The following is a 70,482-nucleotide window of genomic DNA, read 5'->3' as shown; positions in this document are numbered from 1 at the left end:
TGATCACATTATGCAAAGCCGCCTTTATCGCGTATTCGTACACAGTCTTTTCCCTTTCGTCAGTTAGGACTGATGTTTGACACTCTGCCCGGGAGTACTTTGTGGCTAGCTAGCTTGCTAGCTACTTCTTGCACAGCCTACGTTGTCACGGCAAGTTATCAAAATGCAGGCGTGACCCCGGTTGCCAAAACAACCACCCCAATGTTTAGCTAGGCTGCTAGCTGGCCAGTGTCGTACGAATGTGAAACTAAACTATTTGTAACTAACCAGTCACAGAAAAGTGTGACATTGTTAGTTCTTTTTATTCCTTTTAAACACCAGTTGTTGAGTAACAGCTCAGAAGAATGTATCCCGATGACAGATAACGTTTGGCTAACTTAGCTTTGCTGGGACAGCTACAGCTGTAACGTTGTAGATGGCAAACTCTAAGTTTAATGACCGGGTCTACTTTTAAATTGGTGGTCGAGAATAATAAGCAAACGTTAGGCCTATCGTAACCGGGAGTTGTTTGTGTCGTAACATTTACATAAAGGTATTCTTAACAGGCGAGGACGTAGTTGATAGCTAGTTCCCCTAGCTAACAAGTTGTGTGTTATGGTTTACTTTGCAGATAGAAGGTTCCCGAAGACTCGTGGTAGCTCAGTTATTTGAGAGAAATGGCTAGAGATAGCTAGTCATGTCAGATCAAATGTATATCCATTCGTTTAGGCATGAATGTACAAGTGGATGCGATCATTATCCTCAGTTTATACTCTTTTGCTGGCTAGCTACACTTCACACGCATGAAATCAGATAGCTAGCTAAGGATGAATACATAGCCAACGTTAGGGATGGATAGTTTCCTTTAAATGAAACCTGTAAATACACTGGGTGCATTTCATTTTATGTCGAGAACGTGCTAAAAATTAAAGGATGGTAGGAAATTGAAATGCAGAAATGAAGTGGGCAGCAGTTAAAGGACCCCTTCACGCTGCTGTTGCTGCGACTTGCATCGCTAATGATTCGCCATCACCCTGTTTTTCAGAGAGACAGACTTCCAGCCTGTGACAGGGCTCATTAGTTAGCCCAGCACGCCTGTGCGCAGCGCGCATCCCGTCCGTCCGTTGGCTGCAGCAGTTGGCCCTGTTTGTTGTGGTGTCACTTAGACGCCCCTCTCAGGAAGTCCAGACTTGGTTGGAGGGGGAAAACCTTGCCGCACTGAACGTGTGGACGTTAAAATTTGCCAGCTTGTGGGGAAGAAGTCTGTTGACTGCGGCAACAAACTTTTCCCACTCCCGCCCCCTCGGCCCCCCCCCCCCCTTCACTGTGGGCAACATATACCCCAAACACGTTGCACAACATCTCACACACGTGCTGATGTGTGGTAAAAGTCCAGATCTTAGTTTAAACACACCACTCGGCCTCACTCTCTGGCGATGTGGACTTTGGCCCTGTTATCAGTAGCAGACAGTTACGCTGTCGCAGAGGGGTCTGCTCTGTCTCCTCCTCCACCCTCCTTGTCGTCGTCGCCCCCCCACGCTAGTGTGAAGTGCCCCGCGTCAGGGAAAACCCGGCCACTTTGTCTCTGCCATCTAAACGTGTCCCTCTGCAAAAAGCACACCCTCTTCCAGGAGACTTTCAGGAGTGGAGGAACATGTTTCACGGAGCACTTTTCTCTGCATTTAAGGGCTGTCGTGCCTCTCAGGAGAGCAGAAACAGTGATGCTTTTTTTATCTTAGTTTATCTCACATCAGATTTTTTTTGTAGTTTTCTACAAAAACTGGGTGTGTCCAGGCCTCAGCGGCCATTGAAAGTCATGCAGCAGCCATTGAAAATCATGATAAAACTGTTTTTTTTTTTTTTTTTTTTTTACAACATTGGCGTAATGTTGAGACAATTACTAACTAGGTTACCCCGCCGTCACATCAAGGCGTGTGTATGTTTGAAGCGCTAGACTGGCCAAGCGTGCCAGGTTCTCTGCTCCAGACAGAAGTTGTTTTCATTCGCGAAGCGGGTCACAGGTTGTCTGGACAAACCCCGGTCGTGTCTCGCCCATCCTCGTGAGACACCGGAGAGTCTGACAGGTGTCTGGTTATCATGTTACATTCCAGCTTCCGCACCGCTGTGGCAATGTTCTCCTGTTGCCACAGCGTTGCTCTAACGTTTGTGTGAACATTAGTCGGTAGGATGGGGTGTACCGGCTGGATGAGCACAGAGTTGAGACCCACAGGGTTGGGGGAGGGGGACAGTACTGCAAACTGGTGTCCGTTACCTACACTGCTATAGCTCTGGAGTGATGCTGTCTGTATAGCAGCCTACAGCTTCTGTATGGACCCTAAAACACTGCGTGCAGGCATAAACACAAGTAAACAGCATGCAGAAAAATGACCCTTTAAGCTAGCTAGGAGAAATTAACCCATGATAAGTTAGGGTAAAGAACCATCAGTAATTATTGTTGCATGGCTGTTAAAGCTGTTGGTATGGCACGCTGTTGATGCTGTACTCGGATTTATGGAAAATGAGCTGTTTATTTGTAAGGTGTTTTTGCAGCCTCATAGTGATTCTGATAACCCCAGCTGCTTTGGGTGTTTTTCACAGGTCGGCACAGTAGCAGTAATGGGCGTCTTGGTGTGAAAACATGCTGCAGATTTGTCTGCTGGCTGTAATGCAGCTTGTGAACATTGCTGCTGTCCACACATACGGGAAAGGGGTATGTGACATTTTTTCCACGAGCACCGACAGCATATGAAGCGGAGAGCCGGTCTAATCTAAATGTCTTCCACAAATTGCGGGCTCTGAGCTTAATCTCCCATCAGCCCGGGCCGCGTTTTAGCAGGCTTCTCCTGTGCACACTCACTGATCTTAATGCTAATGAGGCCGATGTGCTAACTACCTAGCTAATGTGGCGGACGGAGTGAATGTCACAAGCCGCCCGTGTGGTGTAAAGATCAGTGAATCCGTGCGGACTCTCCACTATGTAGCGTCCTAATAAATGACCGCATCTTCAGGAAGGCCCTGTGAACGGCACAGACTAACAGCAGAAAAGGCCTCGGCGTTGGACTGCGCATGATTTATTCACCGGCACACGTGTAACACGGCTCGCTCAGGGAGCCTCACCGCTGCGCAGTCGGAGACAGGAGGATGGCGTGTGCGTGAGGCGAGGCTGTGTTTGTGAGTGCATGGGAGAGCTGTAGAGGGGGGCTGTGGAGACTGCTTGCGAGTGATATTTTGCGTGGGAATGTGAAACCATAGTCAGTGTGTTTTTTGTGCTTGGATGTGTATGCATGTCCGAGGGCGTTTGCGAGCGTAAGCGTCGGCGTGTGTGTGTTTGTGTGTGTGTGTGTGTGTGTGTGTGTGTGTGTGTGTGTGTGTGTGTGTGTGTGTGTGTGTGTGTCTGGCAGCCCCTGCCTGTTTCTGACAGAGACGCCCAGTTGTCACGGCACCCTCTGCTACGGTCGGGTGGGGGGAGGAGCTGACGCTGCAGCCAGAGACGGAAAGTATCGCCGGTCTGTCACTCCCGGCCAATCAGAGCTCAGCCGTCTCTCTCTGCGCCGGGCCAAAGGGAAGTCTGGAGACATAAAGAAACAAGGAGGTGGAGGCACAGACACTGGCGCAGCCTTCAGAGGAGAGAGGACACACACAGACACACACACACGTACGTACATACACACACACACGGAGTACAGCGTGGTTGGCTGTAGCACCCATATGGTGGAAACTCACCAAAACCCACACTGAAACCTCACTGCCTCTCTCATAATAAAATAACCAGCAGCTTGGCTTGTGTTCCCGCTGCTGAAACGAATGCATCGCCCTGTGGGTTAGAAACGGATAGAGTCGCTGGCAGGGAGAGAGACCGATAGGGACAGAGAGAGAGACAAAAAGCAACAACAGAAGCAGGCAGAGCGAGCATCGGGGAGTGAAAGAGAGAGGGGAGCCAGGGGGGAGGTGGGGGGGGGGGGGGGGGGGGGTGTAAAGAGAGAGACTGTGTGTGTCCTGTTACAGGCTAATGAATGCTCCTTATTGTCAGCTGTGTTCCATGTCAACAGGGTGGTGCCAGTGATGCGTGGGTGCCAGTCTGGGCACCGCTCCCGCCGCAGTCGCCTGCACGCGGATGGGGCAGCGCTGTAGGTTCCCAGCCAGCGGGGTTAATGTGAATTAAAAAAACACAGCAGAAAAAAATAACAATCTTCCCCGGCGCGGTGTGCCAGGGAGTGATGCTTTTCAGGTTCAAACGCGGCCGCGGAGCTCCTTTCAGATGCAAAGCGGAAATCAAACGGCTGCGTGCACCTGGCGCCGGTTTTCATCTCCCGTTCCACGCACGCCGCGCGGCGCGAGAGCCGGTTTCCGCGGGCGCGCCGGGCGGCTCAACAAAGCCGGTACAGCGGGCACAAATGAAAGGCCTGATCAAAGCTTTATCCTATAGACACTACTCTCTGATTTGGCAACCGTCAGTGATCTCCCAGGTTCACATTTGCATTAAGATGGATTTCCGCTTTTGGATAAATGTTAAATGTTTAGCGGGAGGAGACGGAGCATTGTGTACATTTTGAACACTTTGTGTTTGTGTTAGAAGCATGCTCAGCTGGATACTTACTTAAACAATTCAGATTAAGTACAGTGCCCAGCGGTACAACAGCAATGACCTGGAATTAGGTCCTACAGCCTCCTGGCTAAAAACCCAGCTCCAGTGTGGTGTAGCACTTCCTTTAACACTTTGCAGGAGTCTAAAAAGGTGCATCCCTGGAGTTCATGGCCTGGATAAGATGTCTTCTCAGCCAGTCTCTTACATACCTTGGTGTTTGGTCACATGATTTACTGACTGAGCAGGCATACGTGTCAGCGGCTGCTTGCATTTTCCACATGCAAGTCCAGAGTATTGACAGTAAAAATACAATGTGCTGGTCATGTGCTGGTCACTGTTGCACATTGTAATTAGTGCAGAGTTCAAGCTGATTGTCAGGACATAACGCAACGTGTCCTGCTGCCTTCTGCCCCTCTCCTGTCCTTTCCTGACCTCTCCTGTGTTCCCCCAGGGGGAGGTCCTGTACCGTGTTCGCTGGAAGAACTACACGTCGGACGATGACACCTGGGAGCCCGAGGCCCACCTGGAGGACTGCAGGGAGGTGCTGCTGGCCTACAGGAAAAAGGTGGCGGAGAGCAAGCCCAAGAAAGACCTGGCTGTGGTGAGTTCTGACGCCCCGCTGAGCCAAACGGCAGCGATGCCCTGATCTGGGATCAGCTAACCCAACCGCATTGCTGAACTTAAGGACAAGGGAGTGGCTGCCTACAGTCAGATGTGTCCTGAAAGGCAGTGTTGTCCAAGATGACTGTGTTCATGTTTTGTGACATTCCTATTGCTAATTCCAGTCCTAATGCTGAGTGAATTTGTGGAGAATAGCTATAAGTGCGTCAGCTCCATGAGCAGGATTCCTTGAACAAGGTTGCCTTTTTGGGCAGATCCGCCTCTGGCCTCTACAGCCGGGACTGAACTTAACCGTGACAGAAATCCGAAAAACTGATGTAGGATCAGTGCTTAGAACAGCTGACAGCTAAATTACATGGTGAGTAGGAGCCTGTGTGACTTCACACCTCCTGCTGTGGACGCAATCGAAAGGCTGTGTATTTTGACGCTCCCTGATGGAGAGAGACAGACTCCATCTCACCCCCTGATTCTGCACATCCTCTCTATAGATCCGGCTCCTGCGTGAATAGATTAAAAAAAAAAAGATTTAAAAGCTTTTTAATCCGGTTTTGGTTGAGAGTGCCGGGCTGCGAGAAAGGTTTTGTGTGTATGTGTGTGTGTGTTATGGAGGATCGTAGCACTATGTCAGGCAGGATTTAAGATTCAGCAGAGATCTCGGACCAGTTTTTGGTGTTGTTATTGTTAGTGCAACGCAGGTGGAGAAACACAGGTGGAGATGACAGCCAGTAGGCTGCAGAGGGGCCCAACAGGGGCAGGTAGGAGCCCAAAGCCGCACCCTCGCCTCGGGGTGGGGGGGATGCGCAGCTGACGCAGACAAAGAGAGGTCAGGCACTCTGTAGCGCGTTTCAGCTGCAGCTGCTTTGACACTGCAGCAAGAGAGTGCTCTTTTTAAAGCCCCGGTTCCTTTTTAAATCTGCTTATATGTTATTCATCGCCGTGCTATTTAAGTAGGGAAACGCAATACATCACCGCCTTGCCCAAACTGAGCCGCGATAACATGGGGTCAAAGTTCATAGGAGCGTCTGAGAGCACCTCTTTCACATGAGACGTGGGTCTCACGAAGACAAAAAAAAAACAAAAGATGTCTTTTTATTCTTCTCACTGATGTGATCTTTTGATCTGCCCACAGCGAGGCTCTTGCAGCATGGGTTTACCCCAAGGTTACCACAGTGTATCCCTTACGTTGCCTTCCACGTTAATATTTAACCGCAAAATGCGAGTTCCGCTGATCCACTCCGATAGCCGTTGCGGAAAAGCTGTCCCTGCGCGGCACTGCAGGGGTTAACGGCTTTGCTTCAGTAAACAGAGAAGCGTACTCGCTGAGCTCTTTTAAGCACGGAGAGGAGAAGGGCCCCCAAGACAGCTCTAATGAGCAGAGAGGATCATGGGTAGGATCAGCAGTCTCACAGCTGCGGATATGAGCTTTCACCTCCTGCTAATCCTTGGCTTGGTTAAAGCGGCCTGTCCCAGCAGACACACTGAGCCCCAGCGAGCCGGCCCTCTTGACCGCAGCAAGACCAGATGGCCACTGCTGGGCCCTAATTAGGCGGTACTACCCACCGTTGATTCGATTCCATCAGCTGCTAAAAAACTTTTTTTTTGATCAATTAACATTTATTAGTGTTAACTTGATACCAAAAACAGGGCCATGTTGCCATATCATTTTTGTCTTTTGCTGGGTTTATTGTAACCGATTCTATTATGTGATTAGTGTCTGAGGCTGGCTCAAAATGTTCCCCAGGAGTAGCTCAGGTGGAAAAAGATTTGAGCCCTGGTTGTGTTGTGGTTCTGTCCATGGTCCCCTTTAGGTTGTGATATAAAGCTCCCTTATTCAGTTTTGCAATTCATGATGAGTTAAACTGTGCTTTGATCCAATCTGCTACATATCGGTCCAAAGTCTGGACATGTATATTAATGTTGTTTTTTTGTTTAACCACCATGTCCCATCATGCAGAACCACTTCACAATCAGAAGTTCCATTCCCGAGGATGGTACAATGGGACAGGCAGTAGTGGCAGTGTTATGAGCTTATGTATGAATGCTAGAAATTCCAGTCTTGAGTACCAGTGTAAGGTGGGAGGTTGTCACTGTGCATCCTTCCTTAACAAAAATACCCTCTCTGATTGGCCTAAATGACTGTCATCTTTTTTCTTGTTCTTCCACCATAAGAAGCTGCCCATGAAGAGCGACCTCTTCGATGCCGACTCGGAGAGCGAGGACGAAAAGAGGGACGCGTCGCCTCCAAAGAAGAAGAAGAAAAAGAAGAAATCAAAGGAAGCGATTGTGGACCTCTCGCCTGAAGCGCACAGGAAGGAGAAGAAGAAGGAGAAGAAGAAGTGGAAGCAGGAGAGGGCGCTGCCGGCGCCGGAGTCTGACGGGACGGTGTCGGAGGAGGAGGAGAGCGCCCCCGCCGCGCCGGCCCCGCCCCTGCCCCCAGCCCCGCCCCGCAGCCAGAAGAGGGCCATCGAGTCGGAGGACAAGGAGGAGGCGCCCGTCACGCCCAAGAAACACAAGAAAGACAAGCCCAAAGATGGAGGCAAGCAGAAGAAAGACAAGGGCAAAGATGGAGGCAAGCTGAGGAAGGACAGCGGAGAGGGCAAGAAGAGGAAGGATCACCGAAAGGAGCTGGACTCCACCGAGGATGAGGAGGAGGAGGAAGAGGAGGAGGAGGAAGGGTCTACCAATGCAGAAGGGGAACTCTGTGAAGCGCCGTGGGAGTCTCCCAAAATGCCGACGGACATGGCAGACACCGAGAGCTGGGAGCCCCCCGAGGGGACCCCCGCCACCCCCGCCAATCCGGCGGAGAAGCAGGGGGAGGAGGCAGAGTCTGCGAAGGCCAAGCAGAAGAAGAACAGGGTGGGGCTTAAGCTGCAGGGCATCAGAGAGCTCATCCAGGAGAAGAAGGGCAAGAAGTCCCCGCCCCCTCAAAAGGAGACCGCCCAGCAGAAGCTCAAGAGCCTGATGAGCTCCAAGAGCGCCAGCAAGAGCCACAGCAAGGTCCCCCGCAGCGGCGCCGAGGACGAGCCCGCCCTCCTCTCCTCAGACTCCAGCGAGGCCGCCGCCGTCGGCTCCGTCAAGAGGAAGAACAAGAGCAAAGCCAAGGAGGCTGCCGCCCAGAGGGCCTCTTCCTCTCCCTCCTCCTCAACCGGCGCCACCGCCAAGGAGGACGATGCCAACGCGAAGGTCAAAGACCCTTCCTCCTCCTCCTCCTCCTCATGGCCAGGAAAGCAGGAGGACGCCATGGAAAAGGACCAGCCGGTCTCCACCAACCTGTTCGAGAAGTTCCTGCTGAACTGTGAGGCCAAGGACCGGGTTCCAAGGCGACAGTCCGTTCATGCCCCGCCCATGGAGAGCAGAGCCGAGCAGGCGAAGACCACCACGCCAAAGGTTCTCTCACATGTGTACTAATCTCCTGTGTGATCACTGCTCTGATATGTTCAGTTCTCTCATGTCCAATCACTAGTCTTGCATCTGATCATTGCTTCGCTCATATCCAATCACACATCTAAGTACATTTCCTATGCTGTTGAGCAGGCTAGAGACTTGGCAGATGTTTTTGTTTTGTGAACAACAGTTTAGTTTTCTCATAACCACCCCAACCTCCAAGCACACGGAGGCTAGAGGTAGTACAAGGCAAACGTCTTTATAAAGCTGTAACTGATGCTTCAGCTTACCTTATTTCACAGATTTAATGAAGCTGTGCTCAAGGCCTACTACTCTGTAAGAGGAAGGTGCACGCTGTGGTTGTGTTAATTTCTCTCAGTATTAACAAGGCAATGACAGGGAAATGAACCATGCAGTCACACTTTTGCAGAGAGCCGTACCTGCTGCTGTTCCTCAACATGGGTGTGTCGTGTCCCCACCTTCAAAAATCAGTGCCTTCCCTTCCCTTTCTGCAACACAAAAGCTGACATTTACCTATCACAAGATGAAGTCATGTGTACAGTTCCGCGTTTCCCCATTCGACGTGCGTTGTGATCCCTGCACTGGTGAGAGTAGCAACAATTTGTACCGTCCTTTCAGTAAGCAGCCTTAGTTTTGACGCACCATTGACGAGGTGATGGAGGAGGAGTGCCTGGTAGCAGGTACAATGGCAAGGCGGACGTGTGACGTGTTCTCCTCTGACTTACAGACCCCGGGGAAGACGGAGAAAAAGGGGAAAACCTCGAAGGAGTCGCCGGTTCAGAAACTGGAGCAGGACAGGACGGAGAAGGCCAAGCGGGAGACCAAGAGCTCGGAGGGTGAGGGGGAAAGGGGATCTGCAATGCAGGGGACGCTGTGAGGCGTTTCAGCCGGACCCTGTCTAAACGCCTCCCGCTACCGTTTTTAAATTCGTCTCGCGCCACTTGGTTTGTCTCGAGTGTTTTCAGTGATTTAGTCAAGCTTTATATGATAGCCCTCATAAAGGAATTATCACAGCACTTCAGACTATTTGATGTGAATGCAATTGAAGTCATAGGGGATGTAACTTAATAGAATATCAATGATGCAGTGATGCTTCAGTAGCTGAAAGGAAGTCCTCTGGAGTGAAAGTAATAGAATCAACGAGATGCTTGGCATAAGGTAGAGGGACATCTGATTGGCACATTGTAATTATAAATAGCAAAACGCTACCGTATAATATATAAATTTGCTGACGACAGCATGAAACTCAGTTGAGTTAGATAACAGATGTGAGCTAACTTCTGAAGAGGAAACCAAGTCGCAGCAGACGCGCTGCTCACAGCGTTATCACCTCTCAGCAGCTGATGGGAAGGGAAGCTGGTACACGACCCAGAGGAGAACAGGGCCTCTGTTCTCGTCAGAGGTTGAGTTTCGTTGAGTGGAAGCGGACGCCTAAGTCTCAATGTCACAAGAAAGACGACCAAGGACTGAGGGAGCACTATAATAAAGCATTGTGTAAATCTCAGTCGACTCAGTCATCTAAAAATTGGCACAGATATATCCGCACCGCACACGAGTCAATAAAAAAATACATACACTAGGGTCCAAAATTATTGGGACACCTGGGCATTTTGTGGTTAAGTGTGGATGTGTCCATGTAGCTATTAGTTTTATCACTCGAACCTAATTTATGGTGTGGCGAAAACAGTTACATGTTTTGGCGACTATTAACATTTTCAAAACATCTCTTTATGTGGTTGGCACATGATTGCATGATGACTACCCTTATTTCCAACATTTTAATAATATGTATATATATTCTGCCAAACAAACTGACAATTCCATGACATTAACTTAATTTTAAAAGGTACCTACATACTTATTGAGTGCAGACAAGTGAACAAAAATGACCCTCACTTCAATTAGGCCTGATTGAACGTTGCCCTGCCCCCTAATTGAACACTCCTACTGAAGCCTATATAAACCTAACAAGGTTGGAACATGGTCACAGATGAAGCTGAAATTGACATTGACATAAATATGACTTTCCCAATGTCTGATGGAATATGCAGCAAAAATATTGTGGGTTTTTGGAAAAAAAAGTGTGTCCCAATAATTTTGGACCCAGGTGTATGTGCGATATTTTCTGGCACGCTGTGTTGAACAGCTTGAAAAGCTTGTAGACTATAAATGCAGAGTGCAGCTTTTCCTAGAAAATAGTAAGTGTTGGGTATTTCTAAAACTAAATTCAGAGCAGTGTTTGGTTGTTAGAACGTGTAGATTGACTTTAATGAAGCCAACCTGTCTGTGTTCTCAGCTCCACGGCCAGTGCAGAGCCCCTCTGCCCAGGAGACAGAGGAGAGGCAGGAGAGGAGGGTGAGTACGGACAGCCTTACGGACAGGCGAGGGAAGACGGACATGGAGCGGGGAAGAGCCGATGAGCTAACAGAGTCCAGGGCGGCCGGAGACCCCCTGGAGAGGAAGGCAGAGGCTAAAGAAAAGAGGGAGGAGTCGAGGGAGAGGAGGGAGGAGCCACAAGAAAAGAAGGACGAGTCACGAGAGAGGAGGGAGGAGCCACGCGAGAAGAAGGACGAGCCGAGGGAAAAGAAGGACGAACCGCGGGAGAGGAGGGAGAGGCCCGAGGAGACGCGGGGAGGTCGGTGGGAGAAGAAGGCGCCCGGGGTGGCGTCTCCCGAGCCGGCGGACGACGCGGCGGCGGCGGCCGGGAGGTGGAAGGAGCGGAGGAGAAGGCGGGACGGCAGCGAGCCGCACCTTTACGTCGGCTGCGACGACAATCAGGAACCTCAGGACCTGCTGGGGAATGCCGACAGGACCCTGGGTACGGCGTCAGCCTCTATGCACTCACTATTGAGAATAATGAAGCGCATGCCTATCTGCCTGCACAAGAGAAGGTGAATGTAGTGCAGCGTAATGAAATGTGTGTGTACTGTGTGTGACAGACAGGGGGCAGGCTTCCCTGAACCTCGGGGTGGATCTCAAGCTGGACTGGATGACACTGGAGGACTTCCAGAAACACTTAAACGGAGAGGATGAGATTCTCTCTGCTGCAACTATAACTCCCAGTGAGTGCGAAACACACACACACACACACACACACACACACACACACAGAGCAGCCACAGAGGCGGTCTCTGCCCCTGTCTCATCTGTCTGAATTTCACAAACTCTTGACGGACGGACATGGCAGGAAACATCTAATGGAGTGTGATATTATGGAAAGTATAATGACTGCACTAACAGGATGTCCCTAAGGGAAGCCCAGATTTGTTGGGTAACCCCCATTTTCTCTCTCTCCATCTTTACTCCAGGTGAACTCCGGGACGCAGTGAAAACTGGAGACTACATTGCAGTGAAGCTTGCACTCAATTCCAAAGAGGACTACAATCTGGACCAGGAGGTTATAGTTTAATCTCACGCATCTCCTTTACAGCACACCAGACCTCTGTCTCACGTTTTGCACCACGCTTAGCATGTGAGCTGCCCCAGTAGAAAGTCAGCGGTGGGTGGCATAGAGTATGTGAGCTCAGAGCCTTAACCCCCACCAACCCTGCACCCTGTTATGTGGCAGTGTAGCATAGGTAAGGAGCAGGACTCGTAACTGAAAGGTTGCCGGTTCGATTCCCTGCTGGCGCACTGCTGCTGCATCCTTGGGCAAGGTACCCAGAATTGCCTTAGTAAATATTCAGCTGTATAAATGGATAACATGTAAAAATTGTAACCTATGTAAGTAGCTCTGGATAAGAGTGTCTGGTAAATGGCCATAATGTAATGTAAACGCGGGACGCTCCTGCTGTGATCCGTGACGGTGTTGCGCCCCCTGCAGGACTCGAGCGGGATGTCTCTGGCCATGCTGGCGGCGGCGGGGGGGCAGGACGACATCCTGCGGCTGCTGATTAAGAAGGGGGTGAAGGTGAACGGCCGGCAGAAGAACGGCACCACCGCGCTCATGCACGCTGCTGAGAAGGTAATGCACTGGGCCACGCCCTGCCCGTCCTCCTCCAATCATACATACAGCCACACCCTGCCCGTCCTCCTCCAATCATACATACAGCCACGCCCTGCCCGTCCTCCTCCAATCATACATACAGCCACGCCCTGCCCGTCCTCCTCCAGTCATACATACAGCCACGCCCCGCCCGTCCTCCTCCAATCATACATACAGCCACACCCCGCCCGTCCTCATCCAGTCATACATACAGCCACGCCCCGCCCGTCCTCCTTCAATCATACATACAGCCACGCCCCGCCCGTCCTCATCCAGTCATACATACAGCCACGCCCCGCCCGTCCTCCTCCAATCATACATACAGCCACGCCCCGCCCGTCCTCCTCCAATCATACATACAGCCACGCCCCGCCCGTCCTCCTCCAATCATACATACAGCCACGCCCCGCCCGTCCTCCTCCAATCATACATACAGCCACGCCCCGCCTGTCCTCCTCCAGTCATCCATACGGTCATATGGTTCTGGTTCTCCCATTCATCCCTATAACAATATGCTGTCCATCCTGTTATGATGTTCTTTCATTCATTCCCATTCATCCATAAACTGGTGGACTTTTCACTCATCCATTCATGCATACAGCCATATACTGCCCATCTTGTAATTATTCCAATCATTCAGAGGGTCATAGCTGCCTGTTTAAACATTAATCCACATGACCTTACACTGACTTTCCTGTCATTAACCCATTCATTCATCTTTGTATATTTATAAACATCAACTGACCTACTGTTATCCGTGGCCCCCACGCCTCCAGCTTCAGTCTGTACTAACACAAGGTTCCCACACCGGCATGCATGTGTGGAGTTCCACCCTGACCTCTCTGTGGTCCTGTGCGTGTGAGCGTTTATGTGCGCATCTCTGGCTTGTGTGCCTGGTGTTCTCTGGTGTGTGTGCGCCTTTCTTTGCATACGCGGACTTCCTACTTAAACATCCTGTACTCTCTGCGTGAGAGTGTGTGTGTGTGTGTGGTTGATTCCTTCCTAACCACTCTGATACGGTCTGTGTGCAACAGAACTTCCTGACGACGGTGGCCATCCTGCTCGAGGCAGGGGCTTGTGTCAACGCACAGACGCTGGGCGGAGAGACGGCGCTCATGAAGGTGAGAGAGATCCTGGAGAGGAGCCTCTCCTCTGCTCTCTGTGAACACTGACCTTCTCCTTCAGTTGGTTTCTCCTTTCATTAGACACACCCTGATACAGGCAACAGAATGCTGAGCCCTGTAAGACTCAATACTTTGCAGTGCGCATGACCGTGACACACCATAAACAGGGTCATGTGACCTGCAAATGCTTTTTGGCGTATTGCATGCTCAGCCCTGTGAGAGTGTCACTGTGCCACTGAGGTGATTCTCTGCTCCTATAGGCTTGCAAGAGGGGGAACGCTGATGTAGTGCGCCTCCTGCTGGAGTACGGGGCGGACTGCAACATCCTGTCCAAGCACCAGAACAACGCCCTACACTTCGCCAAGCTCAGCAACAACGTGACGGTGTACGACTACGTCAAGGACCACATGAACACGTGAGTCTGCGTCGCCCCCACACTGTCCCACGCATATACACGTATCCACACTGTCGAATTTGTGTATTCCTGTGTGTCCTACCACGTATTATTGAGCTGTCAGGCAAAGAAAGCAGAATCAATTTGTTGGGCTGCCTCATCAGATAAGCTGTTTCTTCTTTTACTCCACTCCACTGTATATTGTTGAATTGTTTCTTTTGGCAGTTATGAGTACTGGGCTACATGGTGAATAATATTTTTTTGCATGTGCACATATGCACAGGTTGTCGAGCGTGGCGGAGGAGACGATCCGGGCGTACTTCGAAACGCGGCTGGCCCTGCTGGAGCCCGTGTTCCCCCTGGCCTGTCACAGACTCTGCGAGGGGCCCGACTTCTCCCTGGAGTTCAACTACAAACCTCCCCCACACAGCCCTGCTGAAGGTACGACAGCCAGCGTACACACACACGCCATGACGGTCAACATTTTTGTGGACACACTGCCGTTTCCAGGGCTTGCGTTTCTGTTGCGTTCCCGTAATGTTATGTGTTCACGCTGAAGAGTCTCTCTCTCACTCAGGGTCAGGGATTCTCCTCTTCATCTTCCACGCTAACTTCCTGAGCGAGATCACAGCCCGGCTCTGTGGCCCCTGCAGCGTCCATGCTGTGGTGCTCAACGACAAGTTCCAGCTGCCCATCTTCCTGGTGAGTCGGGTCACAGGGGCAGGCCGATACATATTCCATATGTGACAACCAGAGGAGAGGTGCACTCTTGTTCAGTAACTCATATAACGTGTTTGAGACTCCCTCACATGTAAGGGTATAGTGTCTACATGCAGTTCTGCTTGAGGAGATGGTGTAATACAGGTACATTGCTGTGGCACTGTTCAGTGTACTTAGAGTGTAAATCCTGGTGTTGTCCTCTGCTCAAACCCACAATGACTATCAGAATCTTAAAATTTAGAGACTGCAATATGACACGGTAATGAATGGGCAGACCTCTGCTGATGAAAGTGAAGGTTTAAGCATTCTGATGTCTGCTGTTTAATGTAAGCATCCAGATGTAAATATGTTCATAAAGATGTAAAATGTTGATAAAGGCTCAGTTCAGTCGAAAGCATCCTTTACTATGTGTTTATGAGCAAGAATAAAAGAAAACATCCTGTGAGCCTTATTGCATGTTGTCAAATTTACACTGAAAAAGTTAGCTGCAAACTTCAGTTTGCCTGAAAGCAGGGAGTTGGGCTCGTGCTGATGCTCGAGCAGTGGAATATTTCAGTTTAAAAAACACCTTTACAAGACACAAGACCAAACCACTGAGTTTAGTGAGTCATTTAAAGGGTGTTAACTGTAAGTGGTCTCACTTTACTGCAATTACTCGTGACAGTGTTCATTTGAATAAAAATGGGCTTTAGTGCTTACGCTGTAATGGGTTTGCCAGGGAAAGGGAGCTGTTATCTCTCACCGCAGTTTTTGCCTTGGCACCCTTAGCTTAGCCTCCGCTTTCTGGAAGCGTTGCTTGTTTGCTGACACAGGACACACCACGCTAACCCCAGTCTTCACACTGTGCCCCACCAGGACAGCCACTTCATCTATTCCTTCAGCCCCGTGCAGGGCCTCAACAAACTCTTCATACGGCTGGCGGAGTCCCCCACGGCCAAGGTAAGGGAGAGGAGCTGGAACTCCGGCTGAAGGCCCTCACAAAGCTAGGCTCGCTGTGTCTCACTGCCTGGAGGATTCCCATCCTGCTGCAGCCGGGGAGCTTTTTTTAAATGAGATGGAAAGTAAAGTAAATCCCTCTGCAGTGTCAGGCGGGATGCTTAACTGCCATTCAGAATCTTTCTCAATGTCACATCCCACTGATTGGCACTGACCTCCGTCTTCAGTTGGTCAGGCAAGTACAGCTCTGGTATGCTGTCTGTAATCGACTGGTTTTCTCCCATCCAAACACTGCTCTCCACAACAGTGCACTTTGATTAGTTTAGATCAGCGTTTCTCAACCCTCTCCTGGAGTACCCCCTGTCCTGCATGTTTTAGAGATCTGAAACATGCAGGGCAGGGGGTACTCCAGGAGAGGGTAGAGAAACACTGGTTTAGATCAGTGTTGTGCTCTGCAGGCAAGGAGGCTCCAACTTTTTACAAGGACCACAGAGCCTCCTTTTGGCCATAGCTATGCAAACCCCACTCTGACCGTGTGAGTGAAAGGGTTCTTCAGGGACAGACTTGATTTAAATTGTCTGGAGGGCTTCCCTTTGTAGAGAGCTAATGGTTCAGATCTTTCTTCCAGCAGTTGGCTGAAATGTTACATTCCTTGGTTCCTGGTTCCGTGAGGATGCACTTAGCTGAACTCGCTGCATCTTTGCCCTTTACTCATGACTTGTCATTTGACTGATTTTGTTTACTTCTTTTGTAGGTCAAGCTGCTGATCTGCGCATACAGAGTGCAGCTGCAGTGATGTGCAACACACCCCCCCTCCCCTACCCCCACCACCCGCCCTGCAGGTCAAAGGTTGTGTGCTGCCCAGCCCTAGCAGAAGACACTCCCATAACCTCCAAATATGGCACAAGCCACACCCTCCAGGACGAAAGAGCCAAAGAAGATGGATGAGTGAAGACGGTCTGGCCTTGTGGCCTGAAAGTGGGGAAGGCAATAGTACATACCCAGTGCCATGACTGGGGGGGGGGGGGGCATGCAATCTGTAGGAAATGGACATTAAGTCAGAGATTAGGTTAGAAGTGCGTTTTTGTGAAGAACACTCTGGGCCCCCCCGTGATGTGCAGTGGAAGAATGAATGTATTCTGTAGCCTAGTGAAGAGTTTGGGATGAGAGCTGCAGCCTCTAAACACAGATAGACACCAGCTGGAGGCTCTGTATCCCATAGTTCTATGCACATCGGTGGGACAGAACTAACAGTGGGGGGAGGAGTGCAGGTTAAGAAAAGGGGAGGGGTAAAAAGACGTTTTTAATGTTGAAGGTCAGTCACATGGGTCCCCAGAGCTTGCATGTTTTCTGTTGATTTTTTTTTTTTTAAACAATTAATTTATTATGTTGATATTTCTGTCCTTTTTCCCCTCCCTGCGGGCCCTGAGGGCAAGGCTGTGTGGGGTAGGCCACAGGTGACTGAGTGCCTCTGGCCGTGAGAGCGCCCTGGCGGGGCGGGCGGGGCAGGGCACCTGGAATTTCTGGACCAAGTTGACGCTTCGCCCCAAAGTCACTTGTGCGCTTTTAAATGTAGGATGAAACACAGCGGTCGTGTTTTTTTTTTTCTTTTTTGTTTGTTTGTTTGCCTTTTTGAATTTGCTTCAATTCTCGTGTCTGTTCTTTGTCCTTTCTTTGCATTGTTTTCTTGGGTAATCAAGGGTCAAGCGACTGAAACTGATTAGGTCATTGGAGGATTAGTCCTGGTGAAAAAACGCGAGTGCGGTCGACTCGCTGCGTTTTTGACATGGCTGCCGGAGGGCAATGATGAAGTAATGCATTTTTATTACATGTACGGATAGTGTTCTCCCTGGGGTGCTCTCATAAGGGCTAACGTGTTGTTCTTTTTGGGATGAGGTATTGGCCTCATTTGGTCACTAATGCCAGTCAGGCAGAATTTAACGACGTACCCGATCATTTGGGTGGATTACAGACAGACCCTGTTGGTGTTCCCTATGGCTGCGCAGGCAAAATAGAGCTAAAGCAGACAGTGTTAGAGACCTGTGGAGAGTCGTTTAAACACATGTGACGTATAATCAAGGGGATACCTGGGTGACTGTATTAAATGACTGTAATCCTATGTACATACCGTGTTTCCATGACAAGTAACCTTTTGCTTTATCAAAGACCGCAAAACATAGATGTATTTAAAAACAAAGTTTTAGTTTTTGAATATGTAAAATATGCTTTAAAAAATATTACCAAGAAGAGTTGTCACACTATATTTCCTTGCATTAAATATTGTCACAATCTTTAATGAAACAAGCACATGTGGTCTTTCCTTTCTGTTGTCATTCTCCCTCCACTGAGCAGACCTGCTTACTAAGTGCTGGTCTCTGACATCAGGGTGTCACATGGATTTTCTGCTCCACTCTGTTCTATGCATTGCGAAATAAACACTTAACCCTTTAGCTGCAGGTTGGGTGTATCATAGTCTGGGGGACACAACCACAAGAACGTCTTGATTTATTGGCAACAGCCTGTGACAACCAGAAGGTCAGCCCTACATTCGTACACTGAAAGAGGACACAACAAAATATAGCATTCATAGTTTTATTGTCGTTCAAGCCAAGAAATTAGTAGATTCCATTAAGAGGTGAACAAAAGGAAAATGCTTACCTGCAGGTATTCACTCTGAAGATTATGTTCCTGGGGCAGGTTCTGTGCATTATGTGTATATGCAAATACTATACACAGTGCCATGGAATTGGGGGGGGGTTGTCACAGGGACAGGTTGGTTCTGTTGAAAATTTCCCAGTTGCATTGCTGAAAACCTTTATGATGTCACCATTCAGAATCCCTGCATTTTTCTAATACCACACTGAAGCTCTGGTTAAAGTACTAAATATGACACAAATGATATTGTGTTGTTTACAGTATATACAGTTAGAGGAAGAGATGACCAGACACTCACTCTCTACCTGCAGCAAAGTCCTGGGAATGTCTCAGCTGTCTTCCCCCAATGAGGACACGTCTATAAAAAAGGAACAAATATTTTAAAATCTGCAAACAAAAATACACCACACACATACACCAAAGTGAAAGCTGATATTTCCCTCAACTCCATCTATCCACAGGAAACAGCCCCAGTGCGTGATGGGAACACAGCCTGTCCCCAGTGTTCAGTATAGGGGAAGTGAGTGGGTGAGCACACAGATAATGAACTTCACAACCCACTGCTGCCAATAAGAAATAGTTCCAGAACCTGTCATGTGACCTGCTAATGCTTCAGATGGGGCAAAAAAATTTAAGGGCAGAACTGAAAACACATAGGTAGCCCTTGACATTTGCAATTATGTAGTAATTGTCTTTTCTTCCAGGGAGTCCCCATTAATTCAACTGCTCCCAGGTTGATCTGAGTTTGATATCACTGACCTCTCCTTCAACCAGGCCCTCCTGTCATTCATAATATTGCACTGAGCCAACTGTGTCTCTCAAGCTGGCCATGAGAGGAAGAGCTCCATGTCACTCACACAGTACACACTGTGGACACACACATACACACACACACACACACACACACTGCAGATACACACAAGTATCACTCCATTTAAGACCATATTGACTTTAGTTATGTGGAAAATCAAGCTTCAGTCACGAGACAAAAAAGGCCAAGGGTGAGGCAAACATTACAGCCTGAACATTTTGCAGGTACACCGGGACCCGCTTCTGTGCGACTTCTCCGGCGGGGAATAGAATCGGGGCGGAATGGCTGCTTCGGAGCCAGCGGGCAGACACGGAGTGTTTGTGCGGCACCTGAAACAGAGCTGCGTCTGTTCCCCTTGCCCGCCCCCCACCCCTCCTGCGGCACGGAGGCCCCCCCAGCAGGAAACTCAACTGGTGCGCTCCGCCGCAGCGGCTTCCTCCTCACTCAGAGGGCGTGTGCATGCGGCAGAGAAACCCAGCTACCCCGCGTGCCGTGTGCATCGGAGATCAGAGTCATTACACGCGCATGGATTTAGCGTGTTTGCGTGCACAATAGAGCGTGGGTCTGAATGTGGCTATGTGTGTTAGCATGTGTCAGGATGGTTGTCACCTGTGTGTGTTTTTGTGGGGAGGGTCACTGCCAGTGTAGGATTTGGAAAGGGAAGGAAGTGTAAATTACTGTCATACAAACATTTGCTGTTTCTGACCTGCGTTCGCCAGTGTGACTATGAGATATCAACATTAGCTTCGACCTGAAGTAATACATTCATCAGTGAAGTATGGGCCACCTGTTTTACAATCTTCAGTCATTTCCTGTCTTACCTTCAGGAAGCTCTTAAACTATACAAAGGCAGGTATAATAATTAGTGAATCTAAAGCTACCTGGTTCATTAATTGTGATCAGCATGTAACATTCTTATTGCACAGGAAACACCAGTTTCACTTGGATAACATTCCTCTTTCACACAGGGTGTCACAGCGACAGCAACAGCGGCTCAGTTCCTTCAGGGCACTGTGCTGCTTCCTACTGCACCTGCAGTTGCTTCCAGCACAGCACAGTACCAGATAAATCCAGCAAAACACATATTCACACATCTCATAAGGACATGCATCACTAATCATTTCATTAATTATTAATATTAATTAATCACTTCTTCTATGGTTGTCAAGAGCAGCATCTAAAGTGTGGAAAAGTCTGTATTGGGAGAGTGTGGGGGGAAAAACATTTTACATGTATGCCTTCACGGGCAGTTATTGCCATAAAAAGTCACAGTTAAAATGGCATTGGAAATCAGTTACTAAGTCTCACAGAACCTATTATATCAATGACCCATTTTTATCACTGCTATTTTTTCATAAGAAACGACAGTGCAATAAACATGTAACTGAATCCATTTGAAGCAGGTGAAAAACTGCAGACCCACTAGTGGACATCTCCAGCCTTGCAGACAGTCCCCAGGATATTAAAAGCTAAATACAGCACCATTTTTTGAGACTGAACTGTGAAGAGTATGAATCCATTTTCACTGTTTCTCACTCTGCGTAACAAAAAGCAGACGATTTAAATCTGGAAACAGATGGTGTCAGTGTTACTGCATCTCAGCAGGTACGTTATAATTGTGATATTTTTGGCACTACATCGCCTTTTGTAGCGCATAAAAAAAGTTGCCAGGGCACTTATGAAATGCATCCCACATTAGGATATTCCTCTCCAAACCAGACATAGTAAAATTGGTGCGTACCTCCTGGCTACACCAGTGCTACGCCCTACTCTCTCACCACCTACTCAGAAACTCCCCACGCCCTGCGTTTCAGAGCTCCTGCCAGGTATCTGGATAAGATTGATTACAGACAGAACTCCGCCACCTGTACCCTCACTCACATTATGCACCATGGCCATGTCTCCCCTGTACTTTTCAAACTCCACTGGCCCCCTGACTCAGGCTCCCTCTGCCAGTCAGCTACAAGGCTTCGACCCTACTGAAGACAGGGCTTTTCCCAACCCCTCAGCCCTGGATTCCCTCGCAACATGCCATCAGAGGCTTGGAAACATTGGTGACATTTAAGATCTGCCTCAAGAACCTTATTTTTAAACAGGACTTTCTCCTGCACAGGCTATTATTCTTGCTTTTATCTTGTTTCATTATCTATTGCTTTTCACTGCATTGACATCATTTGTACCTTCTTAACCTGTGCCTATTTATCTTTGTCATATGTAGGAATCTGTCATATGTAAGATCACTGGTTATTCCTCTTCAGTGCTTCAGGTTTATGAAATGGGCTTCATAAATAAAACAAATTTCTACCCCAGTGCCTTTGAATCCTAGATCCAATGTTTCAATGGCAGATACAGTGGGTTCTTTATTAAAATTGAGTAACATGAATGACAAGGAGAAATGAAACAGCTTTAAGTGATGGTATCTCTAACCTCATATATCTCTGCAAAGTAATAGGCCACCCATGTCAAGCATTTCATTACAGTTCCAAAGAAAAAGACAAATTCTTTACAATTATATGTAAAAGCTCAAGTCAATCCAGCAGTCCAGTGGTTGGGGGTCTATGGAGGATCCATGGGGAACCCCAAAGTAATGCTGAGTTCTACTACAGTGATGGCAAAACTGGCAGATGTTTAATTTAGACAGGAAGGGCAGCTGAAATGACTTAGTATTGAAAAGGATGGATCCTTATGGAAATCAACATAACATAATAAATCTGGATGATGCATTTTTACTGAAGTCTGTAGTACTGTAACAATCATTCAGACCCTTTGCTTGAATAGCACAGAATTAAGGCATGAACTTCACCTTCTACCAATCCATTATCACAAACTATGCACTAAGCTGGATATGTAATACTTCTGTAAATGATTTTAGAATATCAGAAATGAAATACCAGTAACGTACAAATCAAATAAGATGAGGGGAGAAATGTTGAGTCAAACAGCAGTACTCAACACTAAGATTACTACTATTATTTGTAAGCACAAACTGAAACACAATACAACAGAAATTGAACTGAACCTTCCTCATATCTACTTTTCCTTTATCATACTGTACTGTACAGTGTACTGCATACCTCTTCCACTGTGCCCATAGCTACAATCCAGCACGAGCTAATTTAATGTAAGCTTTAAAAATGTTTTTCTAAAGTCCCAACTAATTTGTTGTTTTGGTCAGGATTGTTGACCTCTTTGTCAATTCGTTATTAACTTCTCAGTTATAATTATTCAATCAACTGTAATAAGTTATGATGTTCACCTTTTATGTGCAAGTATGTTATTATTCTCCATGTTTTATGTTTTTTACTGCACTTTTATGTGTACTATTGTATTTCCTTGCTATGGCTATGGTCTTCTAGTCCAGTTTCTAAATCCAAATGCAAACTTGCTCTCAATTCACCTTCATTGATAAATGACGGTTAAACTAATAAAATTCCCATAAAATACACCCCCCATCACAAGTTATTTTGTACTTCATACTTCAGTAGTGGGCATAATTCAAACATAGTCTTTTTTGTTTGTTTGTAGTCTGATTCTGCCAATGAACAGAAATTGTAGGAAGGTGTTACTCTCTTTGCCACATGCATTTTCCTCTTATTTCAATCTTAAAAAATGAAAAGGAAAAAAAGAACGAGGTGTATGAGGATGGTGGGAAAACACTTCTGATACACGTGAAACAAAACCTCAAACCATAAAATGCATTTTTTTGCAACATTCAAACAAACTGTTGAACAGATGCCCAAAGGCTTCTGGAAGCAGCACTGTACACAGCCAGGGTTTCAAATTAGTGTTTTATTACAAATGCCAAAACTGTAGGGCACAACGTGGCAAGATTTAAGAATATTCCACCCATACACAAACTGGTCAGAGGATAAAACCCAGACGCATGCGCTTAGATACTGGAACATTCAGGCCTAAACTGACATTGTATTTAAAACAAATCTCATTCAGTTCCTTCAAACGACACCGATAAAAGTCAGAATTTTAAAAAAAGACAAAGGAAACATCATATAACAATATGAGGGTGAAAAAGAAATCAGTTTGTCATGGCAGCAAGATGGTTCTAAGCAATTCGCAGCCATGCTTGATTTTAATCCTTTCTTTTTAGACTATACGCTGTCAGGCTGAAAAAAATGCATTGTTTATTTTACTTTCTAACTAAACTGTTGGAAGATATTTAAATTCTCTAAATTATGTTGTAGGGCACTAAGAAGGTCTTTTTGGTATTTTTTTTTTCCTGACAGATTCAGGCTAAACTTCCCGTTTGTTTTCACTAATCAAGCCTGGCTCCTTGCCTTGGAGCAGTTTTTTTAATTAGGCATAGAGGGAGAGCTCAAACCTTCAAAAAAATACTGATTAAAAAAAAAACAGTGTGATGAATCATTCAGGTATGTGGACAGGGAAAAGAGGTCCTTGTGCGGGGGAGGGAAGCAAAAACGCTCCCGCTTGACCTGTGTAGCTCAGTATCTTCGCCGTTTGCTGTTGGGCCCATCAAAGTTCACCCCGGCTGGGCTGCCGTGCCCGAAAGCCCCGTTCCCACCCGCGCCCCCTGCGGGACCCGGGCCCGGGCCCGCCCCAACCATGGGCGGCAGCTGCTGCTGGGGCTCCACCACAGGCCGGCCACCCATGGGGGAGCTCAGCTGAGGGGGGGGGGCCGCCACTGTGGGGGAACCTGTCCCCACGCTGCAGTGCGTTTATAGTCCAGTCCGTCCATCAATGGAGACATACAAACAGGAGTTTAGTCGGTTGCGTTTGGGCGGTTTATTTTTTTTTGTTTTTCGAAAGAATTGGGACCCCAGGTCGTTCCGAACGCAGGCACCCAGAAGAAGAGGTCAGAGCAGCCAGTCAGGAGATGCCAGGCCGAATGTGTTGGAGAAGGAAGAGAAGGAGTCATTCTATTAGAGTTTGGTAACAAAAAGTCTGATTTATGGCTTTCTGATCCTCCCTGCATTTATTGAGGTTTCTCATCCAATGAGACATCCAATGAGTAAAAAAAAAAAAAAGTGTGGAAAGTTCTAAGTACAAGCATAAAACTAAGCATAGAAATTGGCCACAAAAGTATGCATAGAGGCCTATCAATTCTAAGACAATAAAACAGTAAGACAACTGGGAGCAGCAATGAGGACGCTCAATAACTTGACGGCAAGTTCAAAGCTGAAAGCCTGTGGAGAATCAATGCTGTAGCACATTAACAACCATAACAAATTTGCAGTTCTCATCCAACAAAGAATGGTTTTGAGAAAATACCAATCAGACAAGGGACTGTGCCAAGTCTGCTTACAATAAAGCAAATTAGGAGAATTAAAAGTAACGACAATGCAGCATGACTTATTAAATGTACTCAGTATGTAGCTATATGGGTTCTTAGACTTACGAGATTTGTTTTTGGCTGAGACAATAAATAAGCATTTATGTTATCAATTTTGTAGGGTACTCAGGTGTCAGTCTGTGTTTCACTAATGCTACTAACAATCCATGTTCCTTTGCAGGAACGTGTCTATCTGCACCATTTATCTGCCAAGAAATGGTGTACAGACATTTGCTGTAATAACTGAACAGTCATTATGCTATGATGCTCCACAGATGATTGGGCACAGCCTCCTACTATGCAATAAAAGCTGCGAATGAAAATGCCCATATTCGTTTTTGGAATGCACCATCAGGATATGCATTTATGAACATCACATGGCTTTCCAGGCAGAGTGTTTTTTTTTCCAGGTACACTCTCCTCTGAATTTGATTCAATTCTTTGCTCACTCACTGCTCTTTTCTGACCATATCCTTTGGTGAATCTTTTAGGTAAGAAGAATTTCAAGGCTTAGATCCATTCCCAGGACGGGCTTAACTGATCTTTTTTATGATTACAGCCCTGGGAAACCAAGCACAACAGGCCCCAGACTCCAGTTTCACCGGAATACCATGCACAGAGTCTATGAGAAACCCTGGTGAGCGACAGGGTACATATGTTGTTATACCTCACTCGCATGTCACAGGAGTGGTGTCACAACTTTAGAGGAAATGTGTTAGGAAGGCAAAGTGTCTGTTCAAATAGTTCAGCTTCAACTGCAGAGAGCATTCTTGCTTTCAGAACTGACAGACATGCCAGGACCTGCACTGTTCTACCTTAAGGCATGACCATGTCTGCCTCTACTAAAAATAGAGCTTAAGATAAAATACTTCAAAAGGCAATGAGCACCTTTATGACAGACAATATCTTTAATATTTGTTAACCTTGGCTATAATCAAATATGATTCATGCAGAGTATGTACAGTAGGGACTATACTTATTTTAAGTGATGGGAATCAACAGAAAATTGATACTCTTACTGCATGTCACACTTTTTTCACTCAATATGCAAAAGCTGCACTTTTAAGAGACAGTTACATTGCGTTCCAGTGCTATGTGAAAAAGGCAGGACAAGAGCAGATAACTTGGGGGAAAATCCCCAGAAACACATCCATGACACAAGTTTCTGTATCTATACGACTGCTACAGTCCAATGATTTCTGCCTTCATGGAATTATCCTTTGACAGAACATGTGCTATATTTGTTTTCTATTTTGTATCTTAGAATTGTATAAATTCAGAAGAGAGTCTGAATTTATACAATTCTAAGATTAAAACAGATATTTTACATCAGAGTTGTTTCTCAATGATACGTTGGTTTGCATACCTACTTGGAAAACGTCATAGAAACAAACATAAAATATGGAAAGATAAGCATACATACTAGTTAACAAGTATCTACAATTTTTTCAGTAGTTCACCTTTCAGTGGACGGGTTACAAGAAGGGATTAGAGTCAAGTCTAATCCATTGCAAATAATTTTGAGATTAATATTCAGTTAGAACTGTAATATTTAATAGTTAGCATTTTTAAATAGGCCTACTGTGACACATTCGTAACCAGGGAAACTTAGACTTAGATCTTCCATCACTGACCCAGTACGTTTCACCATGAGTGATGAAAATGAGAGCACTGCATCGATACGTTACCATGCCTCCGTTATCCGGCATCACTGGCGTCCCCATGTTTGCGGCTCCCTCGGGCCCAGGGGCTCCACCGCAGCCCGGCACGTTCGCCCCCATCATTTGGGGGGGTCCCTGGTTAGCGTTAGTGGCAGCTGGGTTATATGCATCTGCGCAAAACAGTGTGGGGCGGGGGTTGGTTTTTTCACTCAAGGAGCTGTTGGCGACAGGCTGCTGCAGCATTAACAGCAGTGTGAAACACAGCAGCTGTCAGTAAGGCAGGGCACAGGGAAAGGCTGCATGAGGCTCCTGTCCACTGAGTCTAACTGGACACAAACAAGATAAAACCCAGGCTGACTGGCGGATAGGATTTAGGACACTTTGAGTAAGGAATGAAAAATCAGCGTAAGTCTGTAGTAAAAACCTAAAAATATGACATAAGAGTGCAGCCTCTGACTTTTACTTTGATAATAAATCAGCCAACGCACCAATACAAAGCAATTCAGCACAACGGTTTGCGCCTATTTCGTAAGATTTGGGACTGCACATTACCCAGAGACAACACCTTCCTTCCTCTGATGTCACTTTTTTCCTATGCTGGCATATTTCAATGTAAGGAGTATTTAAAAGAATAAACAGGTCCTTTGTGCCAAATCATGACAAGTGAACCTGACAAATGAGACCAAAAAGGCAGGATGAAACAGGAGGCAGTGTTAGGCACTGCACTTTAAGAGACATCAGGGTTTCGCAATGATGCCATACCTAATTCACCACAATAATGTGATGAAATCAAAGTCATAAATTAAAATGTGAAGTTTATGCTACATAATTATGCATTCTGTCCCAAATAAAATATCAATCAGTCTATTACATAACTTCATATAGTCATCTATCCAAAGAAAAGGCCATATTTGAGACACATATTTCAAAACATTGAGCTGTGTTAACATGACAAAACAACCAGTCTCATGAAACATTGTTAACAGTAGAAAAACAACTTCAGAGATAAGAACAGACATAGACATAACATAGATATAATTAAAAATGTTTGTCATTAACTAATGAAATAAATGGATGCTTAACTCTAGTTCTGATGTATGGACGACGAGACAACAAACATATGCTTATGTCTGGATGATGTGTTGGTAAACGTGTTTTATTGGGTAAAGCCCATGTATATCTTGTTTGATAGATAATTATTTAGACAGACAGATGGGGACTGGCCTTTACTTGCTTTAGCTTGCAAGACACGTAGGATCGATACATTAGCTTGGGTCGAGTCACAATTAATTGTCTAATTCTTACTGATGCAAGCCAACTTCCGAAAAATAATTTGCCTTGTTTATGATTCATTTCAATATTGAAGTACTATTTAGACAATGTTTTCATAGTCACCAGCAGGAGTCAGCTCAAAGATGAGAGGTGCTCCGCAAATAATATTACAAATATCGGTAGCTCCTAAGACACAAAATATTCTAATATTGAAATCAGAAAATGCCAAAATGTTCTGTAGCCCTGAGCATATGCCACTAAATGTAATTACCATGTGACTTAGATTAAAAATCAATGGACTGTAATTTTTCCCCAAAAAATTGTCAGTGGAACTTCTCAATGCATCCATTACTTCGCAGCAGTGCTACGACAAGTATTTTTGTCCTATTGACCAGATTGCATTCTAGTCGTGATAACAATCACTGAAGTAGATGGAATTTTCATACATCGTTTTAATATCATTGTGCACTCACAAATATTGTAACTGATCCATTCCACATGACTACGAGCTAAGTTAAATCACTGAAGATGGAAATGTTTACTCTCTCTTTCCAGAAGTAAGTAGTTCTTTTAGTAAGCCAGCAATTGAACTCTACTGTGTAATGTTAACATTACATAAGCAAAGATGTCTCAAAAGCCAGCATGCTAGCTAGTTCATTCACTGGCAATCTAGCAAATCCAGCAACATCATTAAGATAATGTTAAGAACATTACTACAGCAATAGTGTCGTAACAAGCCTTACTTTAGTATTACTTTAATTAGCTTGTTAAATTTGGTCTCTCATCTTACATTATGTAACTAAGTATGTAACCTTAAGTCCAGACAATTATTGATCCATTTTATAAAAGTGATATGGCACTCAAACACATGGTACATCATGAATATTGGCACAGCTAGGGGTTTGACATATGAATAAAGGAAAGAAAAAGGACTTTTTCCTGTCCTGTTCCATGTCCTGTTTTCCAATCAGCATTATTTCTTAGGTAAGGGGAATATTAGTTTATGATTATTTCTTATTATGAACTCCATTTTGTGAAACATCACCTCATGAGCTTAATGCGTCATCACCTGCCAAGTAGCTATAGCATGTCATTATACAGTAAAGTGTAGCCAACTCTGTTTGTTTTAAAGCAAAACTGGCATGTTTTAGCCAGTTACCACTTCCAGAGATATAGCTGACAAGTGGAGGAGTACAAACAGACTTATCAACACTGGTTTAAAGAGTTACATGCATTTTATCAAAATCTACAAGTCATGGACTCCATTAGATCAGCAAAACTGAGCAACGTCTCCAAGGCAATAAGCCACTATGATTCTTGAAGAGTACAAAAGAGGTACATCTGCAATATTAAAGTTGCAGAAATAACCCATGAGAACAATATCACAGTAAAACACATCACTTTAGATCTGAATAAATGGAAAACATGTAAATTATTGCTGTCTTGGTATATTGCAATTTCCGCTTTGTATTAATATATTTTAAATGTATCATCCTTGGGCTAAACCACATATTTCTTAGTATATTACAATATATTTCATTATCACATGGGTACTTACACCTAGCTATAGCATGTCTCTCGGTACATACATGAACAAGACTGTTTGCTCATCTTTGTATAATACAAAACGAAACCTTGATAGAAAAACATTGAATAAAAATTCTTCACAATAAAATGATTACAGTGTAAATGCTGCCCATCACGTGCCCATCATATTTCTAAAATAGTAAATTCACAAATGAAGTAAGACTTTCTTGCTATTGTATTTTACAGGATAAGCACAGCCACCTCTGCTTGGCTCACCTTTGCTCAGGGTCATCCAATTGTAACAGGCCAGGTTAACTACAATGGCTTATCCTATCAGGCTTAGGGGCTGGCCACAATAATGACAGCTTGGGTTAACTTGTTGTCGAAAATCCTACCCCACCTCAGCTGAAGCACACCTACAGCTAATGCAGGTCAGTGGAAACACAGCATCTGTTGATGATTACCAACCAAGGCTGAAACTTTAGACCCATGAGAAGATGCTACAAAAAAGCTCCTACTGGGCAAAGAAAACTGGAGTCACAGAAAAAAAATGAGCTTACAGAACACAGAGAGACAGAAAAGTTATGACTGTCAACAGCAATACTGCTGGGAGCTGCAGATCTTAGCATGTGATTTCTAAAGGTAAGATGATACGCTTTACCAGGACCGCAGGCTGGCCTATGCATGGCCTCTTGTTGTAAGGCAGCTTGAGCAAAGACTCCAAAGCACACAGGCAGGTGATGTACAGTCCCAAACAAATCATCCCCACAGGCATCCCAGAAGCCCCACACAGCCAGTCCACAGCCCACCGAATCATCATGACCCTACCTCCCATATTTACTGCTCCACGTGGCCCCATATCACCCATTCTCATTTCCTGCTCTCTCTGGAAGTGAACACACAGTTTGGCATGGGTCAGACTCACGCAAAGGGAACAGCAATGGGTGTGGTTCATAGGGATGCACCATGGGAAATGCAAGACTCACTCTGCATTCAAAACCCTCTCCTTTCGAAAAGCAATGCATGTTAACATTCAGTCATGTCTAGCAGGATTAAGTATACTTAACAAAGCATCTCGCAGCAATGACATTAATTTAACACCTGTTACACGGTAACGCACAGCAGGGGTACTGCAACAGACTTAAATTATGCAATACAAACAGGATACAACATTCCACAGAATGTCAGTAGTCACAATCAGTCAACAGTTAAAAAAATGGTATATACTGATCTGCACAGTGAAAGTGAGGACCATGTTTTTTGTTCATAGAGAGTGACTGAGCAATGCCCTTTAAATTCCTCTCTGCATGAGAGGTAAGATTCAGATCACATACAAACTCATATGGAATTCATTCACCGGCATTATATACATTCACATTTTTGTACACATACAAGCAATAGATATGCTTGTTTTCAATATATTACAATGCATTGTGTCTTGGTTTCGCAGCTGGTCACCATAATACTCTAGTAATTTTTGTTGAAGAAATAAAGCATTTGTACTGATCATTTACGCAGCGAGACTGCCTATTCTAAAACACTGCTGTAACTTGAAGGGAACATTATATTAATGGACTATTTACATTTGTAACAGGATTATGAAGCAATTTAAGGAAATGTGCAAACAGCAAACTGCTTAAATTCTGCTGGCAATCCACATAAGAGAAGGGAAATACTTTCACATTACTCTGAATTTTATTCAAACAACTGAAATGAATGTTGCAATTTAAAGAGACTTAGTTACAACAGCATACACTGTAACTGCATTTTTGTAGGTACAAGTAAATGCAAGACTACATTAATGTCAAGACTGCATGTGTTACAGATAAAACAGAACAGCTGCACCATTCTTTAAACCAAAAACGTCTCAATCAATCAGCGCTGTGCAAATGTTCAGCACTATAGGACTGGAAAACTCTGCTAAAAAATTATTTATGGTCTCATTTAATTGTAGGGTCGCTAAATAATGTGTATGGAAAATATATTTTAGTTTATATTTTAGAATGGTATATATAAGAAACGACAGTCCCTACAAAAGGTGACAAAATCCCGAGAAAGAAAATGTTATCAGCACACCTGTTTTACAGCAGCCTTGTTCAAAACATCTGAATCCAAAATTAAAACATCTGAATTTAAAAACTTACCTTCAATTCATTGCAAATGAGAGATATTTGGCTGGGTTATTCAAAAAGCATGCATGTAGGTGACTTTATGTAAGAACATACAAGCACAGAAACATTCAACCGCCCAAACACAAACTCAAAACATCACATAATCACAGACACATTCTCAGTCAATCACACCCTCACACATCAAAACATGTGCATACATACATGAAACAGAAACAATACAGGGTTATGAAACATATTTACACAAACATGGGTGTAAGTATTTAAGCTGTGTTCAAGTCAGAAGAAATGGAGAGGTCTCCTGCACCAATGCAGTTTGTAATGTAACAATACACTCATTCATTCATATTAATCAAGTACCTACAGTGCAGAACAGGGGAAAAAAACATGGAGATTCTGGCACCAGTGACAATGATGTGTAGGTGTGACAGGTATAGGGAGTAGCAAAGCAAATCATACAATTACAATTATAAAAGTTCCATTTCTCTATGGCCTTATGTGAAGTTGATTACAGCACCTGATAGGCACTGCTTACACATGGTAGAACTGTCACCACATGATGTGCAGCTGAGAACCAGTGAACCAACACTGAAACATGGTCACAGGATCTTCATGACTACTGCTCCAAAAAACTAAAACACACACGCGCACTCGCATGCACACACACACACACACACTCACACACAAATAAAATAAAATAAATACATATACACTACAAAGACTTGGAAAATAACCTTGAACTGAGAGACCTACAAACCTATGGATTAATATTCAATGGGAAGGGTTGGAAAATAACAGTCCTATTCTAGCATGGTGCAGACATTTGGTGGCTTCCACTCAGCAACTTGCAATAGTATGTGCAAAGAACCCAGGGAGCAGTCATCTACTAAGGTATCAAAACACATCAAAATAATCAAACCACTGAATCATGAAGACCAATAAATGATTAGCACTGACATGCGGCATGTTGGCTACATCCTCTGTCAATCCTTAAGGCATCTGCTGAGTAAGATAAATATTAATAATCCACCACATACTGCATTGTGCTCACAGATTTCACACAATTAAAAATAGACATTCTCACATTAAAAATGGATTTCCTTATAGGCCATTAAGTACAAGTGACAAGGGTTGGCCTGGAATTGAATGAAATATTAACAAATTAAGCCAAAACAGGATCAATGTTAACTGTTTTGTTATAAGTTGAATTTTAAATAAAATAAAGCAATTTGCTAATAAAATGAACCTGGGGTCAAATGGAACAGCACAACAGGTGAAAGACTAATTAGTTAACAATGTTCCATGCAGTTATAAATATATCTGATATTTATAATGATAATGTGCAAACGTACACTGGGCAAGGGATGAGTCCTCCTTTAAAAAGCCTGAGAGTCAGTAATACATCTCTATGGTAAGCCTTAAAGTCACCGGCAAAAGAAAAATTTAAAGAGAAATAAAACAAAAATTTTCCACTTCAAGTACAACCTAATGTTCACATCCTAACTGGTAGATACAGAGAATTCCTTCAAAATACAGCATAAAAGTACACCTGGAATAATTTACAAATGCGTAGGTTCAAAGAAACTTGATCAAAAATACTGTGCTCAACAGAAAAGAAAAACATTCAGAGGCAAGCAGAGCAGTCTCACAGAATCTGGCAGAAATCACACAACTTCACGGACTGGACCTCTTCTTACAGATCAAATGGAAAATTGAAATTAAATGAAGCTGAGCCAATATGTACCTGAATGTTTAACGATAGTTATGCCACAGCAAGCATATTTTTCTGTTTCCTTAGCTCTAAAACCTTACTCTGATCTTTATGTTGTCAACATATGGAACGTCAAAGAACCGCCTACGGTCACTTTTCTGTTTTTTGTTATTCTGCATTTTTCTGCCAGTAAACCAAACAACACATGAGTTATTTATCAATAATTTCCAATGCTTTATACATAAAAAGCTTTGGAATATGACTGTACAAACTGACATCCCTGCCAACTGGAGTAAGCCAGTTGCTGATAAACTTGCCACTATCATGCCTCTGTATCATGTACGTATCATTTCGTGAAATTCATGAAATGACACTGCTTGCAGGAATCTCCAAGATTGGCCTGCTGAGCAGAAACCAACCCTGACATGCCTGCCCCTGTAACTTATCTATTGCCATTTCACTGGGACCAAGACTGCAGGGCATACTCCATATTGGGTACAACTGAATGCCATTATCACATTTATCACATTGCATTATCAAACAATACAGTAGTTGCCATAAGTTTCTTCTAATATAATCAGATATAATTACAGAATTAACTGTTATATAACAGAATGTATAGCAAGGAGATATAATTGCAGAAAAGTAATTTACACATTTGCCAAGAAATGATAGTGGCATCCCTGAAGTGTAGACTGCCTGAAATGGGAGCTTCTGTGCCCCCCTAAAAAAAATGCTCCTTATCAATGTATTCACAAGGTATGAATTTGGAGGGAGTTCCAAATGGGTACCCCAGTGCTCTGATTGGCAAGATACCTCCCTTTGTTTCAATACAAGTGGGGAAAAAACTGGTACTAGCTCCATGTTCTTTTTAACATACTGCGACACAACAGCTGGCAGGAAGTGGAGCAGAGGGATGCTGTAGTGGTATGGAGCATGGACTGTAACCCAGACAGTTGCCCGTTCAGTAGCCTGGTGGGCAATGCTTTTGTACCCCTGGCCAAAATATTTAACCCAAACTCCCTCATTACACATCTAGCTGTATAGAAGGATGAAGAACAGTATTTCTGTATTTCTGTTTTGGCAATTCTGTAAGTAGGAATGCTTTGGTTACAAGCCATATGGTGAAAATATATAGTACCAAATAGGAAAGCTGTTCACAGCTTCCTCACATACCAGAGCCACCTGGCTAAGGCAAAATACTGACTGAAATGCCAACTTCAAAAACATAAGCATTTTGGGGCAGAATTATATAGTCAAGACTTCAAAGACACTTTTCCAGTTCAACTGTCCCCTAATTTGGTGGATTACAAAGAATTCTGTTACTTTCTAAGTTTTGTGTGTTTAGACTACCTATGTTAACATACATTTAGGACACCAGTTAGCCATTAATAGCTTCTGAGCTAGATTCCTCATTCTGGCTGTAATGTATACATCACTATATTTGCAGAGACAAAAAGATGAGAATGATGTTTTAAGTAATTATTTGAATATTTTGATACTGCGCGATTAACTGGAATTTCTTTAAGCGTTACAAAAGATCCCAAATTCAGACTGAAGGTAAAACATCTTCATCTTCTCGTGGTATTATATTATCTCAAATACTCCTTCAGAATGAGTGCGAAACTGACAGAGAGACAAAAGCACAGTACTCACGCTGTCCGCGTAGTTGGGCTTGAACCCGTCCGGCGGGCGCCTCATGTCGCCCTGCTCACGATGGCGCATCATCTCCTCCTCACGCCTCCGCCTCTCTTCTTCATGCCTGCAACGACGTCAGGCACACACACACACACACACACACACGGTCAGAGATTAACTGCAAGAAACACAGCACACTACCCCACAACTAGGTTACAGAACAGGAAAAACCATGCAAACACACACGGCACCCTTCTAGGATTTTTTTTCCCCTCTTCTGTTACAAGTCTCCAAGTATATCTAATTTCTGTCTCAGCTAGTTACATGTTCCAGTGTGTATCTCTTTCTGTGTGAGCTTGTTACATGTTGTACCTCATTTCTATGTGCTTGCGTTTCTGCAGCTCCTGGTTCCTCAGTTCCTCCAGTCGCCGCAGTTCCTCCTGACGCCTCATTAGATCTATGGCAAAGAGCAAAAACCATATCATGGCATGAGAAAGTAAAACATATTCAGACATTCCATTGATCTATGTACAACCGCCCTCAACAGACATTACAAGTACAGCAAACATGCAAAGAACGTGTTGCACACATCACACCTACTGGAATGCTGGACCAAAGATGGTTCAGACACGCATTCAGTAAGACGGTGTTTATGCACAACACAATATATCATAATGCTTACCTTGCCACAAAAATTGATTTAACTTGTTTGAATTTCACGAAGACACAGAATAAAACAAATACATGCACTGCATCATTTACAGAGTGATTTTAAACGTTAACATGAACCCTGCTCACAATACAGGATCCATAACTGGACTGTACTACTGAGGTAATCAGGAAAACAGGATGAGAACTTGAATCTTGCTCATTTTCCTCGGTTTGCCCAGGTATCTATCCTAAAAGTACATGTGTCTGGTATATAACATATAGACGGTGTGGTTTCCTCTGACATGATATATGTATTTCTGTATGTTTGTTTGAATGTACTTCAAGAGACTTATTCTAAACCACCCTTCATGGTCTAAAACAGCTGCTATGGTGCCGTACCTAAATGAGGTGTGGATGTGTGACGCTGCTCATGAATAAGGGTGCATGAGATGCAGCGGTAAGGTTCTCTGAATACCTTGTCTCATCATCATGAGCTGGTGCTCGTGCCGAGCTGCCTCCATCTCGGCCTCCAGTTTCTCTTTGGCCTCGCGGATGTTGCGCTCCACCTGCTCGCGCTGCTGTTTCTCCATCTCCTCCAGGGCCTTCCAGCGTGAAGAGTACTCAAACTCAAATGTACCGGGCTGGGCGAAGCGCGGGGGCTGCTCCCTCTCCCTGGAGCCCACAGATTAACAATATCAAGCCCCTCTGCTGCATAGACACAAACTCCACCACATTCAAAACTACTGCTTAACTGTCGTGATCTGCAACCAGTCCCGGAAATCCACCACATTACATTACATCATTGGCCCTTAGCAGACGCTCTTATCCAAAGCAACTTACATAGGTTACAACTTTATCCATTTATACAGCCGGATAGTTACTTAGGCAATTGTGGGCCCAAGGGTACAGCAGCAGCCCCCCAGCAGGGAATCAAACCAGCAACATTTCGGTTACAGGCCCCGCTCCTTACCACTATGCTACACTGCTTCCACACTTCCCGAATGTTAGCTCATCTTCTCTATACTCACAAGAGAGAGTGCATACCTGCATAAGCAAGTGCGTGCACGCATGCACATGCAGTCCATTTCTAAAGCGCACAACAGTCATATCCTTCCTATACTCATACGAGAATGCTGACTTCAGCTTAAAGTATGTTTGTATGTAAAATGTATGACGAAGGCTGCTTGCCGGTCTTTACCCCCAATGAACATACTTGTGATATTGTGCGCTTTTCTGCAGCAGTTTTTCAGGAAGGCCATCTTCATCATCAAACTGTTCTGTAGGCTCCACAACAGCAGGACGGGGTGAACTAGGGGAAGAAGAACTGCAGTTAAAATATGTATAAATTCAGGAGACACAGCATGGAAAATACTGAGCAAACAGGGTAATGACAGGACTTCACAGGTTTCCTGGAAAACCTTTTTAGTACTTAATGGTATGCTTTTGGGGAACCGAGCTTAGTTTTGTTCGAGATCACATCAATGTCCTGCAGAGTGTTAGGGTCTTTGCGATTTCAGCTTTTTACAGAAGAGTGACCAAGAAAAAATGTTATCTCAAAACAATTACCATGATGTCAAAGCAAGGTTCACGGAGGTAAATACAAAAGGTTTCTATGATTTTATATTAGTCTCAGTAACGTTACATCAGCCAAAGGGGTTAATCTCCATCTGAGGAGAGCCGAGGCTGCCGTAGACTCTCACCCGGTCAGTAATAAAGCCCCGTCAGCGCAGCGGTCCAGGGCTTTGCGAGCAGCCTGCTTGGAGGCGAACTCCACAAAGCCCTTCCCGGTGTGCCGGCCGCGGTCGTCCACCACCACAATGGCCCTCTCCACCTGCCCGAACTGAGAGAAGGCCTCCTCCAGCAGCTCGTTGGAGACGGCCGGGGAGAGGTTCCGCACGGTCAGCGCTGCGCCGTGCGTGGCAAAGCGCACGCGGATGGTCCGGTTCTTCATCAAGGTCCCGTCCAGCTCGGCTTTGGCGATCTCTGCCAGCATCCTGGTTTCCTGGAGAAGCAAGAAATTAATTAAGAAATGGCGAGCTTAGTTGGGCCGAATGGCCTGTTCTCGTCATCATATGTTCTTATGTTCTAAGAAAAATAACCCTTTTTAAAATTTCTGTGCGGTCATCAAATCTGACATGAAAACACTTTACTTTGAACTGTGAATCTGATTCATAAACACCTGAATCTGCTTCATTAACACAGACATGTTAACCAACTACCTTAAACCCTGTAACAATTTTAAGCTAATTCAATTACATTAGTTAAATGAGTGACCTGTTCTACTACTTCAAGAGCACGTTGAAGGTTGAACCATGCAAATTTCACCACCAGTTTAACTTGCTCAATGCACGTCAGTATATCACTGGAGCCCGAAAAAATGTAGTTATATGCATAGATTCAAAGCCTGATTGTAAATGATCTTAAGAGAAACTACTGAGTTTATGTGAAACACACAAGTAAGTGGTCTTTACCAGACTGATAACCCCAAACTATCAATTAAATGTTCTTTTCCAACAATACTGGGTGCCCTTGAAGGACCGCAGAAAACCATAACTGATGGTTAAAAAGTTACCTGCCTCAGAGACCAGTTGTAAAAACACGACATTAAAGTACTCACTCAGATCCATTACGTTAAGCTAGTCAATAAAGCAGCTACTCTGTCCTTAGCTACCTATCTAATTTACCTCCACACAATGCAACTCTAACAGTCTTACCGTTTCCATTATTTAGTTAATGTCATTTAAATTGACGTTCGGTAGCTGTAGCTGGTTAGTCCGGCTTTTCTCGTAAGTCTCACCGTCATCTAAACTGTATTGTGTAATAACACTATTGGCTTCACCACAGTCCACTGGACAGCACAAACACCAAGGGAGAGTTGTATATCTAGCTACCCAAGCAAAATACCTCGCTACGTACTATTAGCAAGCTAGCAAACTATTCCTCTCTCAAATATTTACGTAACTGGTCAGCTAAATGCGTGTTGCTGTCACCTCTAACGTTAGGTTAGCTGACTGGCTAATTTCCAGCATGCAGCCAGCGTCGGCAGCGTTAAGGAAACAATCATACCAGCCGTATAAATCCGAATCCCCGGTCTCTGTTAATGAACACCTCGTTGGCTTCTCCGTACTTCGCGAAAAGCTTCTTAAAATCGTCCTCCGTCAGATCCGTGGGGAGGTTGCCCACGTAGAGCCTGCAGCGCTGGGTGAAAGTCTTCTCCCCGGGTCTCCTGAAGCTCTTCAAGTCGAGCGTCATCTCCCGCGGCTCGCCAGCACCGGGCTCCGGTCCCAGCTCCGACGGCGGCGGCGTCGCTGCCCCCTCGGTCCCCGGCCCGTCTTCGACGGCCGGAGACTCGGAATTGGACTTCGCGTTTTGGGGATCTGGTGACGGGGCATTGTTTTGAATGTTACCCTGTTTACAACTTCGGTTTGCCATAACAGTTGTGGGTTTTGCGGTGTTTTCCGGAGCGACCCCCTTTTAACGGTGCGCGTCTCGAACAATCTGGAGTTTCAATAGTCGCCCGGTAGACTGTGCTGAAGCTGCAAGTGCACGGAGCGAACTGTTCGACTATCCTAAAGGAATAGAGCTCTTCCAAGATGGCGCTCGCAGCCCTGCGCAGCCGCTAACGTCATCGTGCATTACCTAGGAAGCATCTTCCACATTAATTTTAGTGCATCAAATCATCTTAACTGTTCTGTTCCCACAAAGTTTCCCAAACTGATAAGTAATCATTGAAGTAAACGAGGAAGTGTCACGTGCCTTTTAAAGCAAACTTTCGGCGACTTTTAATTTCCCGGTAAATGTTTTGAGAAGTTGGGTATCGCATCGTCAAACAATGTCGGTACCATGGACAGTGCATAGCTAATGCACTCAAAAATGCACATCAGTGGCAAGAGCCATAATACCATCATTTAAATGAGGATTTTTCGTTATATATTCCTCATGCTGGGTTACAGAGTGGTTATGAAGGGAAAAACACGATGACATCGTATGAACATATGTTGCGATTATTCACCAAAAGTCCAGCTAAAAATCCGAAAACATCTGTTAAAGACATAAATCCACGGATATCACTATTTTACAGAATATTAATTGGACTATAGTAAAAAAAGTAAAATAGTAGCTCAACTAATATTGCATTGCCAAAGGGTAAATCTGAAGGTGCACGTGAGGCTGTGGCAACTGTCACAACGCTGCTGCAATATTGCCCAACACTGCAGTAACGTTACATTTCTAGCGCCTTCAAATATGTCATTCAGTCCTATTAACCTCCAGGCATCTTGTTACAGTCCTGTTACACGTTAAATTGTTCCGTTTAAAATGGTGTTATAACAGTCTCACACCTCGTTGTCTACACCTAATGCACCTTGTAGCGAACGCGCATACTGATCCGCAGTTTGAAGGGACAAAATAAAAACCCAGCATATGTTGTTAATGTTTAATTTTGATTAAATGCACGTGGATCTGCTCGTTAAAAAGTTCCACTACGGTACGTAGTGATGTTGTGTCACATTTGCAAAGCACGGTTTAATAATATAGTTACTTCACGTGTTCAGGTGGTTTGTTGTGTCCACTACCACTAGGCGTGGTTTTATCACACAGTTTGTGCACACAACTATACAAACATATTTTCCTAGTTCACTGACTTGATGTTTGATGTTTTAGCAGATGATTTTCTGCCTCGCAACCAATCTAAATTATCTAGATCTAGAAAAAATCTAGATCTCTTTGGGTGCGGTTATTGGCAGTCCCATCACTCAGCGAATCATTATTCATTTCTTTGTCCCGGATCGGTCTATTTCGCACACGAGTACCTGTGTGTTTGTGTATTTGTGTGTGTGTGTGTGTGTTTGTTTGTTTATTTGTGTATATATGGTCGCCCTCGTAGGTATAGTAATGAATCACATACACTAAATTGAAAACAGCCTATATTAAAGGAGAAAGATGGGCACCTGCACTTGAGATGGCGCCCATCTATTTCGCTGATAAAAGCACTGAAATTCATATAGGCTTATGACGCGACCATAAAAATGCATAGCACTAAGGCAAGGTCACGTGTAACAAAACAGCAACGAGGAAACAATATAAAGAGCAATGTAAACAGATATAGGCCCACAAAGTGCAAAGCGTTCTGGAAATAAAATCATTAGCTGCATAGCTATAAGCCATTTTCTTTGTGATGAATGCGGTTAGCCTATAGAGGGAAGCATAATATTATTTTGGAAATGAACTATGTGATTGTGGCCATTTTTATCTCACTACTTGACTCACAAAAAGAATCCGAATCCTTCAAACCAAAAGTCTTAAGATAGGCAACTGATTATTGATGAAAATGTGTTCAAATAGTGCTCGCGGCGCATAGCTCATCTTGAACACGTGACCAGTCGATGTTCTTCATTAAACTTAGCCTTTGGCTATGTTTTCGGGTCTGACCGGGGCTCAGTAGGACCATGCTGATGAGATCCAATCAGGAGCCGAATATCATGACCAAACTGTAAACCACACCTTGGTTGTGATCATTCTATAGCGCAAAAACTGACCGTTCGTTGAAACGTCAGTCACACGCACGGCGCAGATTACACTAATGATAAAGGTAAACCTATACATCTTGTTGCTTAATTCTATAGGTATGGGTATTGCCGGGCTAACTATTTTGGCCGTGTCATTTTAGTTCAACGCAGTGCGCTTGCGTGGTTATGAAAGGCGAGAAAAAGGATCTCTTTTGACAGTCACCTCCCATGCTAACGTCGGTACGTTTTAACGCATGCGCTTCAGGATTTATGTCAAGACACAGAAGTGGCGCTATATCGTTCCCAGCTCGACTCGGGTAAGCGATCCAGAGACGTTTTTATTGCAATTTATGGTTAATTGGCAAAAGTTGTAACAACAATTGATGGTGTAAGTCTGGTATACAAGGAATCCCGCAAGTCTCCAGTTACGTTGTTAAGTCAAATTTAATGGCGACTTAGCAGTTAATTTTACCCCGCCAGAGATTTTCTCCCCCTCTCTGCTGTGGCAGGGTGCTATTGCCTGTACTCTCACGTATTGTTCCGTTCGCTCTCTAATGGCGGACGTGAGGCAGTGCCACTAACTGACTTGAGGGGGGCAAATAACAGCCCCTCTCTAAGACAGGAAGTAAGACCAGATGCGCTGCGCGTGTTGACTGATATGTCTAAGGCAGATGACATCTGATGGACATGAATGTTTATTTTCGGTCGTTTTTACATTATTTGTAAAAATGAAGACTGGACTTGATGCAATATACTGTGCTGTAGCGCCCCTTGGGGTCACCAGATATATTTTCTTTGATTGCCCGGGGTAGACGTTGAGGGGTAACTTTCCAATTAAATGGCGCACTGATACAGTAGTTGCCCGCATAAAAATGCATCATTCGGAATGTAAGTGGAGTATAATAACGGGGAACGGTGGATGTCAAATAATGGAACACCAAAATCATGTCTTTCAGCCAATTCTGGGTGTTCTGGAATCGTTCTCTGCTGAGGAATGACGTTTCTGGCAGTTCTCGCAGAGAATCATGCATTATATCTGCAGCGAATAGTCACGAATAACTTATGATTATTTTTCTGTAATAACAATGGCGCAGTCTCCCAGGTTCGCCTCCCTCCAGTTCGCCGTTAATCCAATGGCTGCGTGAGCGGAGGAGGCCAGGGGTGGGAACTGAACTCTCTGAGCTGTAGCACGTTTGCTGTCAGCCAGCGCAGAACATCGAGTTCTCGGTCGAGCATCAGACTTTTGCCGATGATCGAACCGTAGCTCATATAATAACGTATAAATATCATATCTGTGATCGCTAGACGGAAAGTTTTGGAGTTTAAGTTTCCCGAATGATGTTAGCGAGCCGGCTAGCTAGCAAGTTTCAGTCATGTTGACGTCGGTGACCGGTTGCCTTGATACTGGCGCTCTGTGGTTCCCGTGATGAAACGGAGATTCTGCTCGCTCGCATGGTCAAGGGCACGGCCCGGGGGGAAGCCTGCATTATGCTAAGTATGGTAGGCTTTCAAAATATTAATTCATAATGTATGCGTTTAGCTAAACTGATCAGCTGACAGATGGATGAAGCCAGGGGCTTATGTAAGATATTTGGTTTGGTTGCTAAGGGTTGGTAAATAAGGTGAACTTATTATTGTGAATACATTGCTGGCAGGTAAAAAAAGAAGGAGCATTCCTCAATATATCCCCAGCCTCTGTATGACCGTGTTTTATGTTCTTGACCACATGCAATGAAAAGATAAATGGTGACTGTAAGGATTATATAATGCGATGGGGTAGGTGTTGCTGTAGCAGCGTTTGGTATCGCCAGAGTCTTGCTCATGTGCCTTGCTTGCATCAGAATCATTCATGATGTGCGCTGGGCATGTGTGTTCGGCGTGGAGAAAACCCCCAACCCTGTCCACGATGATAGACAGCGTTTTGACCTGTTGTGCTCCATGGCACCGTGCAGAAATGGGTGAGGGGAGTTCTGTGTTCAGTCTCTGAAAACCTGCCTTTGCCACCCAGTTTCCATTCTAGGCGCTGCTTCTGACCTGCCTTTGCACGTTTGCGGCGTATTGGTAGATGTGGCGCACTGTGAAACGTCTGGATGTTCTCGATCGGTGACAGCATCACGGCCACTTGGATACGAGCGCTGTGCGTGAGCTATAGCGGGGTTCGCCGCTCCATCTGATGGAGCATAGTCTTGTGGTTCTCATGACTGCATTGCAGTCTGCTGTTCTGAAGAGGCGAGGGACGACAGCTGGACACAAACCAGCTGACAGACAGAGGGGTCACCCGCAGACTGCATTACGTTACCACTGTAATGTAGGGTCTGCGCTGACTGTTGACCTTATAGCGCGGTCCGTTTCATTTGTTTGAGGGCCGCTGCATGTCAAACCAGACCCATTCTCCCATGACCCTCTCAGATGTTCTTGAGAATTGGCACAGATTTCTATTTTTGACATAACCCATGCAGTGTGGTGTGGTTTGAAGGAGCAGAGCTTGCATCCTCAGTGTTGCCAGTTCCCATGGCTGTTTTACCTTTAAGCCAGGCAGAACTGATTTGCTGCTTGTTGAAATGGATGGTATGAAAGATGTTGCTCTGGGTAAGGGTGCTAAGCAAATCCTGTAATGTAGTGATTGAAGTGATTTGAATGCCTTATACAGGTGTGCCCTTCTCCCATTATATTAGTGGATTACTGTTTAAAGTTTGCTGAGAGCTCATATTGATTTGTTAATAATCAAAAATGCCAATGTTAGTATTTCAAAAATACCTTAAAATGAGATTTGACACATTGATAGAGATATATCCCATTGAATGATCAAAAGTGGGGGTGGGGGTTCTGTGCAAATATTTTGGTGGCATGCATATATGTATTTCTTAAAATGGCCACGGAAAGAGTCGGCAAGTTTGAGCATTGTCGGACTTTCAGAACAGAAGGGAAAATTTCAGCTTTCTTTAGCTTGGGTTGCTAGCTGTGAATATTGCATTTTTTAAATCTGATTCGTAGATATCATGTTGAATAACAAGGAAGTGTATATTTGTGCTGTGAGGTGTTTTCCCTCGCTATTCAATCAAAGTCAATAATTCATGCATACAGCATGAAATTCCCGGGAGACCTGAGGGTCCTGATTAGGCTTGGCCAGGTGTGCAGTGTAACCGTAACAGTTTGCCACCGGTGTGTAAATAGGTTTACCGTTTTGTTAATTACCTGAGCACAGGCTGAAAATAGTGAATAAACACCATCCATGATGCCTAGAACGACTTGGCTTGTGCCGACCCTTTACTGGCTAGATCAGGGAAGCAAAAGCAAGGATCCAACCTTTTAAGTGGTTTTTGTCGTGTTGTGTTTTTCCAAGCTTCCTAATATTAAGCGATAACAAGCACAAACTGTGTACTATAGCTAGCTAGTTGGCTAAAAGTTGAATACTACAGTGCAGTTATATTAGTTTGTGGTTGTTTGCTGGTATTGTATGTATTTTATAGTACAATACAATCTGTTTAGTGTAGTGCTAATTGGACAACTGCATTGGCAAGCTTTTTGCGTTGCCTGTATTTTAAAAATAGTCATTTGCTCCAAAAAAGCAAAATCTCCAAAACAATGGGAATGAGGTGATCAGAATTACTGTTCATCTCCTCCTTCTCAAAACGTTTTTCTCCTCCTCTTTTGGTGGAAAATGAACAAAGAAAAAACTCCTCTAAGTTGCATTCTGGAAGGAACTGTGGGCAGAAATAAAAATTAAATAGGATCATAGTAATGGTTGCATTTTGGTACCATGATACCATCATAGTACTGGCTCCATCATCCAACCATTTGTGTATATGTAATATAATATAAGATAAATAATACTGTATGCATGTGTCTGTCTACTTGAAAGACAGTGAACCTTGCCTGATGTCTACCCAGCAACCCCCTTGGTGGTTTGATCACTACGGCAACAAATGAGCTGCATAGCCATTGGCGAGGAGATGCTGGAAAAAAGAAAGATGGAGAATGACAGAGATGCGTGGGAGTGGGTGTGAGTGTGGGTGCATGTGTCTGCGCACACTCTGCCTATTCCAGCGTTACGCACTTGACCAGTGCGCGTATGGCGTGAGTAAAGCCTAGCGCACGCGTTGTGAGTGTGTGAAAATCGCGAGCCTTCACTCCCGCAGAGAGTGAACTCGACACACTATGTGAGTGGGCTGCAGTGGAGTCAGGGCTTGCTCACTGTACGCTCGTCACGCTCACACCCAGACTTGTTACAGGTGCGTGGCAAAGCAAGACTGGAGTGCGCCAGGAAAAAAAAATTGATACAATAAACATGAAACAACATTGTGCTGTGTGTAGGTAGTGTTATTTTACTCAGAGCTGAGAGCTGTAGCATGTCTCTTTACCTTCAGGATCAATTGTTCTGCCCTATAAGAAGGGTGTAAAGTACTGAGTGCAATTTCTGGACGCACAAGATTTCAGAACATTTCTGCCAAGCTGCCTGCCGATTTGTTTTTCATCTTATCATTTCTCCATTGTTTGTAGTGGTAGGTGTCTGCGGTTGGATTGAATGAGCCCTTGTGCTCTGGCCGCAGCTGAAATAAATTCCCCATCTTCAGATTTTGTCCAGCATGCATTTCTGGCTTGGCAGTCGCCTCTTTCTCAGTTGCGTCTCACTTATTCCATGTCCCTCTCACTGCTCCTTACTGTAAAAAAAGTTTTAAAAATCATGTTTTGTACTAGTGCACTATGTTATTTAATTGATGTTTCACATTGGCTGTGTGCAGTGCCTTGCGTCCTTTGAAACCTCACACCGAACGAGATGGGTGAAAATTTCTACCATTCTAAACATTGACTTGCAACTTTTAAATGCCTTTAGGATCAACTGTTGCCTATAAGCAAGTGACACACTTGTTGTTACTAAAGTGTAATGCTAACATCTGATTTTAGCAAACATGTTTCACCACGAATCATAGCAAACCCACGTAGAATATTAAAGAATATTAAATACTAAATCAGGGTTAAAATAGTAATGTATGTACTAGCCTTTTTAAAGGGGATTCAAACCACACTAGCCACATACTTTGCAACAAAACAGAGGTTGCTGTTATCCAGCATGCATTTATAGGGAGTTGACTGTACCTGGAGGAGCACACGTGTGTACCTGGATGAGAGCAATTGGTCACGTGTTACCAAGGTCAGCTTTCAGCCCTCTGAAATTTGGGGGCAGTTGGGAGGCCTTGGATTTTGTTGTGTTCAAACGCTCTGAGGATAAGGATGAGGGCTCTCATAGAGGATGAGATTCTCTTAATCCAGTGTGGTCTGGGTGTTAGAAGTGAACTTCAGAGCAGTGAGTGTGGCTCTGTGGGAACTCAGTGACCTCTAAATGGGGCGGGACAAATTCAGCAGGCTTCCACCAGACCCTTTCCTGAATGCCCTCAGAACAGGGATATGTGGAGTAATGATAATTATGGCTACCAGTTTAGTACAGATGTTTTTTTTTTAGTGACTGGTCAGGACGTGGGCAATAAGGCATGGAAATGAGTGTGCTCAGAAAATATCCATATAAGGGTTATTTTTTCACAGAGCACGGGTGTAGTTTATGTGGACAGCTGTGTGAAAATCGGTTTTGATGGGGAAATGAATGGAAAATAAACTGAATTTAAATGATCAACTGAATCCAATGTACTTGTGAGGGTGGACGTGGTCAGCCTGCCGAGGGAACTCATTGCGCATTTTGACAGGAAAATGTTCTGTATAAACAGGAAAAGGTCTTGGCTGTCTATTATTCAGGAAGTGAATGACCGAATTAGTCAATGACATTTCTTAAATCGTGTTGTGTGTGACAATCTTTAGTGAATACTACAGTACCATAGCTAGTTAATTAACTTTTTGTTTATCAGGTACACAGTACGAGTGGTTTCTTAAAAATTGAAAAAAATGATCAAGGATATTTGGTATGTGTCCTGTCTACAAATTAATTGCTGTTAGATACAACTATAGCATTCTCACAAGGCTAGTTATTCACTCTGTTGGCGTTGGTATTTTCAACATTGCGGGTGGAAGTTGCTCAGGAAACAGTGAGTGGCGCCAAAAAAATTCAGAAATTAACCTTGAGAACAAGAGAAAAGAGAAGGTGCGTCCAGTTTGGATGTTACCTCTGCTGGGCATAAGTATGTTCTGTTGGGGTTTCCAATATAATCCAGTGGTGTCACAACAAGGAAGTATAAAGCATTGTTTTAATAATGCTTATTCATGTATTTTACAGTTAAATAAGGAAACCACCTGTAATCACCTGTCTCTCTATGCACGGGCTGTGGCGCTGAAGCCAGCCAAATGCTATCCTCTGACACGCTCAGAGCAACCAATGGCCAGTTTTCACACAGGAAGTCCCTCGGTGCACCATTTGCAGAGCAAACGCCACTGTCATCGTTCGAAGAACTTTCAGACGCCTCATGTACCACTAGAGGGTGCCAAATCGACCCACCCTACCGTGGCAGAACACAGCAGATAGTTTTGCCACTACTGTCATTTTCATTGAACCCAAGTCTGGGCTCAAGGAGTCCCACACCAAGGCCCTGCTTTAATACACCTTTGGTGTAGCCAGCGGCTAGTTTTTACACTGCACGGCAGCAGGGCTGACGCCACGTTGTAAGTTGAGCGCATCCTGACTGACATCACTGAGGGACTTCACAGGACAAACCATTTGAGGCTGCCAAAGTGGAGGAACAAGGGAACCCTTGCCGACCTACCCATTCCTGTCCCCCTAGCAGGATAGTCTATTTAATTTGTTCCGCTGCTGTGGACTCCTAACTGCAATGTCTGTAACTGCCTGAGTCACTCAGGAGCCTGCCGAAACATTTTTAAGGAAGCTGAAACAAATCCCTAGGCAGGCAATTAGATATTCAAAGCTTTAAATGTAGGAAACTGAAGCTCTTTGGCATCAAATGTGAACCGCACCCATGTCTGTTGAACCTGTCATGATGTCTTTCTTCATCTTCTGTGGAGAAGGCTCGGGGAAGGCTGGCAGCGCAGCCAGGTGAACTAGATAGTAATCTAACCAAGCTAACCCAATGGCGCTCAGACTGGTCCTGCCTGAGGTGTCTTGACAAGCTCCACATTCAGAAGTGAACATTAGCTGAATTTACTCTGGAAAGGTGTGCATTGTTGACTGCTCTGAGTTCAGTGCATGTGCAGATATTTTTGGTGCGGTGATGAAAAACTGGCTAATCAGTGTTAGTGTTGTTTAGCACAAGGTTCACAATGTTTCTGTAGCTACGTATGGTATTACTGGTTAGATCAATTCGCATTGTTTAAAACTATACATGTAAAAAGCAAAAAAGATATATATTTGGCTACTTCGAAAGTGACAATAAATGGTTTTCCCAGTGATATTAAAAGCACTGCTTTTACCTTTGAAGCTAAGGGTGTGCGCAAATGGTTTTAAAAAAACATGACCTTAGAAGGGTTGTGACATTATGCAAGGGGATATTAACCAGGTTTTTCTGTATTTCTGTTCATAGAAACTCCTATTTTAGGCGACCCGTGACAAAATCGCAGGCTTTGTAAAAGTAGGTCATTATGACGACCGGTCCTTGCAGGAAATGTGAAACTTGGAATGAGATACGGTTGATTTGACACCCTGGGGATGTTGGGGACTGCGACTGGGTGAGCTGCTTTAGCCATCGAACATGCTGCTGCTGGTTTGTGTCTGTTGGTTGGGGGTCAGCCTCTTCCTTCCTTGCTCTGAACTGGCAATCAGGTGTTTATGTGCGCATGTACATTGTCCTCACTTTAGATGTACCTTCTGCCTAGAAGGTTTATCCTGGTCAGTACCCTGAGTGTCCCGAAATGCTGTGTGCAATAGACACTATAGACAAGAGACTGCAAAATGTGAATACTGTATTCCTGAATGCTGCTCGACAGTTCATTTTACCGCTAGGTGGCTGTAGACGAGGGATGAGGAGACAGAAGTGCAGGTGATTGTAGGTGATGGTAGTGTATGAGGAAGTCATAGACGGAAGGAGTGGAGCAGAATGTTTAAAACAGTGGCAGACAGAAAAAAGGGCTTTTAATTTGATCTAAGTGGCGGTAGGGAGCCATTGTGGGAATATGCATTGCAGACTAGTGTCAGAGAGGCGAGGAAGAGTACTGATGTGTATTATGCTGCATTTTTGCAGTAGGTCAGCTGTATCTGAGGTGAACCTGAGTCATTCCTAAGGCAAACTGACCCAGACTGTCCGTATATTGGCTTGTCTCTGGTGCAAAGCTCATTCTTCCCCAAGCCCAGACAAGACCAGCCAAAGACGCCATATTTGTTCTGTGATCATTTCACTCCTAAAGGGATTGAGAAAATAAAAGAATAATTGATAAAAGGCGTCCTTTAACAATGCTTGCCCCTAGTTATGAAGCACGGACTTGTTTTAGCTGTTTATCAATTCCAGCTCAGTTCTCTTTATTAACATGGTCGTGATATTGTCTCTTATTAATGACTCAGCATGTTTTGCCATGGCACTGATGTTGTCTCTGATGAATGAATGACTCAGTGGGCTTGTGTCCGTGTCTGCAGGTGGTTGCCTAAGTGATGGATGGAGGTTTGTCAGAGGGTGTGGAGCCCGCACAGGGCGGAGAGGAGGGGAACGCAGCCACAGAGACGGAGTCCCCCATGGACACCACGCCCCCACCTGCGGAGCAGACCGCGCCCGCCGAGGGTCAGGACGCTGCCGAAAACCCGGCCGTCGCGCCCGCCGACCCCCCCAAGGGTCCTGAGGATGACGACGATGACGTGGTGCTGGTGGAGGCCCCCACATCTGGGAAGGAGCAGGTCCCCGCCCCCGCTCCCCAAGCCAGCGCCCCCTCAGATGCCCCCGCCCCCAAACCCACAGACTGCACCGAGGAGAGCACCACGGCGACAGCACCCACGGCAACCGCCCCCTCCAAGACCCCCACACCTCCTCCTCCCACTCCTACTTCGACGACAGCGGCCAAGAGCCAGGACGAGACCATCGTGATCGACGACGAGGAGGACTCTGTGGAGCAGAAAGACTCCCCCTCGCTGCCAGCCGCGGGGGGCGCCGTCACGCCCTCCTCCGGGGGCGCGGCCCTGAGCAGCACAGAGCCGGATTCGGAGATCAAGATCGCCAGCGTCACCACGCTGGGTGCGGCCGCTGCGGACGGCCCCCGTGCCGTTGCCACGGCAGCAGCAGTGGAGTCGGCGGGCCCCCAGGGAGACATGACCCTGAGGATCACCAGCGTCACGTCGCTGCAGAAGAGCAGTCTGGCAGGGGCGGGGTCAGGGACGGGGGCGGGGGCGGGGCCAGGCCCGGGGCTGGGGGAGGAGAACGGCCTGCAGATCAGCAGCGCCTTCAGCCTGAACCCCGAGGCCCAGGGGACCCACTCTGAGCTCTCCGCCACCAGGACTGCCACCTTCAACCCCGGCCGAGTGAGCACCGCCCACGAGCCCATCCAGAATGGCGAGACCGGCACACTCCAGAGACCTGGTGATCCTCCCAGAAACTTACACACATGCATGCAGACACACAAACACGTATGGTACAATACCAGTCAAATGTTTCGACACATCTGATTAAGATAATGTAAAACATGCATGCAAAGACATTTTGATATGAAGACTTATTGCCCAAATGCTTGAAATTTGTTTCTTAGACAGATATAGTGAAGTTTATGCCTATGTATGAATTTCCTTACAAAAAAAAATTATTTAAAAAATATTTTTGGGCTACTTCAAAGAATCTAAAATATAAGATTTTTGATGAGTTTTGATTTGTTTGACAATTTTTTGTCACTGCATAATTCCATTTGGGTTATTTCATAGTTCTTTCATAGGTCATAGTGATGTCTTTACTATTATTCTAAAATGTGGACAATAGTAAAAATGAAGAAAAAAACTCTTGTATGAGTAGGCATGTCACAAACATTTGACTGGTAGTGTATGCGCATACACATATATATATATATATATATATATATATATATATATATATATATATATATAAATATATATACTCGCACACACATGCACATCCACACACACACAAAAACACATACACACTGCAGTTTGTATGGTTGTCATGGAGATATGAAGCGAGATGTTTGGGTCTCCTACAGCCTTAAACCTCAATCTCAATCTGTTTGGTATGGCACAGGCTGCAGCTGGGAGATCCACTGTGAGAGCTTTATGATCAGTTTTGTGTATTTATTTCGCTACATTTCGCTACAGTGTTGTCTCTGCATTAGTGCTGTTGCTGACCAGCCGTTTGGTTGCCCGTTGGCTAAGCAGTGAGCACGTTTTCGTAATAAAGCCGATGCCCTCTCTGTCTCCCTGAAAGAGGGGCTCTGAATTTTAATAATGAGTGAATGAGGCTTCGGGAATCCCAAAGCAGGTGGAGCTGGCTCATGTCTTCAGTGATTCACTTCATTTAAACCAATCATTATGCTTTGCTGTGGAGAGCAGTCTTCTGATTGGTTGAAACAAGTCAGCAACTAACAGTACATAGTATCTCCAGCCATTAGGAGGTTCCTGTAGCATCAGTCTCCTGTTTCTGCTGAATATGCTGTGTGCATGTTGTACTCAATGTATTCATAATCACCATACTATACGCCATACACCATACTACCATCCATCTAGTGGCTGATCTATAGTAGTATACTTGACTTCCCTTGTCTAGTCAGGTTGCACAAGTTAACTTGAGGTAGGGCTTGAAAAGTGTTATGCTCACGCTAGCCTGGTCTGACACTGTTGCTTGTTTAAATTGAATGCATACACTTCTTCTGTAAGAAGGGTTAGAAGGGTAAGAGTGTCTGCTAAACGAATGAAACGTAACATAACCATTTTTCATTTTTCCTCCCTTAGATTCCTGCATATCCCAGTCGGCCTCTTTCCCCCGGAACCAGAAGCAGCCGGGCGTGGACTCCCCGGCACCGGCCGCCTCCCTGCCCAAACCGGTGGCCTCGTCCTCAGGGTCCCAGCAGCAGCCCCCCAGGACGGTGAAGGTCACCTGCGCCAACTGCAGGAAGCCCCTGAAGAAGGGACAGACGGCCTACCAGCGCAAAGGCTCCGCCCACCTCTTCTGCTCCACCACCTGCCTCTCCGCCTTCTCCCACAAGCCTGCCCCCAAAAAGAACTGCACTATGTGCAAGAAGTAAGCACCGGGCCTCCACCCCGCAGCCCAAAATCTTTCAGTACCGAGTATATGTGTTTGTGCTGAGTGTGTGTTTATCAGTACTGAGTATGTATGTTCGTAGAAAGTGTGTGCATATCAGTAAAGAGTATGTGTGTTGGTACTAAATGAGTGTATGTCAGTGCTGAGTATAGATGTTAGTATTAAGTTTGTGTGTTGTTACTAGCTGTAAGTGTGTGTATAAGTTCTGAGTGTCTGTACATCAGTACTGAGTATATGTGTTGGTACTGAGTGTTTTTGAATCAGTACTGAATATGTGTGTGTGTGTGTGTGTGTGTGTAAGTTCTGAGTGTCTGTGAATCAGTACTGAATATGTGTGTGTGTATGAGTATGAGTATCAGTCCTGAGTATACATGTTGGCACTGAGTGTGAGCGTGTTGTTTTTAGGGATATCACCAGTATGAAAGGAACCATCGTGGCCCAGGTAGACTCGAGTGAGTCCTTCCAAGAGTTCTGCAGCACGGGTTGCCTGGCCTCGTATGAGAACAAGCAGAACCCGCCAAAGACAGCCGTAAAGACCAAGTGCACCGTGTGTGGGAAAATGACCGAGGTGAGCGAGTGTGGGTCTGTCGCTTGTGTCATTTCACTGAGTCATGTGAGGACAGAAAGTTTTCATTTGTCTGAGCAGACTTCTGCCAGTAATATTTTGGATCGGTTGCTCCACAATCAGAAATTGAATATTATCGTGCTACAACAGTAAATTACATTTATATGGCTGATGTGTGTGGTTACATGAAACATAGCTCAAAGGAGAGTGACTGAAGTGACTGGGAAGCGAGTGTGAATACATGCATGCATGTGTGTGTGTGTGTGTGTGTGTGTATGTGTGTTTAAAAGAAAGAGTAAGGATGTGCATATATGAGTGGGTGTAAGTATGTGTGTGTAAGAGTGTGTGTCTATATATGCTATATATGTGAATATATGCCTTTGTATGTGCTTGTGTGTGTGACTGTAGGTGTTTAAGAGTGTGTCTATTTAAGCTATACATATAAATATATGCCTTTCTGTGTGATTGTATGTGTTCGCATGTATCTTCACCGCCGTTTTCCCATCCTTCCCGTCAGATTCGCCACGAGGTCAGCTTTAAGAACGTCACACACAAGATCTGCAGCGACATGTGCTTCAACCGCTACCGCATGGCCAACGGCCTGATCATGAACTGCTGTGAGCAGTGCGGAGACTACCTGCCCAGCAAGGCCTCCGCAAACCATTTCCTGGTCATCGACGGCCAACAGAAGCGCTTCTGCTCTCAGAACTGCATCAGGGACTACAAGCAGGTCAGACTGTGTCCACTGGTATCATCAGCATCATCATCATCATCATCATCATCACCACCACTGTTCTTGTGTTGGATCACCAAACATTCTCACTTAGGGACAGCTATGTTTGGGATTTGAATGCCTAACTGTCTGAGTTTCTGTATGATCTAACCAGGAGTAAGTGAGACACATATCTCAGGAAGCAAACGAATGCCATGCCGAAGAAGAAACACTCATGTTATTGTTTGTTGTGTGCGCTGTATGTGTTTTGAAAGGTCTGCTGCATAGACAGATGGTGACAGTGGCTATGTTTCCATTAGAGATACCACAGCGCTCCTGAGGGTTTAAAGTCGTCCACTCGCTCTGAATGCTGGCTGGCTGAGAGCGGGTGGAGTGTAGATGGGCCCAGCATGCCAGAGGCTTCTGCGCAGCGGGTTTAATGGAAACGCGTGGCTGGCTGCGCAGAGCTGCGCATTAGTGAGCGTCTCCTGCGTGTTGTTTTCAGACTCACGGGAAGATGATGAGCTGCAGCGGGTGCAGGGCTCCGTGCCGCTCCTTCGACGTCACTCAGTGCATCGGGCCCAGCGGCACCATGGAGCCGTACTGCTCCACCGCCTGCATGGCCAAGTCCAAGAGCACCAGCAGCACCATCACCGCCAGCATCAGTAAGTCTTTCTGTGCTTCGCCACACTCTAGTCTACATGGGAGTGAAGTCTGCAGACTGCAATCCAATACGGTCAGTAATTTGATTGCGCTCTACATATGAGAGTACTGCAGTCCAGCAGTGTCAGTAATCCCTGTTTTTTTTTTTTAACCATACTCTAAACTGAATCTGAGAGCACTGCAGTCTAAGATTGTCAGTAATCCTTTTTTTGTACCATACTTTCCTCCGCATGCAAATCCCTATGGCTTTGACCATACTCTACTGTGCATCTCAGAGTGCTGCAGTCCAACAGAACAGTGTTTACTGGGAGGGAGGAAGTTGTGAATGTGTGTGTGTGTGTGTATGTGTGTCCGTATGTGTGCGCGCGCATGTTTATGTTGTGTATGAATGATATGTGGTATGGTGTGTGTTTCAGCTTGTCATGCAGGCACTATGTGCTTGTGTATGTGTTTATATTTATATTTGTGTGTGTGTGTGTGTGTGTGTATTTTTTTTTGATCTGGGTTCTTATTTTCTCCTCTCTGCAGCTGCAGAGCCCACATGTCATTTCTGCAAAAGGAGCTCATTGCCGCAGTACCAGGCTACGCTTCCAGAGGGGACAGTCTACAACTTCTGCAGCTCCGGCTGTGTCACCAAGTTCCAGGTACAGCCCTGTCCCAGTCTGTGCCAGGATTTCAGCGGTGTGACTGTCTGGTTTGGACTGTGCTGTGCTTTATAGATTAATACTCCAGATCACATTTTTTCTCTTCTTCCCTAACATTTATGAGTGTTCCTGTAAAGAAAACCCTTCTCTTAGTAGGAGCTGTGTTTCAGCTGGGTGGGGCATACCCACCACTATACTTGCACGGATTTTAACACTCACATGAGGAGAGCTTGGACAGGCAACAATAGTAAACTCTGAGCTTGAAAGAACATGAAAGTAATCAAAAAGTTTAAAGTAAAAAAAGATTTCATGTCAGTGCAGTAAAAAAAAACTCTCTAGCATAAATCCCTTTGGCATTCTTTCAAATACTTAGAATTTATGTTTTCTCTTATGTAACTCCACCTCATGCCTGCGCTCCATGAATCTGAGTTCTTGCGCATCTGTGGGAATCGCGCCAGGCTCTTCCGTCTGGCTTTGTTCACCGTGGACGCAGTGTTAAAAAAGGTCGCGTGGGTGCGAGACCGCGGAGAAACCGTGGTGCTTTTCCTCCTCTCTCGCAGAGCGCTAACATGCAGATGCTGAACGGACAGGCCCTGAACTCCTCCACATCCGGCGGCGTCCAGCTCAAATGCAACTACTGTCGTGGAGCCTTCAGCCTGAAGCCCCACACGCTGGAGTGGGAGGTGAGGTGCTGTTTGTCCCTGGGATTTCTGATGACGTCATGACTAGGGGTGGCGGTGTGGCATGGTGGTAAGGAGCAGGGCTCGTAACTGAAAGGTTGCCGGTTCAGTTCCCACTGCTGATGTGCCCTTGAGCAAGGTGTTTAACCCACAACTGCCTCGGTAAATATCCAGCTGTATAAATGGGTAACGTGTAAAAACTGTAACCTATGTCAGTCGCTCTGGATGAGAGCATCTGCTAAATGACAGTAATGTATTGTAGATGTAAACAGGGCATAAGGTGATGGGGGAGACTCACATATTCTTCATACCTGACCAGTAGTTACAAGGGTCACCTTGTAGGTGAGATATTGAGAAGTAACATGGGGTTTGCGACTTCCCGCACCAGGTGCTTTTAACCTCCCACCTTTTTCCTTTAACCTTTCCCCCAGTGTTCTCTAACCTCACTCCCTAGTTTTCTTTCCTTCAGCCGTTCCCCTGCCGCGGTCTCCGCCGTTTTAGCACTGCCGCAGGTAGTGCGCGCTGCTCTCTGAAGCGTTAACGTCCGCTCTCCTTTCCCCCCCAGAACAAAGTGTACCAGTTCTGCAGCAAGACCTGCTGCGACGACTACAAGAAGCTGCACTGCATCGTCACCTTCTGCGAGTACTGCCAGGAGGAGAGGACGCTCCACGAAACGGTCAGCTTCTCAGGGGTCAAGAGGCCGTTCTGCAGCGAGGGTGAGAGAGAGAGCCCCCCCCCCCCCCAGCAGCTGTCCTTATATTCACCCCCGTGCTGCCGCAGTCACCTCTCATAACCCACCAGAGCTCTTTTAATTGTTTGAGGTTTACTTCCCCCGAAACTATTGTTCGGGATGAATAGGCCTCAGGATGTCCGAGGTATAGAACTGCAAGCCTAGTGAATCGCCCTGGAGGTGCCCGCGTAAGAAACAAATAATATGCAGTCTACCATGACGTAACACACCAACACAATGCTCATTAATTTTAGTCCTGAGCTTTCCTTTGATGCAGCCCTCAACAAAAAGAATGCTGCCTTCTATCCATGAATCAGTTTTGAACTTCAGGTGTCTCTCCACTAGATGGAGTGCTTGCACAAGAGTTGTTACTTGTCGCAAACCAAAAGCTCTTCTCGATTATTAAGGTCCATTGTCTTTTGACTTTGAATGTAGAGATTTGGTTATCCGCTAGTTGTGTGCTGGGATGGATGTTGTTAGTTGTCTTCAGATTAAAATTTTGATGCCTCTGTTCTCCTCCCTGTCCTCCTCTTGTCAGGGTGTAAGCTGTTGTACAAGCAGGACTTCGCCAGGCGGCTGGGCCTCAAGTGCGTCACGTGTAACTACTGCTCTCAGATGTGCAAGAGAGGCGTGACCAAGCAGGTGGACGGGATGCAGCGTGACTTCTGCAGCGAGACCTGCGCCAAGAAGTTCAACGACTGGTACTACAAGGTGAGAGAGCGCCCCCGTGTGGCCGTCCTTCTGGGCAGCGTGTGGGAGGAGGAAGACCTGGCTGTGCATCCCCTGTCCCTAATCCCCCTGTCTCTCGTACCAGCGAGATAAAATGCGATATGGATTGTGCAGATGAGCTGTGATTTGGGTTGTTGCTGGATTGGTTTGACATATGAGCACTGTTTTACTGTTCATGGCATGATAATGTGATTATAAGTAGCTGTTGTGTAAGATGTTCTCTTAAATTTGCTGTAACTGCCACATATTCAGTTCTGAGATTTTATTTGTGTGTGTGTGTGTGTGTGTGTCTGTCTGTGCCTATGTGTGTGTGTGTGTGTGTGTGTGTGTGTGTGTGTGTGTGTCTGTCTGTCTTTCTGTGCCTGTGTGTGTGTGTGTCTGTCTGTGCCTGTGTGTGTGTGTGTGTGTGTGTGTGTGTGTGTGTGCATGCCTGTGTGTGCCTGTGTGTGTGTGTGTGTGTGTGTGTGTGTGTGTGTGTGTGTGTGTGTGTGTGTGTGTGCGCCTGTGTAACCTCCCCCAGGCTGCCCGCTGTGACTGCTGTAAGCTGCAGGGGAACCTGACGGAGTCGGTGCAGTGGCGAGCCGAGATGAAGCACTTCTGCGACCAGCAGTGTCTCCTGCGCTTCTACTGCCAGCAGAACGAGCCCAACCTGTCCACGCAGAAGGGTCCGGAGAACATGACCCTGGGTACGTCTCCTCCCGCAGTGTGTGAACTTAGTGTGACAGAACGGGTCTCTCTGTGAGCTTAGAGAACACGCCTGCGAGCGAGAGTTTCTCTGTGAGTTTAAAGAACCTGTCCATAAGTGAGATAATTTCTCTGTGAGCTTAGAGAACACGTCTGTAAGACAGAGACTCTTGGGGCTTCTGAATGGTACCTTTGGCTAAGGTACTCCTTGTATGCACAGGCTTACTCCTAGCAGCTCAGACCTGGGCTCGAGTCTGAGCTGTGTCATTTGAAAGGAATGACTGAGAATCTGTGGCAGCGGAACACAAGTACCTTTGTTCCAGGAGGGTAGGGTGTGTGTGTCTGCTGCCTGGGGTTCCTTGGTTGCACTGCTCTCCGCTCTCCGTGACTTGCTGGGTGCCTAGTTTCTCAGATGCTGTCATGGAGATGCACCTATCCGCCATTTGGTGTGTACTCTACTAATGCACTGTGGGACTTGCAGTATGAAAAATGGTCATTTTTGCTGTGTGTTAGAGTGTTCTGGAGGATTGCATTTATCTCACGATGTTGCAGTGAGATGAGCCTAGTGTACAATGGGAGATTCCAAAATGGGTGAAAAGGGGAAAAAGTATTAAAAAATGTTTACAAAGATGGTGAATAGAAATGCAACAGTCTGTTGCCCGCCTGACTCTGGGAAAGGAACTTCCTGTTTCTAAACCTGTTATTTATCGACAGGGTTTGGGGGACAGCCGCAAGGAACCAAAACCATGGTGAGTGCTCCCTCTCCCTTTCAAGGTCTCCTGCTGCCTGAATCAGGTGCTTGGTAAATGTGTAGTCAGTTGTTTTTCTCCATAAATGTTTAATCGGATGAATCTCTCAACAGACTTTACAATCAGATGTGTTTCTCTGCAGATATATAATCAGACGGCCGTGTCAGCCTATGCTGGGGGCGGGATGCTGAAGGATGCCAAAAACAAGGCAGTGCTGTGCAAGCCCCTCACCATGACCAAGGCCACCTACTGCAAACCACACATGCAGAGCAAGCACTGCCAGACAGGTACAACACACACACAGAGCAAGACAGGTACAACACACACACACACACACACACGCACATGCACACACACACACACACATGCACACACACACATGCACACACACACACACACACACACACACACACACATGCACACACACACATGCACACACACACACACACACGCACACACACATATTCCTTTGGCTGTGCTTTATTCTGTTGGCCCCTGTTGGTAGGTGCTGTGTCTGACCCCTTCACCTGTGCGTGTCTCTTGTAGAGGAGGTGGTGAAGAAGGAGTACGTTCCAGTGCCCATCCCCGTCCCGGTCTACGTCCCCGTGCCCATGAACATGTACGCACAGGCCACGCCCACGCCTGTCACACTACCTGTCCCGGTAAGGTGGACGCACCAATCACATGCACTGTAACACCTTGTGTTTTCCAAAATCTCCTGCGCTGTTCTTGCAGGCGGTTAAACATGGGGTGTCTGATACACCTGCACGGCTCTGCTTGCTTCCTGTATCTGGCGCCTCAGACGCAGGGTTAGGGTTGCAGGGGTTAAGCGGATAACTGATGGCCGGCACTATTTAAAAATGTGATGGAAATGCAGGCTATTGGGTGAAGCTGTGTGAGTGGAGCTGAAAGGCCAGCAGGTGACCAGGCCCCCCCCCCCCCCCCCCCCAGGTGCCTGTCCCCGTGTTCCTGCCCACCACGCTGGACGGCGCGGAGCAGATCATACAGACCATCACCGAGCTGAAGGCCAAAGTCCCCTCAGACCCCCTGGAGGCCGACCTGCTGACCATGGCGGAGATGATCGCTGAGGCAGACGAGGAGAAGCCCCACTGCACAGGTATGGCACACCGTGGCAGATGTTTACCTCGGGTGCGTTCATATGTGGGTTCTTCAATATAGACATTATATGGGGTCGCTGATCCTTTGGTCATATACCTAGGAGCGCTTTAACTGTGGGGGTTTACCTGTCTGTATTTATCTTTTTTTTAAATTCCAGTGCTAAATGAGGGACTGATTCATTATTCCAAGCATTCAGTCTCTGAATCTCAGTTGTGTCTTTGAGTTAAGAGTAGCACCTGTTCAGTCTTGTTTTTAAAAAGTGACAGGTTGTGTAGTGAATAATAGGTACTGAAAAACAGGTTTTATGGGTATAGTGAATAACAGGTATGTGTAGACACTGAATAACAGGTGTTATTGATAGTCAATAACATGTCTGTGTACATGCTGAATAACAGGTGTTATGGATAGTGAGTAACAGGTGCATATAAATTCTGAATAACAGGTTCATGGAGAGTGAATAACAGCTATGTATGGAAAATGAATAAGGAATTTCTGGTAAGACTGTTATCCCCCCGGTTATTTGCCTGTGTGTCTGATGATTTTATCTCTGCACGGTTGCCCCCGGAAATGGGGGTGTGGCCGTGTGGTCTTTTTTTGTGTGGAGTGTGTTGTGGGGTGAATGACCGGACCGTGTTTTGTTGTGCTTTTGCTGTTTGTCATGAGGAGATGTGAAATGTGAAGACGAGGAGGGCGAAGACGTGAATAGGAAGGTGTTTAAAAGGGAGAGGAGCAGCAGCAGCTTGAGCGACGAGGAAGAGGAGGAAGAGGCTGACGACGAAGGGCCGGGCGGCGCCTATGAGCCCAGCCTGGATCTGGAGGAGGACTTTCCTGGAGGTATGATACATGAGTGGAGACAGAATGACCTGAGAAAACCACTGATGGGGTGTTTCAGACAGTATCTCCATAATGCACAGAATCGCCATGTGTTTCCCTGCTTTCCAGTGCTGTCCTTGGGGTGTGTAATCTGAAGGGTTTTAACAAAGTTTACACTAAGCGTCTTCTTCTGTTGTCCTCATACTGTTTGGCCTTCTCTCTTCTCTCTCTCATCTCTCATCTCTCTTCCTTATTGTCTATTGTGTCTTTCCTCTTCCTGTAATATTATCTGCTGTGTTTTGTATAAAAATATTTGCATGAAAATATAAAAATCAGAACCAGGAGGGATCTCTGGTTATACAGTGGTGTTGCTGTGGAGAATATCTCTGCATGAGGAGCTGTTCTGTGATTGTAATATCCAGCTGTCTCTGACACGGGGTGAGGACTTGCATGGTGGTTGGCCATAAGGGTTTGTGGGGACAGTAGAGTACAGTAATTCAGATTAAAATTCCACAGTGGCTATTTTTGGCTGAAGTCAGCAGTCCTATCAGGCTAAGGGATTTGTTGTGGTGTATTTATATACATATGTAAGTGGTTTTGGAGTGAGAGAATTATTGTCACTTGCTGGGATCTAACCTAGTGGATAAGTCACTGGACATGATCAGTATACCTGAGGGCATAATTATTTAACACCAGCTGGCTTTGAACGTCAAGGTTTAAGGTTCATTCATCAAATCTAGTGCTGAGGTATTTCTTTTCCTCCCCTCGACCTGCCCCTTCCCCCCATCTCTTCTCTCTCCCACTCCCCCCCCCCCCTATTTGCTGGCTCATCCCATCTCATGGACCCTGCTCCCTCTCATCATACTTGATTCCACTTTTGCCCTCTGGTCTAATTGCTCCTCCCCTTTCTCATAAACCCTCCTCTTCAATAATTGCCACTCCCCCTTCTCATAACCCCTCCCCCTCCATTATTGCCCCTCCCCTCTCTCACACCCCCTCCTCTTCCATTATTGCCCCTCCCCTTTCTCACACCCCCCCCCTCTTCTATCATTGCCCCTCCCCTTTCTCACACCCCCTCCTCTTCCATCATTGCCCCTCCCCTTTCCCCCTGTTGCCCCTCCTCTTTTCCCGCTGCAGTACCGGTTCCGGTCCCAGCTGTGGAGGACCTTGAGGCTGAAATTGGCTTCACGTTGCCTCTGGTTCTGGGTGAGGAAAAAGAGGAGAAGCCACGACCTGCGGTTGAAAAGCAGGTAAAAGAGGCAGTGAACACAAAAGCCATAGTACGGTTCAGCTTCATAGAGCAATAGTCCAGCGGTCTTGTGGTCCGAGTGTCTGCATGATTAACACCAGAAGGTTGCGAGTTCAACCTCCAGTGAACGAGACAGAAACATGCTGTGTTGCCCCCACCTCTCTGAATTCCCCTGACAGGACCCCGGGGTCTTACAATTTAGGAAGGAGCTGAGGCTCTGAGCTTTTCCACTAACTGTACACACTCACAACGTGGCTTGAATACCAGTTTTAATAAACTGCTGTTTTAACAAACACACATGCATAAGGAATATGCTACCTCTCATGGTCAGTCCTGGTCAAATCATGATTGGACAGTGATAGCTGTAGTATTCAACAGCCAATTCTCCACACGTGTCTCTCTTCCTTGTTGTTGTACTTACTGTAATTTCTCAATTTATGATGGAAGTTATTCAATTGATGTCACACCCTTGCACAGTTTGATAGGTGCATTGGGTATCTCATTGTACATACAGCTAACACGGGTTGAAAGACAAAGCAATGTTAAGATGAGCTGGAGTTGAATTCTGGGCAGAAGTAATTTAACCCAGGCTTGCTGAGCTAGAGAGTGTGATCTGTGCTGTGAAAAGGAGCAAAGTGGTGTGTGCAACGTAAAGAGGTCCAATCTCAAATGAAAATCAATTTTCAGAAGAACTGTTATATTTACAATCTGTGGTTGCTTCCTTTAATAACAAAATGCTGATGACCTGTTTGCTTTCCTGAAACAACAGAGGAAGGTGGTATGCATTGCAGTGGTGTCCAATTATTGTAACTCCATCCAGAAAGACTGATTACTGCGTATGTGATATGAGTACACAATATCATTCATAAGTGCCATATTCGGATGGCTCAGATATAGACAACATTTCTGTGGAAAAAAGAGGATGTTTTTCCCCAATTACAGTAAGGTCATTTGGTGTGATTGGCCTGGACTGTGATTGGGGGACTGTGGTCGTATGGTGCCTCTGGTTTCTTTTCCCTGGATATTTTTATAGAGTGGTGCCCTCTGCTGGACACTGTCTTTTATTGCATCACAGAAGTCAACAGTGTGACCCTGTAGTCAGCTGGCTGCATATGCGTATTTCTCGTAGGGAAGAATGACTTGACTAACGAACTAGGCTTTTGACCAGAAGGTTGTAAGTTCAGGTCCCAGACATGGTGCTCCTCACGTACCCTTGACTAAGACGCTTGGGCTACCTCAGTAAATATACAGCTGTCTGAATGGAGCAAGCCTTGCAAGCCATTCAGAATAAGGGTATCTGATAAGCAAACAAATAATGGTGATCCATCAGGGGGCACACTGGACCAAGTTAATCCAATTCTCCAGTAGAGTGATAGGGGAACTGTGCTGTAGGAGATGCTGTCTTTCAAACAGGGTTAGGGTTAGGGTTAGGGTTAGGGATCCTGACTTACCGTGGTCAGTAATGACCCCACAGCGCTTATTAGGTGTAGGGGTGTTGACTCTGCTACCCTGCTCAAATTCCCAAACTGTCTCTCTATACCTCAGCCGGGAATCCCTAACATCATTACGCAGATTTTCCAATGTCATCACTGTAAAAAAATGAGTTCTTGGCCTTCCTGGCTAAATAAAGGTGAATTAAAAATGCCATCTTATGGGCAGGGCAGGACCTGCCTCAGCGAACCTGTATTTATGCTAAGGCTCATTCCTGATGTTCAGGTAAATTTAATAAGCCATTTAATGTCATGCTTAATCTTTTTGCCTTCTTCTGTTAATCTGAACAAGACTTGTACCAGATGACATTGCCTGAATGGTAGGATTTTGAGCCTCGGACATGACATCTCAAAGCAGTGCGGCAGGTGCGTATGTGGTCAAGACCCTGTGGGACGTGCTGACGCAGGCTCATCTGTGTCTCCTCCAATCAGGGACACAAGAGGAGAGCGGTGGAGAGGGACGCCTCGCCCTCGTCGCCCGGCGCCCCGCCCGAGGGCTGCTCCTTCCCCCTAAAGTCCAAGTACGGGGTGAACGCGTGGAGGAGGTGGGTGCTGGCCTCGTCGGACGAGCCCCGGGACGACAAAGCCAAGGAGCAGCTCAGAGATGGTTAGTGAATCCCGCCTCAGATGCAGACTCCGAGGTCTCGGCCTGCTATCCTAGCCCAAGCCAGCGCAGGACAGGAGGGGCTTTATACAGATCCAAGCTCACATAGAACAGTCTCAGAGAAGTGCATTATCGGCCATGGATTAGTTCAGACCAAACAGGAATTTGCTGTCTTCCACAGAGCACACTAAGTTCGATGTGATTAATGAAATATGGCTCTGATGTCCACTGTCAACAATGAAATATGGCATTCGTGTTAAGCATGGATGATGAGACTTGGCGCTGAAGTAGCTCTGATGGATGAAGCTCAGCTGTGATGTCCCCGTGCGCTCCCTCGTTGCAGTGAAGCCGGTGAGGTTGAAGAAGAACCTCCTGTCCCTGAAAGTGGAGGAGCTGAGCAGCAGCCTGTCGCGCTTCGTCAGCGAGGTGCGCCGGCCCGGCGGGGAGCGCTACGCGCCCGACAGCATCTTCTATCTCTGCCTCGGCATCCAGCAGGTGGGACACCGATACCAAGCTCTGCCGTCATCATCCTCACTGCGTTACCGCGTCTCCGCCTGTGGACGGGACGTGCACCTGTGATGGGACGCTGAGGGTGTATGAACCCCCAGATGGGTGTTTTTACAAGGCCTCGCTGTCCCATCACCAACGTTTGGCATGAAAGCTGAAGCTATGGTGTAGTTTAACGTTAAAGATGTCTCTGCGGGAAAGAAAGGAAAGGGAGGGAAAATCCTTTCATGACATCATTCACAAAATGGCGGGGTAGCTGAGACTAACAAGACATTGCTTGTTGATGCAAGGAAACCTGATGTCTCTGTGTACCCCCTCCAAATCCAAAAAACAGTGCCCCCTGTCTGTGATGCGCTGTGTCTGTGTCTGTGTGTTGCTGCGCGCGTGTGGTCGAGCACGTCCCTCCTCTCTGAGTGCTGTGCTCTCTGGGCTTTATCGCGGGGCCGGAGGTGATGGTTGCGCTGGCCGCAGCCTGGCTCTGCCTCAGATAGTGGCTGAAGTGGAATTTTCAGAAAGAGACTGCTCCGTTTTCTAAGAAGCCTCCCAGGAGAGGGCCTGGATGCCAGGCAGGAGCGATGTATTGTGGGTAGGGTCAGGGTACGAGGTCGAGGAACGTTTCTTGTATCTCTGTTTTCTCAGAGGGGGTAAGAGTTTCGCAATTACATAGCGAAGCAGTCAGAAGGCAAGTCTTAGTGCAGGGGTGGCCAGACCCGGTCCTGAGGTGTTGAATTCAGTCCTGGATTGTGGTCCACCTCTGACCACTGAAACCCCTGTTTGACATGTTGTGTAATTATTTACTTACAACAACCAAAATCAGTGATGCTTTATTGTATGGGTTCATAATAATGCATTGGTAAAACAGTAGTGAGTCAATAACTAATCATCAGTTTGGCCATTGTTAAAGCATAGTTAAGGAAATATAAGGAATTTTCATAAACATGCATTACATGTTCATTATAAGCCAATTGTTAGCAAATAAACATTTGTTAATCATTAGTAATGCATAATATGACTCAATAGTTAATCAGGCAAATAGTTTGCAACATGTTACTGATACTTACTGTGTATTGTACTGTGTACTGTATTCACTATGTGTTCGGCGGTATTTAACAATAACACATTTCCAAATGAAAATACTGATTTTGAATTACATTGGCTGTTGTGATTTTTCACATTTTTGTAAGTATTTCACATTTCTGTAAGTTTACCTGTAAATCCCTGTAAGACCCCTAAAATAAAGTGTTACCCAGATTTTCTCTGCAGAGTAAAAGATAGAGTAAAGATATACACTTTAGCTGCACGTCACCAAGGACTTCAGTAGGACCTCTTATCCTTATAGCAGTTGGAGTTGGATTATTTATTTGTGCCTTTCCTTTTGTAGAAAGCTTCTTCTCATGCAAAGCCCTGTTGCAATGACTATTTATTGTGTCTACCGATATCATATATACTGAACAGATATTTGGCAAGGTGTACGTGTCATTATAAAGTCTCTCATTTTTGAGACTTAAAATGTTATTAATATCTGTGTCCTTGTATATGGATGTAGTTGAAGACAAAATATTCATTGTTAGCACCGTATCATAGACAGCACTAATGCCCCCTGGACAGAGAATGTGAAAGGCCAAAAGTGTCAGTTTTAAACAGTTTCTGGTGCCTCCTAGAGATAGTCCGATGTCATAGTGTTTCTTTGCTGTTTGCAGCATCTGCACGACAACGGGAGAAGGGACGACATATTCAGCGACCCCCAGTACCAGCAGTTTGGACAGGAGCTGAACAAGGTGCTGAAGGACTGGCAGCCCAGCGTGCTTCCTGACGGTAAAGAGCTCAACTTCCGATCTCCCTTTCCGCCTCTTTAGCCACGGTCAGGTGGGGGGTCGCCAGAGCTGTCCTCTTTAGTGGAAAACCCATGGGATATTTTTATTTTTTGATTCCCTCTGGAAAACCTCTTGTGACAACCTTGGGTGTTAAATGTGCTGTATTTAGTAAGTTTTGAGGTAGCTGTGGTTGATACCGACTGTATCACGACGCTGACTGTCCGAGTCAGTGGTCAAAGTCGGTCATCCTCGGTCTTTGTCATTGCTATCATTCTGAACCATGAGCATATGCTGTAAGCGATGGAAGGGAGGCAGCCATATGTGGAATGTAACCACCAAGTTGCCAGAGCAGGGACATTTCCCATCAAGCTCGGAGGGATGTCTTTCCCATGGCAGTTTCCTGTGTGATGCCTCAGAGAAGAGACAAAGTGTTCATGATTTCCTCCTTTCTCTTGTGATACACCTTGGTGTCAAAAAAAACTTTATTTATATGTGGCTGTTCTGGAGAACTACAGCCCAACAGAGAGTGTCCCTTGAATTAAGCAGAGCAGAGTCCTGCTTGAATGTGGTGCAAATCATGAGGGTTAAGCAGGGGGGCTCTGACTCTGATAGTGCAGGCTATGTGTGGCACAGGCTTGGTCTGTGATTGTGTTGAAGATTGCCAGTGATTCTGGCTCTTACTGACAAAGTTTCAGGCTGTGCTGTAATGGAGCTGCAGGCTGTCAGTGGCCCAGCTTTTATTGTGATTTTGCTGCACTTTGACTCTGTCTTGATTGCATGCTGTTTATTGTGATAGTGTTGTGGGCTCTCTGTGACTCTGCTCTGGCTCTGGCTGTTTCGCAGGCAATCTGTGACTCTTCTGTTACTCTGACTGTATTGTGTATTGTTTGTGACTCTGCTCTGACTCTGAATGTGTTCCAGGCTCTCTGTGACTCTGCTCTGACTCTGAATGTGTTCCAGGCTCTCTGTGACTCTGCCCTGACTGTGTTCTAGACTCTCTGTGCTTCTGCTCTGACTCAGGCTGTGTCTGCCCTGACTGTGCTGCAGACTCTCTGTGACTCTGCTCTGACTGTGCTGCAGGCTCTCTGTGACTCTGCTCTGACTCAGGCTGTGTTCCAGGCTCTCTGTGACTCTGCCCTGACTGAGCTGCAGGCTCTCTGTGACTCTGCTCTGACTGTGCTGCAGGCTCTCTGTGACTCTGCTCTGACTCAGGCTGTGTTCCAGGCTCTCTGTGACTCTGCCCTGACTGAGCTGCAGGCTCTCTGTGACTCTGACTCTGACTGTGCTGCAGGCTCTCTGTGACTCTGCCCTGACTGTGTTCGAGGCTGTCTGTGACTCTGCCCTGACTGCGTTCCAGGCTCTCTGTGACTCTGCTCTGACTCTGCCTGTTTCGCAGGCTCCCTGTGGGGCCGGGTGGAGGAGCAGGCTCTATGGAGCAGCAGTCAGCTGGGGCAGCACTCCCCTGCCACCCTGCTGCGCTCCCTGGTCTACCTCAACACCAAATACTTTGGCCTGAGGACCGTGGAGCAGCACCTGCGTCTCTCCTTCGGCAACGTGTACGGCCACCGCAAGATCAACCCGCACACCAAGGAGACTTCCATCTGCATCCGAATACCTTCCATTTCACAGGACCAGCAAGGTGCAGTCCTCATATCATGTTACGTAGAAACGAGCCATGACCGATTAGCAACACCATTGGGTGTTATTGGATTAAGGGCTTAAGTATAAGTCATTAGTCAGACCCCTCCCATTTGTCATAGGGGTCTGTCATTGGTCAGCCTCTCACTGGCTGTCATAGTGGTCTTTCATTGGTCCAATTCTCTCATTAGTTTTGCTCTACCCCCGATTAGCGTCACCCCTTCTGGTTTTGATGGCTAGTTGTATGTTTAGTTTGTTTGTTTCTAATGAACAGTAAAACCAGGGACGAGGAAGAGAAAACGCAAAGAGGAAGACGAGCCAGACTACGAGCCAGATGAGGACTCAGGAAGCTCCACCCACTGTCCTGTCAAGAAGCATGAGTGTCTGCTATACGAGTTCTACCTCTCCAAGTGGTGAGTCCGGCTGCACTACAAGCCTTCACCTAGGACTTCATTTCCCACACTGCACTGCTTTTACCTACAACTGCCAGTGCTCCTGCGCTGGTCTGGGAAAATATTTCTGATTTTGCGACATTCGATAATGCAATATTTCATTTCATTCCTAGGATTAAGCCATTTTGGGTATATAGTCTTCTCAGGAACACATTATATCCACTTTCTCAGGCTACTGTAGAATTCTTTAAAGGGGTAAAATTGTCCCTTGTTTTATTAGAAATGGGTTCTGATGGTTTTGGCAAAAAACATGAAAGTCTGGAAAAGCAGGTCTGCAAAAATCTAAAATTCTGAAATGAGAAACGTGTAGGAACACTGAACTACATTCTCCATACTCTACAGCCTTCACCTAGCACTTCATTTCCCATCATGCACAGCCTGCACAGAAGACTAGTTCAATGCAGTTTTATCTAGGGCCAGTTTTATTGTGCTGTAGTACAGTGCAAACTACCCATCCATGAGCAGAGCATTTCTCTTTGTGATAAGATATTGCCTTATGCTGCTTATTGTTTATAACAGTGGCCTTGGGCCAGCATTTCTCCCTGATTAAAAATCTATTTCCCATATACTGTGGAAACTCCGTCACATCTCCTGATTACAGAGTCCCAACAGCAGCATCGCTAAGTGAGGTAATGATTGCTGTAGTTAGCTGAGAGAAGGGTGAGTGTGGCTGCGATTGGCTGAGTGAGGGATGAACGTGGCTGCGATTGGCTAAGTGTGTTTTCCCTGTGCGTCTGTGCACTCCTGCAATTCCATGGCTGTGTTTGGCTTAGTTTGTTCCTGTCTGTCTGTCCGCGCAGTCCAGCGGCTCTGAAGCAGAGGACAGACGTGTTCTACATGAAGCCCGAAATCTCCAGCAGCTCGGACAGCCCCCTCTGGTACAGCTCCACCCCCTTGGAGAGGACCGCCCTGGAGAGCATTCTCACCCGAGTCCTGCTGGTAAAGGACGTCTACACCAAACGGGACCGCTCGGAGGAGGAGGAGGAGGAGGAGGAGGAGCAAGAGGACGACAGCAGAGAGTAGCCCTGGCCTCTCCTCCGCCAGGAGCACACTCTCAAGAGTAGGAAAGGGGACTGTGTTCCGTATCGCTCCCTGCTTTCCCCTCTGCGATGCTGATCCCAGATCAGTGCTAAGCCAGCAGTTGTTGGGGTCAGGAGGGAGATCTCTCTGTGACGTGTGAGGGAGGGAGGGGCGGTGCTTGGAAAGCATTCTGCGGCTGCTGTTTTTTTTTTTTTTTTTTCTTACTGTAGGGCAACTCTGGACACCTGATGTAGCATCATTCACTACACCTGGTTTGGGTACCTTGGATCTGTAAATACTTTCAGAGAGTGAGTGGAAGAGGTTTTGCGTCGGATGGCCTGATGCTGAGAGACTCTCTAAATTCTCCCTGACCCCCCCCAAATGCCTTTTTGAAGAAACCCTTTATTTATTACTGATTACTTTAGGTTTGTTGGAGCCTGGTTTTTCCGGCGGGACATGAGAGCATCCGAGTGGGATTGTGCCATGTGTACCTTTTCTTTCCTCCTATGAGCATTAAAACTGCAGCTACACCAGAGCCCTGCCGTCTCGCCTTCTCTCCTCTCTGCTGTGTGTGTGTGTGTGTGTGTGTGTGTGTGCGTGCGCGCGCGTGCATGCATATGTGTGTGTGTGTGCATGCACCTGTGTGTGTATGTGTGTGTGTGTATGTGTGTGTGAGTGTGTGTGTGTGTGTGTGTGTGTGTGTGTGTGTGTGTATGCATGCATGTATGCATGTGGGTATGCATGCATGTATGCATGTGTGTGTGCATGCATATGTGTGCGTGCATGCACCTGTGTGTGTGTGTGTGTGTGTGTTTGTGTATGTGTGCATGCATATGTGTGCGTGCATGCACCTGTGTGTGTGTGTGTGTGTGTGTGTGTGTGTGTGTGTGAGTGTGTGTGTATTTGTGTGCGGTGGGGGGTGATGTCCACTACTACTTCCTCATGGCTGTGTAAAGTCTGTAGGAAAAACTGATTCTTACGCAGAGGGTTGATTCTGAAAAGCATTAGAATAGATGGGTTTATCCTTCCAGCTGCTGCGTAAGCCCATTATTGTGCCGGTTTTTCATGTCACTAAAGAAGGAGGGCTGGGTACCAATGCAGACCAACCAGCGTTCTAGGGTAACCTTGACAGGATCTACCCAGATGCCCACAAAGAAAGTTGTCTTTGGAGGTCAGCACTCTGTCTCACTGTGTCCTTGGTTACCCACAGTCCTTGCCACACAGTGGTTTTCACATTTCAGTTGCAGGTTGGTGTATCGATTCTGATGATGAAATCTGAAAGCACCCCTTACAGGTGACAGTGACCACTTCCCAGGTGACAAATAAGGTTCCCACCACTGCAAGAATACATGCCACGGCACATGTCTGTGCAGTGCAGTCTGAATGTACTTTCAGATATCAGTCAGTTTCCCTCTTATAAGCTTTCTCTTTGTTGGCCAGCAGAATTTGTTATGGACGCTCTGTAGATATAATCAAATAAGACTGCTTCTTTACATTCATGGGATGAAAATATAAGTACATATTTATATATTGTTATACATTTGTTTTTTTCTTTAAGTTGCACATGTTTTTTTTTAAATCTGACAATAAATTGCAATGAGTACTTTATTTCACTTTCGTTTATGTGAAAAGGCTGTTTTGTTTTGTTGTCATGTGCTCTCCCAGCATGCCTCTGTGCCATGTAGTGGATCTTGTCTCATGGAGGTTTTCAAGCCCTGACTCGCATTCAAAGCAACACTAAACCATAAAGCAACTTCTTTTTTAAGTTCTACATTTTTACCTGCCTTACAGTTTAATTGGTATGCGGAGGACCTGCACAAATCCAGCTCGAGGACCGTGAACTCTCCTTGTCATTTCTGCAGTTTT

At 45.9% G+C, this 70,482-nt stretch overlaps 3 protein-coding genes across 6 annotated transcripts in view; 2 read left to right on the top strand and 1 right to left on the bottom strand.

The window, feature by feature from the left end:
• The window catches only part of LOC118789541 (M-phase phosphoprotein 8-like), a 17,061-nt gene extending 329 nt beyond the window's left edge, over nt 1-16,732 (top strand). Inside the window, exons 2-14 of one of the 2 annotated variants that reach the window (XM_036546014.1) lie at nt 5,016-5,165; nt 7,358-8,572; nt 9,318-9,426; nt 10,887-11,408; nt 11,530-11,652; nt 11,899-11,987; nt 12,414-12,554; nt 13,610-13,696; nt 13,960-14,114; nt 14,377-14,534; nt 14,671-14,795; nt 15,669-15,752; nt 16,504-16,732. In XM_036546014.1, coding sequence (XP_036401907.1) covers nt 5,016-5,165; nt 7,358-8,572; nt 9,318-9,426; nt 10,887-11,408; nt 11,530-11,652; nt 11,899-11,987; nt 12,414-12,554; nt 13,610-13,696; nt 13,960-14,114; nt 14,377-14,534; nt 14,671-14,795; nt 15,669-15,752; nt 16,504-16,545 — 3,000 coding nt within the window. In that variant the 3' untranslated portion in view covers nt 16,546-16,732. Of the gene's footprint in view, nt 1-5,015; nt 5,166-7,354; nt 8,573-9,317; nt 9,427-10,886; nt 11,409-11,529; nt 11,653-11,898; nt 11,988-12,413; nt 12,555-13,609; nt 13,697-13,959; nt 14,115-14,376; nt 14,535-14,670; nt 14,796-15,668; nt 15,753-16,503 lie in introns of both variants that reach the window. The other variant, XM_036546012.1, reaches the window with a different exon arrangement.
• Nucleotides 16,733-22,524: 5,792 nt separating this feature from the next.
• Nucleotides 22,525-38,687, bottom strand: LOC118788876 (paraspeckle component 1-like). Of its 2 annotated transcripts, none has more exons than XM_036545054.1 (9): nt 38,176-38,687; nt 36,810-37,111; nt 36,323-36,418; nt 35,585-35,781; nt 34,831-34,915; nt 34,477-34,582; nt 29,809-29,866; nt 26,193-26,351; nt 22,525-23,872 (listed from the first exon to the last, which is right to left on the bottom strand). In XM_036545054.1, the coding sequence occupies exons 1-9, from the start codon at nt 38,539-38,541 to the stop codon at nt 23,673-23,675; spliced, it is 1,569 nt and encodes a 522-aa protein (XP_036400947.1). In that variant the 5' UTR covers nt 38,542-38,687; the 3' UTR covers nt 22,525-23,672. The 2 variants fall into 2 exon arrangements, with proteins under 2 accessions (XP_036400947.1, XP_036400946.1); XM_036545053.1 differs by having other exon boundaries at nt 22,525-23,895; nt 26,209-26,351.
• A 2,183-nt stretch (nt 38,688-40,870) lies between these two features.
• On the top strand, nt 40,871-69,153 carry LOC118789122 (zinc finger MYM-type protein 2-like). 2 transcript variants are annotated; one of them, XM_036545443.1, is made up of 23 exons: nt 40,871-40,933; nt 49,141-50,071; nt 51,445-51,733; nt 52,160-52,322; nt 52,837-53,049; nt 53,537-53,696; nt 54,223-54,338; nt 54,899-55,021; nt 55,584-55,734; nt 56,287-56,459; nt 56,998-57,163; nt 57,876-57,910; nt 58,053-58,197; nt 58,457-58,572; nt 58,862-59,027; nt 59,696-59,863; nt 60,980-61,092; nt 63,014-63,188; nt 63,529-63,680; nt 65,393-65,507; nt 66,903-67,145; nt 67,419-67,557; nt 68,397-69,153. In XM_036545443.1, the coding sequence occupies exons 2-23, from the start codon at nt 49,156-49,158 to the stop codon at nt 68,617-68,619; spliced, it is 4,260 nt and encodes a 1,419-aa protein (XP_036401336.1). In that variant the 5' UTR covers nt 40,871-40,933; nt 49,141-49,155; the 3' UTR covers nt 68,620-69,153. The 2 variants fall into 2 exon arrangements, with proteins under 2 accessions (XP_036401336.1, XP_036401337.1); XM_036545444.1 differs by lacking the exons at nt 60,980-61,092; nt 67,419-67,557; nt 68,397-69,153 and having other exon boundaries at nt 66,903-66,978.
• The last annotated feature ends 1,329 nt before the right edge of the window (nt 69,154-70,482 follow it).

The sequence above is a fragment of the Megalops cyprinoides genome, chromosome 14 (assembly GCF_013368585.1).
Source record: "Megalops cyprinoides isolate fMegCyp1 chromosome 14, fMegCyp1.pri, whole genome shotgun sequence".
NCBI classification, from domain to species: Eukaryota; Metazoa; Chordata; class Actinopteri; order Elopiformes; family Megalopidae; genus Megalops; species Megalops cyprinoides.
This window is presented reverse-complemented; position numbering and strand designations above follow the sequence as displayed.

What these genes read in the sequence shown, in the direction of transcription:
- LOC118788876 (XM_036545054.1), bottom strand. Translation starts at nt 38,541, where the DNA reads ATGGCAAACCGAAGTTGTAAACAGGGTAACATTCAAAACAATGCCCCG. An exon ending in GATTCGGATTTATACGGCTG is followed by an intron (nt 37,112 to 38,175) that starts GTATGATTGTTT and finishes TTGCTTCTCCAG; the next exon opens with GAAACCAGGATGCTGGCAGA. An exon ending in GGGGCTTTATTACTGACCGG is followed by an intron (nt 36,419 to 36,809) that starts GTGAGAGTCTAC and finishes TTCTTCCCCTAG; the next exon opens with TTCACCCCGTCCTGCTGTTG.
- LOC118789122 (XM_036545443.1), top strand. Translation starts at nt 49,156, where the DNA reads ATGGATGGAGGTTTGTCAGAGGGTGTGGAGCCCGCACAGGGCGGAGAG. An exon ending in TCCGGAGAACATGACCCTGG is followed by an intron (nt 57,164 to 57,875) that starts GTACGTCTCCTC and finishes ATTTATCGACAG; the next exon opens with GGTTTGGGGGACAGCCGCAA. An exon ending in GGAGAAGCCCCACTGCACAG is followed by an intron (nt 59,028 to 59,695) that starts GTATGGCACACC and finishes TGTCATGAGGAG; the next exon opens with ATGTGAAATGTGAAGACGAG.